A 72,089-nucleotide genomic window follows, 5' to 3' on the forward strand; every position below is an offset into this window, starting at 1 on the left:
GATTATTACTGTATTGAGCACTTTTTTACCGAGAATTGTATGCCTTAAAGTGGTTACCTGTTTAGGGGGAGTAGCGGTGCTTCGGCGGGCCACTTCGGCGCCCGCCGTTCTGATACATTGTTTATCCTCATTGTGGCCGAGAGAGCGCCTAAGCGGCGCGAGGGTAGCTTCGGTCGCTGACCGGAGGCAAATGGACGCCTTTATGTTATTGAGCCAGTGGGTCTTTGTCCCGGTGTTTCCCCTCGACGAGCGCGCGTCTAGCGCATGCGCAGCTGGCATCCCTAATAGCTGCTGACGCGAGTACAGGCCGGGTGGCTCTCGGCCGCGGCGGGCGCCCAAACGCGCTGAATTTGGGCTGTCTATTGGTAGAATTCAGTCGCGTTTGGGCTGCACGTCGCGGCGCGACCCGCGAACATAGTTTCAGTTACGTTTTGCACTCGGAGAAGTTAGGAAGGTGTCCCTCTGCCTCTGATATCGCCTGGTGAGGTTGTATAATACAAGAAAAAGGCCGTTTGGAGTGTGCACACGCTCGAGGAATTGGTGGTGGCCTGGGTCCCTAACCCATTTTGACTACAGCTTTGCTGAGGGGGTTGAAGGTTGTAAAAGGTTTAGTGTGCTGTGTGGGCTGATCCCCCCCCCCCTTGACCCTCCTTGTGCCTGACCCTAGGTGTCAGCAGCCTATAGTGTGAATATTCCCAAATATATCAAGATGTCAGAAGAACAGTATAATGAGGATTATAATGAGGAGGAGAACTTTGAGACCAGGCAGACGGCTGCCTTGGAGGACAACCTGGTTAGTGCCTTGGACGCATCGGTCCAGTCCTCCGTTAATAGGGCGATGGAGACTACGGTCCCACAGACGGTGCAGCAGGCACTTGCTTCAGCCCTTCGTCCTATAAGACGACAACTCGAGGGTTTCGCCAAAAGGCATGGCTTCATCAAACCTCAGAAAAAGAAAGCGGAGGCTTCGGCCTCGGGTCAACCTTTAGGTGACTCTGCTACTTGGCCTCACACTCAGGCCTTAGCTACCTTGCCGGACGTGGCGGACCGTTCTTACGCAGGAGGCAAAGCCACAGCTAAGCGTAGGGTCCATGATACTGATACAGACACTGACACTGGTACCAACACGGATACTGATACGGACACTTCAGACGATCACAATCCTCCAAAAAAGGCTAAATCAGCGCAGCCCAATAGCCTTGCGCCTGCACATACTCCTTTTACCTTTGACCCGTCAGAGATAATGCATCCCAGGTCGCAAGATTGGGTGCCGCCTACGGCAGTGACGGCTTACATTCACGAGAACTTGCGCAAGGGGTTCCCCAGAGAAGTGAGGAATAGATTGAGGTCAGAATGCCCTAGACCCGACATCCCTAATCGTGAGGCAGAAACGCCAGAGATAGACCCCAGCCTTCTAACCTTTTTAAAGAAGTTCACGAAGGATCCTAAAAGAGGTTTAGACAGGGCTTGGAAAGGGTGTCAGGACAAGATGCTGGATGCCATCGGCCCCTTGGCAAAGATTTTGGAGATGGCCTTGGCAGCCAAGGAGGCCTCTACCCCTGTAGACCCTGATGTGTTGGCCGGATGGACCCAACGGGCCATCTGCTTGTTGGGCAACGCAAATTGTGCTATCTCGGCGGAGAGACGGAAGTCGTTGCTCATGAAGATGGATTCCAACCTAACGGAGCTGGCGGACGCAGAGCCGGGGCCCCTCGCTGAGGGCCAATTGTTTGGTGACAAGTTTGTCAAAGACGTCTCCAAATACGTGGGTACATTTACAGCATTAGACAAAGCCCAATCGGGCATCAAGCGCGCATTGAACCAGGGTGTTTTCAACAGGGCCGGACGAGGCGGGGGTCGCTCGTCAGGCCGAGGAGGTCCTCCAGGCTCCCATAGAGGCGACTTCGGAAGGGGCAGGAATGACTATGACTCCACCCGTGGAGGAACCTTCTATCCCTCCCGTAGGAGGATCAGCAAGAACAGATACCAATCCGGCAAAGGCAGGGGGAACTTCAAGCACCAGCAGAGTTCAGGTGAGACTTACAGATATTTCCCTTCTTCCTCTGGGGGGTCGGACTCAGCACTGCCTAGGGCGGTGGAGAGAACTTACACAAGACGCTTGGGTCTTACAGACGGTTCAGGGTTTTCACTTAGAGTTTTACTCGCGTCCTGTTCAGTCAAGCATACCCCCAGCTCTCCGTTTTTCCCAACTAGAGACCAGTTTTATAGACGACGAGGTGGCGACCTTGCTGCAGAAACACGCGATAGCACCGAGTCCTCAAGGGCCTCACGGCTTCTGCAGCAATATCTTTGTTATACAGAAGAAAGGGGGCGGAAACAGACTGGTGTTGAATCTCAGGGACTTCAATCAGTTTCTGACGTACAATCATTTCAAGATGGAGGGCATCCATCTGTTGACGGATCTTCTGCAGGTGGGAGATTGGATGGTCCGGCTGGACCTGAAAGATGCGTATCTCTCTATTCCAATTTTTCCCCCGCATCGCAGATTTCTGCAGTTCCGGTGGAGAGACCAGTGGTACGAATATTTGGTTCTGCCTTTCGGGCTCTTCTCGGCTCCTTGGTGCTTCACCAAAGTGATGAAGCCTGTAGTGGCGTACCTCAGAGAGAGGGGTATTCGCCTCATCATTTACCTAGACGATATCCTAATAGTGGATCAGTGTCAGCAGACTCTTTTGCGGCACCTCCAGCTGACCACAACTATTTTGCAGGATCTGGGTTTTGTGATAAACGCCAAAAAGTCGGTGATGGTTCCCTCTCAGGTGATAGATTTCCTAGGGTTCACGGTGAACTCCGTGTTAGCTCAGCTGTGCCTCCCGAAGGACAAGCTGAAGGATCTGAAGAGGGAGATCAGGAAGCTGCTGAACAGTCAGACAGTCTCCCTCAGAGCTCTGGCGAGAATGGTAGGAATTCTGGCGTCTTCAGTCCAAGCGATATTCCCGGGCCCGCTACATTACAGGGCTCTGCAGCAATTGAAGATCAGGCATCTTCAGAAGGGTCTCTCGTATTCGGACAGCATTCCCCTCACGCAGGAAGTGAGGACAGAGTTGCAATGGTGGTTGGGACACGTCGACGCCTGGAACGGCCGAGCAATCTTCGGCTCCCTCCCAGAAATCACAATAGAGTCCGACGCCAGCCGTTGGGGCTGGGGCGCGCGTTGTGGAGACATCTCCACAGGAGGGAGATGGTCCCCGGAGGAGCTTTCCCTTCATATCAACTGTCTGAAACTGCTTGCGGGGTCGTTTGCGGTGAGAACGTTGTCCCCGAAGCAGACATCCTGTTGTATCCTCCTGCGCTTGGACAATGTGTCGGCAGTGAGATACATCAACAAGTTGGGCGGCACGAGGTCGTCCATGCTTGTGCAGATAGCCAAAGACTTTTGGCATTACTGCCTTCGCAACCAGATCTCGATAATTGCGGAATATCTTCCGGGCCAGTCCAATCAAGTAGCGGACTGGAACCCGAGATACCTCAGGGACTACAGCGACTGGAAGTTGCTCCCGAGGATATTCCAGTGGCTGGAGGAGATTTGGGGTCCGTTTGCGACGGATCTGTTCGCGTCGAGACTGACGTTCCAAATCCCTCGATTCTTCAGTTGGAGGCTGGATCCGTTGGCGCAAGCGACGGACACGTTTCTCCAGGACTGGTCACAGGGGGTGCAGTATGCCTTTCCCCCCTTCTTGCTGATCCCCAGAGCAATGTCGCAAGTGATCAGGCAAAGAGCAGAGGTAGTCATGGTGACGCCTTGGTGGACGTCGCAATCTTGGTTCCCCAAGCTGATGCAGTGGAGCTGCGACCTACCCAGACTCCTCCGGAGTCGACGACGCTGTTGCTGGGCCCTCATCAGGAGCGGCACCCTCTGATAATGGAGGGCAGACTTCAGCTGATGGCCTGGAGGCTTTCAGGCAACAGTGGCAAGTGCCAGGGATTTCGAGCAGGGCTGCAGACTTCATCAAGCAGGCCTGGGCACCTTCCACTAGGAAGAGGTACTCCTCGGCCTGGAAAGGTTGGGTGGATTGGTGCGTGGAACGACACCTGGATCCCGTGGGGGCAGGCTTATCCCATGTGCTGAATTTTCTGACGGATAAGGCAGCAGAAGGTTTGGCCTATAGATCTGTCAACAACTTCGGATCTGCCATTTCAGCAGGTCATGTCCAGCTGGATGGCAAGCCAATAGGTATGCACCCGGTCGTGTGCAAGTTACTTAAAGGCATTAGGGTGGAAAATCCTCCTAAACCAAAGTACTCCGGATTGTGGGACGTATCTCTGGTTTTAGACCTTTTTGACAAGTGGCCAACGAATTCCCTTCTATCCAGAAAGCAATTGTCAGCCAAACTGGCCATGTTGCTTTGCCTTTCGGCTTGCAGGCGGTCCTCGGATATAAGAGCGCTGGAATTAACAGGTAGAGTATTTACTCCGGAAGGAGTTTCTTTTCAGATTGTTAGACGCACTAAGACATTATCTACACATGTTTCTTATAATGCATTTCAGGAGAATGAAAAGTTATGTGTTGTTCATTGTCTAAAGACGTATGAGGAATGTACAGCGGCTATTAGGCCTCAGGGCTGTTCGCAGCTTTTGATCGCCTTGCAAAAGCCTTTCAAAGCAGTGGCTGCGGCCACCATTGCCAGATGGCTTCGTTACGTTATGAAAGAAGCCGGCATTGACATCACCATTTTTGGTGCGCACTCTGTCAGGGGTGCCATGGCATCGAAGTCATTCATGTTGGGTTCCAGCATTCACGATATCATGCGTAGTGCAGACTGGTCGTCAGAATCAACCTTCAAGACATTCTATTATAAGCCGGTGGGGGATATTACCTCTGTAGTTTTTAATAAGCGTTAAACAAGCATAATCAGAAGTCTCCGGTCCTGACATAGAATCACAAATTTGCTAGCATTCGCGACAAGAATTTGCAATTCTATTAAGGACACGGAGGCGAGGATTATCCCACCCGGCATGTATATGTATATAAATGCTTGCCCACCCAGTGGTTATGGTGGTTACGGTCTCATATCCTTTCTTCCAGGTTCTGATAAAAAGAGCGACTGAAGGTCGGAGGATGCCAGGATATTTCGCCTGAGGATGTTGATACTTCCAGTTGGAAGAGTTACAGAGTTTTCCAAGTTATGGTTGGAGCTGTTCGCCAGAAAGAAAGAGGAAGATGGCGGCAGGCAGAGGCCTCTTATGGACTAGGGGGGCGTGCCTACATGTGAGACATGATGGGATATGTAGTGTTTAACGTTTATTGAATGAAAAGCAAGCATTTTCATTGGCTGCTGTGAGCTTCTAGTAAAGATTGAGAAGCATAATCCTCACCTCCGTGTCCTTAATAGAATTGCAAATTCTTGTCGCGAATGCTAGCAAATTTGTGATTCTTTTATTTACTCCGTCCGGCCATCGTGTGCTTCAGATAATAGTTCTGCCCTACGGGTTTCAGCGCAACCTGCGCCTTGATCACGGGCTCTTTGGATGTCTGGTTGGCAGTATGGAAGCAGGAAATGAGTCACTTGTTTAAATCTCTCAGGTGAGTTACGCCCTCTGGTGGGTGGTTTCCTATACAGAATTCTGGGAAAAGCAAGATGTTGTGGGGGCGGAGGCCACTGGAGGATAAAAAGCGAAGTGAAGCAGGGAAACCACGAGTCCCAGAATTCTGTATAGGAAACCACCCACCAGAGGGCGTAACTCACCTGAGAGATTTAAGAAGTGACCTGTTTCCTGCTTCCATACCGCCAACCAGACATCCAAAGAGCCCGTGATCAAGGCGCAGGTTGCGCTGAAACGCGTAGGGCAGAACTATTATCTGAAGCACACGATGGCCAAACGGAATAAATAAAAGAATCCTGCTGCAACACAGAATTCGCCTACCTGTTTGATATATGCGTTCTCACAGGGGGACATCCATCTTTTTGCATATATACATATATATATATACATATTATATACATATGTTTTACTTCTAAAAATATATATACATATATATTGTTAGCGCACAACCTTACTGGAGTCTGACTATGAATATTAAACGCTACTTACTCTCCTGAAATAGATGTTAATCGGCCTTCTTAATTAACGGGGAAAAAAATTACCATTGTTTTAGACACATAACTATACATCCATATATCCTACCCCACTCAACCACTCTTAAAGAAAAAAAATAAATACCCCAAATAAACAGCTGGTACTTATCTGCTCAGAAGTAACAAATAAAAAAGGTAGACATTTGAATATTGTTGGATTATATGGACTGAAGTGTTCTGTTTGATTTGAGTTATACAGTGTTCTTTTTTTGGAACTTTGAAATGCTTGCTCAGAAGTGGTAACTACAAGGTAATGTATAACGCTCAGCTTCAGTCTTAACGTAATATGCACCATTCTTCAAAATGTAGAACCACTCATTGGCAGCATATCTGGATCCAGTGCCTGGAGCTTCCTTATAGCTGCTTCAATAGCAGCCATTCCATGATGTGGTCAATTTTCAAGAATCTGACAATTGGGCGTGTTTACTTAGACTCTTTAGGCAGAATTCTTGAGAGCAAGTCTTGTTTTGAAGGAGACCTAGCAGGGCACTTCTGGTATCTGCACATTCCTCATCAAAGAAGGGTTTGCTTTATGTTTTGTTACAACAGCGTTGTTTTTCTGTGTTTCAGTTCTTGAGGTCCCGACAGCTCCTCCAAATGTTGTTCAAAGCTCCTTACTATACACTTGCATTCCCTCTGTGGGATTCGACCATTCACACAGCCCAGGAGAGGGGCTGTTTTAAACAGGACTCCTGTAGCAATCAAGTTTCTGAGGTCTTCAATGTTATACTTGCACTACTTTAAATTTGCAACAGCTCTCCCACATGGCATTCTTGTTGTTAAATAGCCTTTATTCATTCATCCACTTATTCTCACATTAGCTGACAGGATGGCTTTGAGACCTGAAAGCCTGATGCCGACAAAATGCAGTGTATTGGAGGTCAGGAGTTTGAATCCCAGTACTGAGATCTCAGCTTTCTATCCTTCTGTGGGTCAGTATACTGATTACCCTAATATAGTGTACTAACTGCAGTTATTTACAGGAATTGGAAACGCAAAAAGTGTGGTATGCAGCGTTATATAAAACAAAATAGTTTCCATTTACCCACTCTCATAACCCCTTGAGATAACTGCCCTGGTCCCAGTCGACCGCATATGTCCCTGGGTGGACCCCACACGCCATGGGCAACATTACTGTAAGTTCTCTGTTGCACTCTAGAAGTGGACAGTGTACTAAAACCCACATTGCTGCACAGAGGGGGCTTCCGTGTTCCACGTGTGTTCTTGCAAGAGCAGTGACCATTGATTTAAGCTACTCCCACTTCTGCTGCCCCTCCTTGCTTCCTGACTGGCAATACAGAAGCATTCAGGAATCATGGATCTCATCTGCTGCTCACCTGCACTGAAGCTCCTGCATTGTGTTCCTGGAAAAGAGACAAGTTAGCCAACATTAAGATACTGGACAAAACACTTTAGAACCAAACATCTTACTTGTGTTTCTGACTGTCTCTTATACTATACCGTGGCTCTCATACCATGGTTATTCTTAAAAGGCAAGTTAGTCAAGTCCACCGGTACTGCCACACATTACAAAGAACCGGCTTACCTGCTCCAAGGTGTCCAACGACTTCATTCAAAGTATTTGGCACCAGTCCTTCTGCATTTGCATCTTATACGTTCGCTAATGCTTGTGTTCACTAAAAGAGCACAAAAGAAACCACAACGTGATCACACAACAATGCCCAAGATGAAATGGGCATGCCTGCACAGAAATAAGACCATGAATATAATGCAATTTCTGACATTAACCAGTAGAATTAATCCAAGCATAGGACTTACCACAAATGCAAGTTAAACTCGTGTTGTGAATCGGGTAGACATTAGAGGAAGGCAAGGCATGTGCTACTTTCTCAATACTATGATATCTAGACTAGTAAAGTAGCTGAATTGAATTCACTAGTTTTCCACTGTAAAGCATCCCAACCAGAGGGGAAGCACCTCACATGATAGTTTGTTGCTGACACCACTCAATCAGAAACAGTTAGTACACTGTAGAGACTAACTGTTATAAAAGAAAAAGGAAGCTGTTCCTCTGTGTTGCAGAATCGCCTATCAACTAATTAGTGGTGGTGAGTCAGGGAAGAGAGAAGGGAGGTAGAGGGATCGGGGATCCCGCTTTTGCGAAACTAGGGTCCTCACACACCCAGAAAGCTAGGTGTCATGCTTCATCATATGGACCTGCTCCTCGTTGAGCCGGCGCTGCAATGCTCAACGGGCACCCGCGAAGGGGCTCTTTATCGGAGATCTTTTGTTCCTTTGCCGTATGATGAAGTGGGGGTGTGTGGCCCGTGTGGGTGTAGATAGTGTGTTGTGTTACGGGGGTGGATATTCCAAAGCGAAACTTTTATTCTGGTTGGTAATCCACCTTACTAAAAAGAAATATATACAGAAGAGATGCACCAGCCCTGTCGGGGAAAGTTAATTCACTAAAAGTGCTCTTCTCTTTGGGTCGACAGGTTTCTTGCCCTATTGGTCAGATGGTACCGTGGCAATTCATCAGGACCTATATATGTGTAATCTGTGAAAAAAAGGGGGGTTGGTGTTGGATATCTACACTAAACAGTGCTGTTAATTAAAGAGCTACCATTTAGAAGGGACTACATATATAAGTTAGTGTAGTCTGGAAGAAGAGGAGCTCCCTCGTGGATGCGAGGAGCTTCAACGTGGGTGGGAGGGTCGTAGGGCGCCTCAATAGTAGGAGCCTTGACTCTTCTGGAGTCCGTGTCAGTTACCTAGCCTCCGTCACCGGTCCCAAAAAAAAAAAAACACTGTAGAGACTGGCATGTGTGATTATCTTTGTCTTAGATCCTAATTAGCTTCGGAAAATGCTGATGTTAAAAGCCCAGCAAGACAACTGGTAGAAAGGTGTTCAGAACCTAAAAGTGTGACCAAAGAGTTCCATGATGAAACCAGTAAAGACAACTTTTCCTTCTCATCCCATTCTACTGCCTGTGTATTTTAACCACCACACTGTACATAATGGGAGAGAGACAGGAGTAAACACTGTACAAGTGCAGAACTAACATCGCTCACGCAGGACAATGCCGCAAAAACTAACCAGGTTCGTGTTCAGGCTTTAACACCTATCTACACAACTACACAGATACCCAGTGAAATAACTCTTACTTTCACATATGCACCAGGCATACTTGCTTGGTCACTGAATGACCCTACATGGCACGCTATAGAGGCTTGATAAGGAGCTTAGTGACTAGGTGGGCCGTCAGTGGCATTCTGAACCGTAGAAGTAAATGTGCAAGACTCACGTGAGGGGGTTAATTATTGCAGATCACGTGTACATATGTAACAAACATTGGTAATGCATTGGTTTAGCCTATGTAATGATTAAGGAGTTCCTTTCATCAATCATCCTCCAGGAGAAGGAAAGAACTCCCTGACAACACAGGAGTGGAGAGGACGTGGCGCACAAGCCAGAGCTGCTGACTCGGAAGCTGGAGATCCCAGTTCGAGTGTCTGCAGCGCTGCTCAACATCCTAGGATTCTATGAAAATCCCTTAATCTCTCCGTGTGATAAATTGTTTTATAAATATGCTGCAACAGTAAAAGGAAAACTATAAAATATAGTTCCACCAAAGAGGATGTTGACAGTATTTCAGCGGCGGGAAACTGATAAGAGAAGCAGACAAGAACAAGCATTGGTAAATGCAGGAAAATATGTCACAGCCAATAAAAATGGAGAAAAGGTAAGCGGCATGCACAGGAACCAATAAGAAGCCAGGAAAGAGACGAGGCGGGATGTAAGTCCCTTTTAAGTTTATGTTAAAAACAATAGATTTCTCAAGCACAGTGCAGGCGAAAACCTAAAAAGCCCTGTCTTCTGTGTTTGGAATTTTTACACATTCTGGTTTCGAGGTGACAATTTTTAGACTTAAGTTACATTGGCCTCTCGAGTTGATTAGGTTTTTAGCCAAAGATGGAGCAGGATTTGACTGTGATTCGGGCCTAGAGGGCTAGCCAAAGAATGCCCTTCTTGAAGTTTTGAAAGAAGGGAAGGCATCGAGTAAGGCGCTCGAGGGGTGCCCACAGAAATGAATGTCTATGACGACTATGGAATTGCTCTCCTGCACCTCCAAAACAATCAGTATGAAGCCTATTTCAGCCAAGGATCTGGAATTTTTAGTTCATCACCTTATCTCAACTACAGAAATGTATGCTTCCAAAGGCCAATTACATATGGCCTGGTAAAAGGGCTAAAATTCCGGCATTATGGAATTACTGACACTGAATAGGAAATCTCTGTGTAGGGTAACTAATCTGTATTGAGATAATGAGGATTAACATGTGTTTTTGCTTTGAATGTACCTTTTTTGCCATTTCTATGTGGATTTTAACTAGAAATTTAGCTGTGAAAAATTCAGAATGTGCGTTTTTTTCCAGGATTCTTCTAATCACCATTGGTCGGTCCCATAAAAATTAAGGGGGCCCTCACATGTGGTCCTAAGACATTAGTACTGAATTTACAGAAAGCACCAGTTACAACAGAGGATGAACACCTTTATATTGCATTGTCTCTACCTTAGACAGACATGCTTCTATATAAACTCCATGGATTCTTTCAGAACGATGTGATATGGCTTTTTTTCACTAAACAGACATTTAAAAAATACTTTCACAGGGTAACCATGCCACAATGGGGAGGGTGGGTGTGGGGGGCGGGGGGGAATCTCCATCATGTACCACGTCCTTTTGTATTTTCTAGGGTCTTGCATTACCCAAATGACAAGTGCGTTCACAACCTATATACGAACTGAGCAAATGAAACGCTGCACTGAAAAATATAACTGCAGGTTACTCAGTACACAAATAAATATTTAAAATTATAAAAAGGACACTGTTGCTGTTTAACTACCAAATACCCTCTAGAATAAACCTAGATATAGAAACTGTGGATGAAACAGTTAGGCCCATGCTTTCTAAATACAATAGCTTATTGAAAATACTCAGGGACTGTAACCGTTATAATCTGAACTGGAAAAATCCTCCTTTAGATCTTACGTACTGGACTACTCATATGCGAAAAGGCAACTACATTTGAAAAAAAAAAAGTTATGACAGGGTCCAGATAAAAAAAAAAATTCTTTGAAACCAACAATGAGAATGCCGCTTACACAAGCCATAATCTACTGTCACAATCAGCTGTCAATTACATCCATGTAGATGATACTTTTCATGTGTCAAATATGTATTTCCTATGTAGCAGTTCTTTTGTTGATACAAGTTACGCACACCACGAAACAGCCTCGTTAAAAGGGAAATCCACTGCTACCACAACAATAAAATAGAAATGAAGGGTTTTAGACCTCCCACCATCACAGCTGTGCTGTTGTTACTGTAGTGTCCTGGTAAGACACACTGCACAGGTTGGCGAGTTATGGAACCTGGTTGTACTAAATGGGACAGAAAAAACGTACAGCCTCACTGTTAGTAAGAGGTTCCAAAAGGTACTGGTACACAATACTTGTTTTTTTGCTTTAAGACATATGGTTAAACAAACTGAACAGAGAGGTTTTTCCTAAAACCCACTCTGACATTTAAGGGCCCAAAACTGGTTTATTTTACAGCTATACCTTTTTTCAGAATTTACTAGAAAATCTGCGGCAAAAATAAAAATACATTGCCCATTTTAATTGGCAATGTGTTGAAAATCCAGTTACTGGTTAAGGAGGAGACGAAAACATATGACCCATCTACTTAGGATCTAATGGGCTTTACAAAGTTTCTCAGTGAAATAAGACAAGATGCTTACCCATCACAATAGTTTTCAGCTTGAAACGTTTCGAAAGTCACATAATGTACATTATTCTGCTATATAGTGTTGGCTCCACAAACATTCTTGGACTAAAGGGTGCTTTTGGTGTCAACCACAGGTTTTGGTCACTCTTACTCACTATGTGTAGGCTAAGGCTACAATTAATACTTTTAAAGGATAATATATAAATGTATATTTAGTTGCACTAATTATTGTCCTCTCGGTTTAACGTCCACTGCTTTATCTACAAAAGCATAACAAACCTTACATGTTAATCAATGACTCTTTCTGACCTAGATGTAATACGTAACTACTATTCTAATGCCTAATGTACACGGAACGTTATCTGCTGGTATGATTGATTGTTAGAAGAAAGAAGCCATCTACATGGAAAGAGGAGACAAAAGATGTCAGCTTGAAACACATCTTCAAAGTCCCATAGTGTACATTATTCTGCCGTGTAGTGGGGTGTGCAGAAACATTCCTGGAATAAAGAGCATGCTGCTTTTGTTAAGAAGCCTTAGCAACACATAAAATACATTACAATCCAATAAGTACATTACAATAGTTGCCTAGTGTAAGTGGATATGCATGTGATCAGCACTTTAAGATTCACGTTAGCATTAGTTTAGAAACCTAAAACATTTTGTTACTTTAATCTTTTTTAATAATTGCCCACATTTACCCAGCAAATGTCTCTAAGACGTCCTGTACATCATCTATATCACACACCTTCAGGAGTACAATCGACAGCTATATCGCATGAATAGAAACTAATCACAAAATGCCTTTGCATGATTGCATCCAGGTTTCAACAGCCCATTTCACAGGGAATGTACTGTTTGTCAGTACAGAACATGTGCTTATTCTTTTCTCAAAATTACCCACTAGTTATCCGCACATTAATGTATGCTTATAAAACCCTGCCCTTACTAGTTCATCAGTGGGCCAGATAGTCGTGGCTTTCACGTCTTATATATCCAGGTATTGGATAAAGTGTATGTGACTATATATATGTATATTCTCTCTCTCTCGACATACAAGACGTGAAAGCCACGACCGTCTGGCCAACTGATGAACTAGCAAGGTCAGAGTTTTAAAAGCATACATGAATTTGCTGATAACGAGTGGAATCATTCTAAGAAAAGGATAAGCAAATGTTCTGTACTGACAGACAGTGGATTCCCCTGTGAAACTGGCTGTTGAAACCTGGATGCAAAGGCATTTTATGATCTAGTTTCTATTCATTCGATATACCTTCCTGTCTGTGGATTGGGGTGTGTGTTGCCACCAGTGGTAGTGGTCTTTGGATGGCCCCAGTCCACAGACTGAGTTATTTTGGAGAACATGTAAAACTTTGTCCCACTCTGCTCGTTTATATGGAACATGGCCATTCTGTTGTCTGCTTACATTTGCTCTACCTTCACTGGCGCTGGACTTTGAAATGGTTTCAGCATGAGGAAGGCTGTCTTCAAAACATTTATCTGCTGTATAGTCCATGGACCTCTGATTTGAAGCTAGATATGCACCTCATCCCGTTTGTGAAGTATAAGTTGTGGTTAGAGCTGGAAGGCGTCCTTAAATGTCTGTCCTACATTATTTTTTCTTCTGTCCCCCATTTAAATTATTTTCATAATGAGTCTGTTAGTATCACTAGATGATCTGAGTCTCTAATGAATGTGACTCACTCTTGCACTGGTGTCATGCATAGATCTTCATACACTTTGGGTCGAACACAGAATGCCATTGTTCCCAACATCGTCATAACTTTTCCCATTGTCTAAGTGACATTTCTGGTTAATGCAAAACGTTCCCTGTAATGAAAGTACTCTCTTTTGCACTGGGATGGATATAGCTCATTTGTTCCCACCACTTCATGTTGAGTTGGTATAATTTAACATATTCTCATGTTGATTGTCAAACCCAATCCATACAGCTTGAGTGACTTGCTGGAATGAAATTATTGGAAGAAGTTCCCCTTGATCAACCAGTCATCTAGTGAGTATCAAACATAAATGAAATGTCATCTCAGCTACACTACTGCCTGACATTTATGAACAATTCTTGGTGTACATTTTATTCCAAAGGGTTTAACCTTGGATAGATAATGAATGCCTCCTACCCTCAATCACAAACCTCAGGTATCTGCAACGCTGCTTGCTGAATGATATCTGGAAAAATCCATATATTGTGCTAGATGAAAATCCTCTTCCAGTACAAAAATTATAGCTTGTAGTGTTGTCACATGGACTTTCTGAATTTTGACTAATCTGGTAAAACTGTAGGCCTTATATTGGTTGTAACTGCATTGGAATGAGAAAGCTTGTTATTCTGCTATTCAGCTCTCACTTGTCTGAGGTGCTATCCAGCCATATTGACTAGTAATGTCTCACTGTACCCCCAAGGGTACTGTGTGTTGCGAGCCCTTAAAGAGTGGCACTTGTCTGGTTGGGCTACTTCGATTATTGGAGCATTCTCTTCTACGCTCACTCAAAATGAGTATCTTGGTTTCTTCTTCGACCTCTATGTCTGCCTGGAATCTTTTGACTAAACTAGTGGTACATTTATATTCCTTGATGGGGGAGTGATCACCTTCATCTTAGCCTTCTTTTAATTTCGAAGTTCAAATGAAGTTGACTTGGGTTTTTAGGATTTTCACCACCGATTTCTTTGCCTTTCAAACCAGTGGAAATTCATCATTCTATCAAGGGTTTTAGAGCGCACTACTCACCCATGAGGGTCTCAAGGCACTGGGGAACAGAGGTTCCTTTTGGGTACGTGGAAAGAGACTCTTTCTTTGAGGTATATGCGTCCGATGTTGAGGAGGGATTTGTAGGCGTGGGTGAGTAGCTTGAAGGTTACTCTCTTCTTGATGGGGAGTCAGTGGAGGTCTCCTAGGTGCTGGGTCATGTGCTCATGCCGTGGGGTTCAGAGGACGAGTCTGGCTGCGGTGTTCTGGATGGTTTGGAGCTTGTGTAGCAGAGTTTTGTTGATTCCGGCATAGAGGGAATTACCATAGTCCAGTCTGCTGTTATGAGTGCGTGGGGGGTGGTCTTTCTTCATTCGGGGGGATCCACTTGGAGGTCTTGCAGAGGGAGTTGAAGCAGGTGGAGGAAATGGCGTTGATCTCGTGGGTCATGGTGAGGGAGGAGACTAGAATGATGGCGAGGTTTCGGGCGTGGTCTGATGGAGTGGGTGGGTTTCTGAGGGCAGAGGGCCACCAGGTGTTGTCTCAGGTGGTGGAGGAGGGTCCCAGGACGAGTACCTTGGTCTTCTCCGAGAGGAGTTTCAGGCAGCTGTTGTTCATCCAGGTTGCAACGTCTTTGATTTCTTCCAGGAAGCAGATTCTGGTGTCTTCGGGGTTCTTTGTGAGGGAGAGGATGAGCTGGGTGTCGTTGGCGTAGGATACTATGCTGAGCTCATGCTAACGATGGCGGTGAGGGGAGCCATTTAGAAGTTGAAGAGTGTGGGGCTGAGTGAGGATCCTTGAGGTACTCTGCAGTTGATCTCTGTGGGTTTGGAGAGGAAGGGTGGGAGTCTGATCCTTTGGGTTCTGCCAGTGAGAAAGGAGCGGATCGAGTCGATGGCGGTTCCCCGTATGCTGGGGTCGTGGAATTTGGCGGTAGGAGACGGTGTCAAAGGCTGCGGAGAGGTCTAGTAGGATGAGGACCGCTGTTTGGCCCTGGTCGAGTAACATGCGGATGTCATGGGTGGCGGCTAGGAGGGCGGTCTCGGTGCTCTGGTTGCTGCGGAATTCGGACTGGGAGGAGTCGAGGATGGCGTTCGCTTCGATGAAGTGGTCAGCTGGGGGTTTACGAATCACTCAGTGACTTTGGCTGCGAAGTTAAGGAGACATTAATAACTGTCAAATGCTTCAACTTCAAAGATGGAGGTTTATTCTTAGAGTTTTGGACATCGAGGACTTAAGCTTTTTCAGCATAGTTAGAATTTATTTAGGCAGTATTTCAGGTATTTTTAGGCTAATTGATGATCAATCTTTTACATCAGACTAATGCAATTGCTCCAGCCGAGCCACGTTAGTTCTTTTCCTAATTTAAGAGTCTTTGGTTTAAATTAGGCACAAGCAGAACCTTCCTCTGACATATAGCCTGTGGCTAGGAGGTGCATAACTCTATGGAAAGTTGCAATAACACCATTGAAAAGGATTTCAATGGGTTTTCCCACATTTCTAAAAATGCGATGCTTGCATAAAACCTAGGAAAACAATCCATCCATGAAACATGCAAGGTCAATGCCTTCTACGGCTGAAGTCCAGAGGTAAACCTGGATTCTTGAATGCCTTGATGGGCTCACTCAACAACATTGTTTGAATCTCTTAATTCCCTAGTAACCACCATCTTCAAAGGCAAGATATTACTGCATTGTGAATCATTGATAGGAGAGGTGTTCTATGCTTCCGATCACAAAGGCAGAAAAAAGAATCTAAAGATAGTGGGGCCGATCAGGATCGCGGACGGACTTGCGTCCGTCCGCGACCCCAGAGCAGGAGGGAACCTCCGCATGGCATGCGGAGTTCCCTCCTGTGCAATTAGGATGTGACCGCCACCCTGGCGGTCACATCCTCTATTTTTAACATTGCCGCGGGTGCAGCTTCAAGCTGCACCCGCGGCAATGTTAAAAATGCATGCATTGCTTTTGCATGCAGAAAGAGGCAGGCACCGTGCGGTGCCTGCCGCTTTCTGCATGCAAATGCAGGGGGGTACCATAGGTACCCCCCATGTGCACCCCCCACCCCCCCTTCACCTAGGGGGCCCGCAACGGGCCCCCGCAGTGAAGTTCCGTATGCTTTTCCACGGCGGGAAACGCGCCGCGGAAAAGCATAATTCACTGCCCATCCTAATATGGTGGACGGTGTCTGAGAGACACCGTCACCATATTAGAGCTTTTCCGCCGCGGTTGTAAGCCAACCGCGGCGGAAAAGCTGCGGACGGAAACCAGGACCCACCAGCCATCCTAATGTGGCGGTGGGTCCTTGGTCAGTCCGCTGCGGTTTTTCCGCATCCTCGGGGCCGGCGGTGGCTTCCGCCGGCCCCGAGGATGCGGAAAAACCGCTATCCTGATCGGCCCCAGTGTTTGGCTTATTGTACATTATGAACCTAGACTAAACTTTATAAATGAGTTACATGAACTCTGCCTATGGTGTTATTCAGAAGTTACCAAACTCACCAGTAGATGGCAGAATAGTGAGCAGCATGTGAATCTAGAATAGGCTGATGCTGCAAAAACTCGCTATGTAGCATATTATGAATAGCACAGAAACAGTGCACAACCAAACATTTTGTGCTACCCAACCTGGATGCTCTGAACTAAAGTAAGCATAACCCTTCATTGTGCTGGTCAGCCAGCATAAGGTGGCACATTCTGCCAGTCCTTGCATCAATCACATTTCAAAGACATACACACCAAAATACACACGTCAAACCTCAACTTCCTCGCCACCCAAATCTATGCTCTATGTGAGGATCTGTTTACCTCAATCCCTAGCTGCAGCTCCAAATGGCTACAAATATATGTGCCCTTTATAGCAAGAAGGCTACATGTTCTGGTTTTTTTTCTGTGGGCTGCTTAATTATACATCAGAGCACAATTACAAAAGACACAGGAAGCTCAATTGACCTTCTCTAGTCACCTACGTTGCCCACTGCTATACAAAGCATATTCATGTAATTGACAGCTAGCCATATTTGGTTTGCCTCCAGAATATTCCCGCATGTGGAACAAATAATCATGCAACTCTGATGATACAACTTGGCACAACAGCATAATCAGTTCAGTATGTGCACGGAAAACATATCACAAGTTCACAAACAGTAGCTGAAACATTAGAGAATAGGGGAGTGGCCTCTTGGCATGTGCAATTTCAGGCAGGCAATGGATCAGAAAAGACCTCTGCATCTGCAAGCAGTTGTCGGTGTCTGGTTATTTGAAGTCGGCTGCTGCATGAACTTGCTTTTTTCTGGTATTATGGGACCGGTGTACCATACTTTAATCAACCCACCTTCCAGCATTTTGGGGCACAGAAACCAAAGCAGTGCGCACCATTAAACAGTGAAATAACAGAGTTCTTGTCTTCTGTACAAAAGGACAGCAGAACGAGTGCATTCCATAGCTACATTTTCATCAGACACAGTTACAATGTTCCATGATTAACCAGTATTTCTGGATTTTATGTCCCCAAATAGTGCAAATTGTCAAGAACAATACCTCAAAGATTGGGTGGGGGAAGGGGGAGGAAGCTTTTTAGGCGACTAGTTCTACAGCATGTATCTGCATTAAGATGCACAAAAGCTTCTCAAAGGAGCAGTGCAGTATTGTTGTTTTATTCAAGTGTTGAGCATACATGCCAACCATGGATTACTTTTCTTTGGCCCAGTCATCCAGTGAACAGAAGAGGTGATCAGCTGTAGAAACAATAGACTGTCCATCATGGAGGAGTCTGCATCTATCTGGACTGTGCATCATGGAAACGTCTGCATCTATCTGGTACTATGGATATCATCAGCCAAAATCATTCTGCACTTGTGCACGCAGCTGGATGACGTGTTGTGAGAGGTCAAAAAGAATGCCGCTTCCCACCCTTGACCCATGTACTGAAACTGCGTAGAGCATATATAAGTATGAAGCGTATACATAACAATGACAAAGTGAAATCGCTTTTCTGCTACCACTTTTTTTTATCCAGAACCTAGGGAACCTTGTAGGGCCTGGTGTGCCACAAATGTTTCCCATCCGGTTCTAAGTTTAAGGTGCACTTTCATTAACTAATCGAGGTTCTAATCTTAGTCTATGCAAATATAACCCTGGAGAGGAGGACGATAAACCACATGACATGGTGAAAAAGAGCGATCCTAATTATTTGACTTTTTGTGATGTATATCCTTTTCTTGATTAATGTTAACGAGTGTTCAATATTTTAATTATTTACATTTTTTTTGCTTCTCTTTAATCCACATATCCTTCTTTACACAAACACGGCTGAAGCCTTTGTTACAGGGACCACAGGTGAATACTTCACCATTGTAAAGGTTATGTCCAATGTAATTAAGGTTGTCTTCTTATGTGGCCGACAGAGCATGTGTAGCCAATGGCTGCCATTCTGGTTATGAGGCAACGCACCAGCGCAAGGTCTCTTTGGTTACAAGTCCTCTGCCTAAACATAGCAATGCAGTTTTCCCACGGTTTCTTTAGTTCATTAACAGCAAGGTTCTTTTAGAGAGCACTAATGTCTTGGCCACTGCAGAAAAATATATGACATGACTGTATTGTAGGAGCATTTAATGGGATCAATCCTTCAGTACCCATTCACCTCCCATATAACAGTTGAACCTTAGCTCCAGGACAAAGCTTATGAGAACAGGAGATGGTATGAATATTTTCTTCGAAACCAATATCAAATGGCAATTGATCAGATTTTGCCTGTAAATATGTGTGTGTGTATGTATATATATATATATATATATATATATATATATATATATATATATACATTCTATCTTTGCAACTGTATATGTAGAGTTGGTAAGAGAAGAAAACAGTCTCGGATGCATGCCATTCATTTCTGGCAAACCAATAACAAAGGTTTTTCATCTAGCAAACCGTCAGGATGGTATTAAGTTACTAACAAAATGTTTTAGGTCAAAACCTGTAAAATGTATTGACATAGTCATGCCATCAAATTTAAACTCAGTATTATCTACAACAGGTTGGGCAAACCAGGCACTGATAGCCAAATTCATTCCCTTCATGTCTTTAAGGTCTGCTGCTAACCACATGCATGTGTGGGGCAGAGGCAGCTACATCAGAGTCTTTGTTACCTACAGCCATTGCTGCAGCCAACCTTGCTGTTTTATGGACCAGGCGATGTTTCTTCAGGCCATAGGTGTTACCAAATCCCTCCCCACAGGCACCACACTTAAAGGGCCGCCCTCCCTGGTGAGTCTGCATGTGTTTGCTGAAGTATTTGGGGTCCTTGAAGAGTTTAAAACAGAAGGAGCAGCGCAGATCACGCTTGGCATCATGCGAACGTTGGTGTCGTAGGATGGAGGAGAGGTAGAAAAAGCTCTTATCACATAGGTCGCATCGGTACATCTTCTCACCAAGATGCACTCGTTGGTGCTCCATGAGATTAGAGCGATAGCGGAAGGTCTTGTTACAGATTTGGCAGCGCTGAGGCCGGGCAACCACATGAAGGCGCTGATGTTCTGCCAAGCTAGAAGATTGGGCAAAGCGCTTGTTGCACAGGGCACATTTGTAGGCTCGCTCCCCAGTATGGACCACCTTGTGTTGGCGTAAGTACCAAGAATATTGGAATCCCCGGCCACAGACTGTGCAGCGGTAGGGACGCTCCTCTGTGTGGCAGCGCTGATGTCGCATCAGCAGGGCAGCCTCCCAGAACCGCTTGCCGCAAACGGAGCATATGAAGTGTCTCTTCTGCATATGGGTGCGGCGGTGGAGGAGCAGGTCATAGGCCCTGGCAAAGCTCTGACCACAGACATTGCAAGCCGGAGTCCTTTTTACCAAGTGAACGTACTTGTGGATAACAAGTCCTAGGAAGTGCTTAAAGCTCTGACCACAGATGCTACAGAAAAATCGTTCCCCACTTGGTATCATTGGATGTTCTTCTACTGGAGTAGCACCCATTGTAGCTGCTGTGGTTGCCACCACCATTGGGACTGTTGCGCTGGGGAGCCCATTTGTCATACTGCTGGTCTGCTGCTGTTCTGAACTATTGTGGCAGGATCCTACTGGAGAAATGAGCCTCTCAGGCTCAGTCTGGTGAATGAGTTTGTGCCACAATAAATTTTCAATGAAACCAAAGCACTTCGCACAGACATCACAGGCATATGGTTTTTCGCCTATATGCAACTCCTTGTGGTTCATGAGGAGGAAGGAATCTGGGAAGCGCTCACCGCATTCCAAGCAACCAAAGGTGAGACCCTCAAGTGGAAGGCTGCCAGAAGTTAGTGAGCATGGCAGTTGAAGTCTGTGGATCTGCTTGTGCCGGGTCAGGCTCTGTGGGTAGCCAAATACCTTCCCACAGAAGTCACACTTGTAGGGTCTCTCTCTGGTGTGCACAACATGGTGTTTCGTGAGGTGAAAGGACTCCCGGAACCGCTTTCCACAGATTGTGCACTGGTGCGGCTTCTCACCAGTGTGTATGCGGTCATGGCGCTTCAAAGTCTCTCTGCGGCCAAAGCCACGCCCACAGATGCCACAGCAATAGTTCTTGTGACTGCTAGTTGACACTGGGGTACATTCTTGAGGTGGGGCCGTACTGTTGTGGGGTAATGCAGCTGCTGGCCCACTATTTTCAGTCTCGCTGGACACTGGAATCTGGATGAGCAAATTATCATAACAGACTTGAATACTGGGCTCTTTAGTTTTTTCTCCATTGGCCTCTTGGGCTTTTGGCACTGTTAAAGAGGTTGGCTGGGGAAGAATATGGGCGCTCTGATTTTTGTGCGTCTGTTTGTGCTTTAGAAGGCTCTGAAGGGCAATATAGCTTTTCCCACACAAATCACACTGGTAATCAGGGCGCTCACCCGTGTGGGTTGCTTGGTGTTTTGTCAGATAGGAAACATCACGAAACTCCTTCCCACATACTTGACATTGGACACGCAGAAGGTCAGAGTGAGTTCTCTCATGCCGTTTAAGGCTCTCCCGACGGTTGAAACTCTTTTCACACACTGCACAGCTGAAAGGCTTCTCTCCAGTGTGGATAATTTGATGCTGATGCAGGTGACTCTGCTTCTTGAAAACTTTCCAGCACTGGCTGCAAGTGAAAGGGCCTTCCTGCTGACTAACTATAACTTCTACTGACCCAGACATGGGAGCTACTGTTATTGCCCCTTCCTGTGCTGCTGGAGTTGTACTTTCTGTGGTAACCACTTCGTCCCTGTGGCAGCGCCGATGTCGGATCAGGCTGGAGATGTGGTTGTAGGTACGCCCACAAGTAGTGCACTCGTATGGTCGCTCCCCAGTGTGCACAAGCATGTGCTGCACAAGGTGAGATGACTCCTTGAAGGACTTATGGCACACACTGCAAGGAAAGCGACGGTCAATTAAATACTTTAATTGCCGGAAGTAATTCTTGTCCTCTTTCCCCTGGTCTTCGGACTGGATTGTCTGAGCTGGTACAGCCCGCTTCAGGTTTGTAAAGAGATGCTGGTGGCTGGAGAGATCAACAATGCCCCACTGAGAAGAGTTGAAAGCAGCTGTAGCATCAAACAGAGTTTGAGCAGCTGCCACAGGGGATTGCACGGTGTACTGTGGGGTAGTAGTGGAGTCGTTTTTCTTCGGACTGGAAGCAGTCGCATCAATTGAATTGGTAATGGAGGAAGATTGACCCTCTGACTTCAATTCCTTAGGTTTTGAAGTGCTAGCCCTGTCAAACTGAAGATGACTGACTAGAGGCTGGTGACTATTGTCGTACTGTGTTTGAGTGCATGGCAGAGAAGCAACAGCTTTGGCTTGTTCTTGATGGTTGTAAACGTCCATTGGCTCAAACCGTTGGTGGTTCAGGAACTCCAAGAAGTCAAATGGGTAACTCTGAAAGTGAATGCCATCCTCTACCCCATTCGCTTCCATTTCCCGGGTCCAGGCTGTCCTGGTAAGGAAAAAGAAAGGCAGGGTAAATATTTACTTACAACCAGCCAAAAGGAACATACTTCAAAGCAATAAAAGATGAACATGTTTGTTTTTAATAAAAGTACCAATGGTAGTTCGAGGTATGAAACAACAGCTCCTGCTTTCATACATTTACAGAATTCCATGATTTTCGGCAATCAAAACAAGGTCACTGAAACTTTTGAAAGTGGAATAATTCAGATGTCTAGTTGCTTGTAACTAAATTGCACTACTCCGTAATGAGTTTCTGTTCAAGGTAAATTGTTTTTATGCGATAAACAGCTCAGAAAATTCAGTCTCCAACAGGCTGGATTTCTACTTGAGCCAGAATGTACACTCTCCCCAAGATGACAACTTGAGGCAAGGGAAACACTTTTTTGTACCAGTGAAGGGTGTCTTGCAAAAAGATGAAAACAGGCATACTTCAGAAAGCTGTGCAAAACATCAGGTAGGTTTTGGATGAGAAGAGCCCAAAATACTCAACTGTTTTGCAAAAGAGGTGGGACAAAGTGCCACCAATTTCATCTTCTGAATTCTATATGCAAGTGCCACGATTGCCAAATTTGAGTATTGTATACACTTGTGTAAATGTAATGTAATGTAATGGTACTTGTATAGCGCACGAATCACCATGAGGCATCTCGGCACTTGTACGAATATCGCTGAGGAACCCCTCCTGGCCTTTCCCTGTGAAGTGCCCACTCCTGGGCACCCCCAAGGTGAAGCCAGGCATCCTAGCGTTGTTGGGGCCATTGTGGAGATTAAGCAAGCTATTGCCCAGAGTTGCAGAGTGGGACCCATGATTAGAATAGGCACTGAGGCGAGAATTATCAGGTCTGGGAAAATTGAGCCCAAGAGCCGCCGAGGCGGGAATGGAACCCTGGTCCCGGGCCAGACCTCTGCATCAGGGTCTGCCGCTCTAACCATTAAGCCACAAGGATTGGTTCTGTCGGGTAGAACGCGGGTGATTTAACAATGCTATTAATGCAATCTGAAAGTACCCCCTCTAACACACACAATTTTAGGACCTAGCATTAAATGAAAATAGGACCTGAGATCAAATGGTTGTACTATGTATTTATCTGAATTTAGTTCTTCAAAAGTGACATACATTGCGTACATAGACTGTCAAAGTCAATTTAAGGTGCAGATGAGTGACAATGGTGAATAGTGATCAAGTGGTGACAAAATATATACAGTGGAGAATAATATATATATATATATATATATATATATATATATATATATATATATATATATATATATATTCACTGAAAAAAACATAGGTTTCACACCAGTTATAGTTAGGAATTAGCATTTAAAAAACCTATTAAATTCACTGAAAAAACATAGGTTGCACACCAGTTATAGTTAGCATGAAGTTTTACTCGCATAAAACCATTGAAATTCCCAAGTTATAGTTAGTTGGACTCACTATAACTTGCGCGTGCAATGCACTGCTGATGACGTCACATATTACATCACTCATGACATGGTCAGTGACATCACTCATGACATCACTGATGACACCATCCAGTGAATGTGTGTCTTTCTGAAAAATAAATATGTTTTATATTTGTATTTGTAAAGGTCGATGGAAGAATAAATGTTTAAATAAGTGTGTAAATGGATGTTTTTTTAATAAAATATTGATTGGTTAACTGGCTTATAAAGTGTATCTTAGTGAATACATATATTAGCGAGTAATTTTTAAATATTTAAATATATGTATCAGTGTTTCACTTTGTGTATAAGTGGCTGCATGGGTTGGTGACTAACTCACTGTTTGTATATGTTTTGAAGACAGCATATGTGTAGGACTGTATGGGTGGATGAGTGTGTTTATGTGTGTGTTAGTAAGTGAATGCCTGCCTCACTAGTGTCTTTATGAGTAACTACATATGTTTTAATCTAGTATATGTGAGTATTGATGTATATAAGTGAGTATATGTGAGAGTGAGAGATTGAAAGAGTTCCTGTTTAAATAAGTATGTGTTCCTATAAGTGATTGTTTAAGAGAGTAAGTATGTGTAAGTTTCATTAGAAGTAATGTGCTAGTGTGTGTATAGCTGTATATGCAAATAAATCGATGTTCAATAGTTTATTTGCATGTGTGTGAGTAACTTTTGGATGACTATCGGTGTGTAACAGGATGTATATGTGTATCACTACATATGATGAGTGAGTATATGTATGAGTGACTATATAGAACTGTTGCTGAATCAGAGGGTGTGTATATAGATGGTGGAATTACTGCATTGGTTGTTGTAACTGGTATGGGTATCTCCATTTTTTTGAAAATGTTAGTTTCTATTTTTGAATATGTGTTTCAAGGGTTACATTACACTGAAAGAAGGTCTGTCAGTCTGTCACAAGGATGGTGTCATCAGTGATGTCATGAGTGATGTCACTGACCATGTCATGAGTGATGTAATATGTGACGTCATCAGCAGTGCATTGCACGCGCAAGTTATAGTGAGTCCAACTAACTATAACGTGGGTATTTCAATGGTTTTATGCGAGTAAAACTTCATGCTAACTATAACTGGTGTGAAACCTATGTTTTTTTCAGTGAATTTAATAGGTTTTTTAAATGCTAATTCTTAACTATAACTGGTCTGAAACCTATGGTTTTTTCAGTGACTTTCAAAGGTTTTTAAAAAGCTAATTCCTAACTATAACTGGTGTGAAACCTATGGTTTTTTCAGTGAATTTAATAGGTTTTTTAAATGCTAATTCCTAACTATAACTGGTGTGAAACCTATGGTTTTTTCAGTGAATTTCATAGGTTTTTTAAATGCTAACTCCTAACTATATATAGGGCCTCAAACCTCTGAAATGTAATATTTTTTATAATGATTCCTATATTGTATACTTATATAATAATATTTTAATTTTTTTATTTTTTTTTTGCCTTGATGCGCTCCCGGTGCGCGCCCCGGTGTGCGCACTGGAAAGTGCAGTTTTTCGGCGCGCACCGGTTAGCGTCCCGTTAGCGCTGTTGCCGCGAACGAAAACATAATCGTGACGTATCGCGTAGCCGCGTCCGCGTGATACGCACGGCGTAAGCGCACCCGGAAGCACTCGAGCGAATACGATCGCGCAACGTAAACATCCGACGCGCTTACGCGACGCGACCCGGGGCGCGTCGGGTCATGTGACCTGAAAATAACACTTTTCATTGGTTCAGGACAGTTTTTTTTTTCAAATGATGAAAGACCCCACCTTTTTTCCTTATTCTGACTTTGTCCTTTGACTGAGGAAGACCTGTTTGAACATGTTTGAGAAATATTTTGTACTTTAAAATGGCTACAGTAGCAGCAGCAGCTGGAGCATCTGCACCACCACCACCACCACCAAGAGGACCACTACAACATTACATTGGAGGTCAAGAAGAGGAGGAGGAGGAAGAGGAGGAGGAGGAGGGGAGAAGGTGGCTGCAAGAAGACAATACCCCATACAAGCCAAGGCAGCACATTGTATGGGAGTTTTTTTCTATACCAGAGGGCAAGAAGAAAGTCAATGCGCCCAAAGTGACTTGCCTAATCTGTGGCATGGAACTTTCAAGGGGGAACCCTAACAAAAAATATTCTTTTGGTAATAATACCATGATTAGACACATGCAGCGCAAGCATCCAAACAACTATTCTGCTGCAGAGATGAGAGAACTGGCCAGTAACCCTCCCCAATCTTCAACCACCACCTCCAAAAGAAAGCAACCCACTCCATCGGGACCAGAGACAAGGGAGACGATCCCTTGCATACAACCACGGTTTGGGGAATACAGAATTACATGTATTTTTTGTGGTAAGACCATCTCCTATAGTGAACGGAGCATAAAGCTCATCCTCCTTGCTGGTGACAACCACAATGGCCCCAAAAAACCCTAATTTTTTCCTAATTTTTTTTTTGCTCCAGTTGAGCCATTTTGAATTCCCTGTTTTTTGTTTCTCCCCATAAAAATAACAAAAAGAATATAAAATAGTTCATAATAGCCAAAAAAAGTACAAAATGTTCAAAAAACATTAAAAAAATATAAAACAACAAAAAGAAGAAAAAAAACTGTTCTTTTTAGAGCTACCTCCGATTTATAAAAAAGGCTACATTTTTTAAAAACTCTGTCATTCTTTTTTCCCCATGGTACGCTCCCCGGTGCGCGTACCGGGCGCTCCCCCCCGCGCAAATCGAAAAAATGGCCCTCATATCAAACCTAGGGGATCAGGGGGGTCTACTCTGCCCCCTTATGGTCATTTCCCCCTTTGTTTTTGCCTCCTCTTTTGTCTCGATCTTACCGAGACACAAGATGGCGGCCGCTCCGGACTGTTTTGAATGTTTACAGACACCCAAGAGCCAATCAGCTTTCCGCGCGCAAGTCGCGTAGCGCGCCCGGAGCGCTCCCCGGTGCGCGGCCATAGATATATATATTTTTTTTTGAACCTAAATTACTCAAAATCCATTGGAGCACATATTTTGAGACATAGCAAAAGCACATCGGGCTACCAGTCCCTACAATTTTGCCAAGTTTGGTGGAAATCCATTCAGCCGTTCGGGCTAAAAGTGAGGTTGACCGCCCTATGGAAATTAACATGGGGAAAACACGTTTTGGGACCCCCCTTTTATCTTGGCCCCTGCTTGACGAATTCCCCCCAAACTTTCAGGGAAGGACCGAAGCGCCGCGAGGCAAATTTGAGGACATTTTCAGGCAGATTCCTCAACCGGCGCCAAAGTTATTCCCAATAGAATGTTGAGATTTTGCATTGAAAAAAATCTTAACTATAACTACCTACTGGCGACTGCCAGTAGGTAATATATATATATATGTATAGACACACAAGTGCTAGCTAGTGAGTGGTGCTCTTAGTCCTGAGGCGGAAGCCGGGACTCTACTGACTCCGCATTTTGCTGCTATTGTAATTTTAACCTAGTGTGGTGTTTACTTGTATTTTAAAAAATTGCGCATTTGCACTAAATCAGGGCTCGAACCCCGCGACATCGCCCCACCGGTCCCGCCATTTTGAGTGGGAAGACGAGCTGGGCGAGCAGTCTAGTGCTCCGCCCCGCCCGTCCCAGCCTGCCTGCATAAATCCGCTGGGCATCGCATCCCCCGCTGATTGCTAGTGAGTGGTGCTCTTAGTCCTGAGGCGGAAGCCGGGACTCTACTGACTTCGCATTTTGCTGCTATTGTAATTTTAACCTAGTGTGGTGTTTACTTGTATTTTTAAAAAATTGCGCATTTGCACTAAATCAGGGCTCGAACCCCGCGACATCGCCCCACCGGTCCCGCCATTTTGAGTGGGAAGACGAGCTGGGCGAGCAGTCTAGTGTTCCGCCCCTCCCGCCCCTGCCTGTATAGATGACACCATGGCCTAGGAAGCGCAGCGGACGAGCGCAGCAGGCGCACCAAAGGCAAGCCCGTCTGCGTCCGTCCACGCCGGACCCGTGCCTAGGGCCGGAACTCCTGGTCAGAGGGTTTTAAAATCCATTTCGCGGCAGGTCTACAACCGCAATACCTTACTAACGATGGGCGGCCACACTGATACAAAAGGCTGCGTTTGCATTGCAATGCAACATGACCCGCCGTCCCTCCCGCTTTACTGTGACAACTGTAAGCAAACCCACCCCAAGGTACTCTGGCAATTCTTATAACCCCCCCACGGCCTCGCAGATCACGATAGAGGAAAAAAAGCCGGTCACTGTTAAATGCATGCAGCTTAACGCCAGATCCCTGGTAAAAGACAGCATTGAACTGACGGAACTCATTCAGAACTCTAAGGTTAAGATTGCTTTTATAACCGAGTCCTGGACAGATGCAGCATCAGGCCCAGATATTGTTATTGCCACTCCCCCGGACTATGTCTGTCTCACGCTGAACAGAGAAAGGAAGAAAGGCGGAGGGCTGGCCATTATTTACCACAAATCACTCAGAGGGATAGTGAAGCCTGGCGTAACTGATGTAGATGAAGCACTTGTCTTCAACTTCATCCTCTCCGACCATCAAACCCTCAGAGGCTGTCTACTCTACCGGCCGCCGGGGGCTAAAGCACCTTTCCTCTCAGCTTTGAGTAGCTTGTTAGAAGAAACCATCTGTGCCAACTCCTTCACGCTACTAGGGGACTTTAATTTTCATCTAGAGAATGGCTCAGACCCAGACACTCATCTCCTGGATCTGTTACATGGGGTGGAGCTAAAACAATTGGTCATCGGCCCGACCCATAAGGCAGGGCACACCCTGGATGGCATCTTTTCTAACCATCCCAACTTAGAGGTCTCGGCAGTCCAACCGGTCCCTTGGTCGGACCATGCAGCAGTCCATTTCAACATTACCTTAGCCTCCCCTATCAGACCCAGTATGGCCAAAATCCCCCCCAAAAGGATCAGGAAATGGAAAAACATAGAAGGCAAGACCTTGGAGGGCCTTTTGAAATCCTCTTTAAGGCCCACATCTAGAAATGTGGAGGAAGCAGCCACTGACTATACGAGCTTGCTGGATGCCACCTGTTTGCAACTGGCGCCCCCAACCATCCATCATTCCACTCGCACAAGCCCCTCTGCCCCTTGATTCTCAGAACAAATTAGGGACCACAGAACACTCTGCAAAAAATTAGAAAGAGTGTGGCGGAAAAACTATAGGGAAGAGGATAAAAAAAACTGCTCAATGCAGAGCTGAGAACTTATAAGGAAAGGATTCGCCAGGCTAAATGTGAGTTCTTCTCAAAACATATCAAAGAAGCAAACAACTCTCCGAAGGAATTATTTAACACAATGTCCTCCTTGGCAGCCCCCAAACCAGTAGAGATACCACCTAGTCGCCAACTATGTGAAGACCTAGCTAATTTCTTTTTGAGTAAGGTAGAGAAGATCTTTCATCCCCTGGACAGCCAAATCATGATCAACGCCTCTGATTTTACCCCAGAAATGCATCCTGAGACCAACAGGAAACTCGATATACTAGAGAACTTCTCCCCCATTAGTGAGGAGGGGGTATCAAGTCGGTTAACAAGGATAAAATCAGGCTCCTCTCACGACCCCTGCCCTGCCACGATTGCTAAATTAGCCCCCGCCACCATCGCTTCAGGACTCACTCCCCTGTTCAATGTCATGCTGGAGAGGGGGGAATTCCCCTGGCGCTGGAAACAAGCCTTCACCTTGCCTCTTCTAAAAAAAAAAAAAAAACCTAGACGTAACCGACTTGAATAACGTTTGTCCCATCGCCAGACTACCCCTCCCAGCTAAAATCATGGAGGACATACTTAACAGCTTAGCACCTTCCTGGGTTCGGGAGAGATGCTGGACTCTTCTCAACACGGCTTCAGGGCGGGACATAGTACAGAATCGGCGTTGATTAAATCAGCCGAAGACATTCGAAGGGTGCGGGATTTGGGGGGCAGAGCCGCCCTGATCCTGTTGGACTTATCAGCGGCCTTCGATACGGTCCACTATAAATTACTGGTGGACCGATTGATGGCCTGCGGGATTCAGGGAAAGGCACTTGACATCTTGAAAGCCTTCCTATCCGGCAGGACTCAGTCGGTGGCCCTAGGGGACTTCGAATCTGAGCCATTTGTGCTTCCCTGCGGAGTCCCACAGGGTTCATCCCTGAGTCCGACTCTTTTTAATGTATATGTCTCCACCCTGGCGCCAGTGATTAAATCCTTCGGAATTAATCTTACATCTTACGCCAACGACACGCAGATTGTTGTGTCGCTGCGTCTGGGAGAATTGGACAGCACAGCAGATCGGTTTAGAGGTTGCATGCGGGAGGTGAGCAATTGGATGGCAGTAAACTGCCTTAAGCTCAATTCTGCAAAAACAGAAGTGCTGCTGTTTGGGTCAAGAGACAACTTCTGGTCCCCTCGTTGGTGGCCAGAGGAAATGGGGTCGCCCCACTCTCCGGTGGCAAAAGTAAAAAATCTGGGTGTTTTGATGGACGACTCCCTGACCTCCAGGCCACAAATCAATGCTGTGTCCTCGGTTACCCATACGTAATTAAAACTATCCGGAAAGTCCTGCCATTTCTGCCGGCGGAACATAAGAAGACAGTAGTGACCAGACTTGTAATGTCCCGGTTGGATTACTGTAACGCCCTGCTACTGAATGCCCAGCAGGGACTTTTAGACAAACTGCAAATCCTGCAGAATGCAGCTGCACGCCTGATCAAAGGCACCCCCAAGTTCGCCTCAGTTTCTCAGGACCTTGTAAAGCTGCACTGGCTCCCAGTTCGCAAAAGAATTGTGTTTAAGTCACTCTGCGTGATCTTCAAGGTGCTGCATGGCCTGGGCCCGCAATGCATTACCCCTCTCTTCCAGTGGTACAAGCCATTGCGAGCTCTAAGATCAGCCGAGCAGGGGCTGGCTGTAGTCCCTAGAGTAAGGAAAGTCCGCTGGGGAGGCAGAAGTCTCTCCCTGGGTGCCGCCAAGGCATGGAATGCGCTACCGTTAAGCCTCAGACAGATCCCCGACTTGCTCAATTTTAGGAGGGCCCTTAAAACTTGGCTTTTCACACACTAACTCCCTTGCCCGTGCCCTCTAGCAATCAGTCAGCGCCAGGACACCTTCGGGTAACAGCGAGCTTTAAAAATGTCATAAATAAATAAATAAATAAATAAATAAGTGTTTCAGGTGGCCAGGTACTGGTTTGTATCTAAAGATTTTTATTATTTATTTTTTCTTCTGAATCCTAGAAGTACTGGGCCTTTGAAAAGCGTCGACGTTTCAACCCTTCGGCGCCTCGGTGTGTGGTCGCGGCGGGTCTTTCTCAAGACAGAAGTGTGGGGTGGGATGCACAACAATCTGTAATTAAGCGAGAGGCTGTGTGTCAGAGGGACAGTTAGGACAAGGAGAATTACCTAACCAACGGGCAGTAGGCATACTCACCCTGTATTCAAGGCCGAAGAGCTTTGCCTGAGTAGGTAGGGCACAATGGCCAAAAATCTGTGGAAAAGATGGACTGAATCAGTGCTAATCTAATGGTGCGTGTCACTGTCCACAGAGATTACAAGTTCTGCGCAGGGTGAGTAATTGGCGTGATGATTAAAGACATACGGAGACTAACATTATGCAAATACTTTTATTTGCTGCCCAGTTGTTGCCCTTTAAAGAATAATATTACATTACAATAAACAGAACATTAGTAACATGACAACAAGGCTGCGCAGGCTCCCATCTTCCTCGAGGGCTGCGATGACACAGGAATCCAACAATGAAGTTCCAGTAAAAAGTCGGGTTAATCCTTAACATTGTTATCTGAGAAGGAATAAAAAAATACTGTATAATGAAAGGTATAAAAACAGAGTAAAGCTGTAAACAAAATCAGAAAAGCCAATATCAGAATATCACTGGAAAATGAGCACAGTCCTGGGCACACGTGGGGAGAGTATTACAGAGTTAGTTCAAATGTTTTCACAGTTTTTGACAAAGCGGCGGTCGACACCAGTGTAGGTTTTGAAAAAAGTTTTTTTTTTATCACAAGTCAACGACTGTATTGAACCAAACAACTAGCCAACACCTGTTTCGTCACAAGTTATCCTGTGACTCTTCAGGGCTGTTTCGAGTCGGAAGGAGTTGGAAAGCAGGCCCCAGGTAACCAGTGATAATTCCATCCCGTTCTGGGGTATGTGACGTGCTAGAGAATAAAAGACGTAGGAGGTGGCGCTGCATCTGCGAGAAATAACAGATGGACCAGAAGCGGTTGGACCTTGGGGCCCCAGAATGATATTTGTGGGCTGCGGTATCGGTTAGAGCGGCTAAGGCGGATAAATGGTGGCGGCCGATAGGTGAGTAGTGCCCAAGTGTGAGTGGGTAGGCGCCCAGTGTCTGCACATGAAAGGTACCAGTCCTACCCACAGACCCATGATGTTGCACCTCGCCTCGACGAGACCTCAGGTGTACCGGCCGCTCCACGCGTCCCCACTTGGACCGCCACAGCTTCCTCTACACCCTGGCTTTCTGCAAACCTCCAATACCAGACGCTTCCACCAAATTTCATGTGCAGACACTGGACACCTACCCACTCACACTTGGGCGCTACTCGCCCATCGGCCGCCACAGCTTATCCGCCTTGTGACAAAACACGTGGCGGCTGGTTACTTGGTTCAATACAGTCGTTGCCTTGTGATATAAAAAAACTTTTTTCAAAACCTACACTGGTGTCGACCGCCGCTTTGTCAAAAATTGTGAAAACTTTTGAACTAACTCTGTAATACCCTCACCACGTGTGCCCAGGACTGTGCTCATTTTCCAGTGTGCATCCATCGACCCACACAAATCCGGGGGTTATCGGGTAAATCCCCCGACCTGGCAGCACCGTACTTACTTAGATCCTTATGAACATAACGCATACTAGTCTGAGCGCCACTTCTTCCTGTCCTCACTAAAAACCCCACCCCTAGCTCTCAATATCAGAATATCAAACATAAACATTACTAGACCCAAACCTCTAGGAGAGAGGAGGGTCGAATAATGTTAGCCTCCGTATGTCTTTAATAAAATCAAGATTCTCTCTTCATAATAATTGGAAAATCTTCATTTCATTACAAGACCAGAGGCTACCATTATGCATGTTTAAAGCCATGAAGAGCTGTACTGCTGACATGCTCTATTGGTCTCAAGTAAAACTTAGAGAAGGTACTTGCATTAGACCAATCTGCAGCTTTAAGTATTTCGGGCAGAGATCCTCCGGCCCCAAAAACTTTGCTAGCCATTGTGCCCCTAGAAGAGTGAGCTTCAAATCTAGAGAGATCCACTCCAGCTTCATGCATAATCAAACGTATCCATCTGGCTAAGGTTGCTGAGGACACAGGCCTAAAGGGCATAACATGAGATAAGAGAAGTTTATCACAACCAATGGGTCTAAACGAAGAAATCTTATTTTCATAGCACTTCATACAATTCACAACACAAAGTTTTTCCCATTCATAGAAAAAGGGATAAAAGATAGACTCTGACATTGTCTTTGTTCTCTTCCAGATATCAAAATAAACACCTTCAGACGAGTATAATCTATAAGAAAGTTCTAGGGCTTTAATGTCTGAGACCCTTCAAAAAGGAGATTAGACACAAAAGAGTTGCCAATTTCATTGAAATTCTTTTAACAGAGAGTAAATGGTTGACACGCCAGGATTAAAGATAAGATTGACCTCCCAAAGGGATTCATAGCGAGATCTGAGAGGTCTCCTTAGTCTAATACCCTTCATAACTCTTTTGATAAGAGGATTGCTACTGATAGCAAGGTTATTAACCAAGGCATGGCCTGAAGAAATAACTGATCTGTAGCAGTTAATAGTTCTGAAAGAAAGACCAGACTCAAAAAGATGAGAAAAATAATTCAAAATCCCTTTCCAGGTACTAACCAGACCATTTTCTCCAAACACCTTTGTATCTTTTTCTGGTTCCTGGTGCCCATGAATCTTCCAATAAGCTTTTAGCTTCTCCCGAAAGGTCAGAATATCTGCCTGAATCCCTGATATCCTCCAGACAAGAAGGTTCATATTCCCTTCCAAGACCAAAGGATGATCTTCTCCATCTAGACCCTGGAGTAGGCCTAAACATGATGGGATCAGCCACGGGAAGTCGACCGCTAACTCCATTACCCCAGGAAACCAAACTTGAGATTTCTAAAAGGGAGTTACCAGAATGATGGAGCATGACTAGAGTCTGACTTTCCACAATAATCTCTGAATCATTGAGAAGGGAGGAAACGCGTAAGCTTTCATCCCTTCCCAAGACTGGAGAAAGGCATCTACCCCTGACGCATTCGGGTCTGGCCTCCAACTAAAATATTTTGGTACTTGGTGAGTTAATCTGCTGGCAAACAAGTCTATCTGGATTGGGCCCCAAAGCCCTTGTATCAGGAAAAAACCTCGGGGTTCAACTTCCAATCGCTGGAATCGTGGAGGAAACGTGAATTTCAATCTGCCCTTAAATTCTGAGATCCCGGGATGAATTCCGCTCTGAGGGGATCTTTTGGTTCCAACAGAAAGTTCATATTCGCTTGGCAATATCTGAGAGATTTTTGATCTCGCGCCCAGCAGACGATTTATGTAGGAGACAGCTGAGAAGTTGTCCAAGCGGATTAGGGTATTCGAGTTCTTTAGTAGCTCTTTGAAGCTCATAAGGGTATTCAAATCTGCTAACATTTCTAGAGAATTTATGTGAAGGGATTGTTCTATTAAGGACCACCTCCCCTTGGTCTCTCGATTGTTTAGGCGAGCACCCCAGCCATGGTTGCACGCATCTGATTCTAAGGTAAAATCTGGAACGTTTCCGAAAATAGCTTTCCCGTTCCAGGCTTGGAGGTTGTTTTACTACCAATGAAGATCCACTCGAGCGTCTTCCGAAAGGGGAAGGAAGTATACGTACCAGAGGCCTTTCCTCAGGCCCAGAGCTTTTAGTCTTTGTAAAACCCTGTAATGAAGAGGACCTGGAGAGATGACCTGGATAGAGGAGGAGAGGAGACCTAGAACCCTGGCTATGTCTTTCAGACAGATGGATTCGGAAAGAAAAAGGGAGGCAAGTTTTTTATTTTGGTAACCTTTTGGTGGGGAAGGATTAGGTTGGACAGGATAGCGTTGACTTGGAAACCAAGGAATTCTATTTCTTGTGCCGGGGACAAAATGGATTTCTCTAAATTTATGATGAAACCCAAGTCTCGAAGAAGGTTCATAGTCATATCTAAGAGTTTCAAGATTTCTGAATTTTCTTGAGACATGATGAGAATATCGTCTAGATAAATTATTAGATGAATCCCTCTCTGTCTGAGATAACGGACTACTGGTCGAACAACCTTGGTGAAGCTAGGGGCTGATGATAGGCCGAAGGGAAGTCACTCGAACTGGTACAGAGTTCCCTTCCAAGTAAAGCGAAGGTACTTGCGACACTCCTCGTGCATGGGTATGGTAAAGTAGGCACCTTTCAGATCCAACTTTACCAGCCAGTCCTTGGCTTGTAAAATGTCCCTCAAAAGATGGATACCCTCCATCTTGAATTGTCTGTATGTTTTAAATTTATGACAGGTCGCAATCCCCTGCCTTTCTTTTTGACAAGAAAGATAGTACTTAAAAAACTTTTGGACAATTTTGACAGGGGAACTTTTATAATAGCTCCCTTGTCTAACATTTGGGAAATCTCGGTCTCTACTAACTTTGAATTTTCATGAGGACTAAATTGGGATCTGAAAGAGGAACGGCTGACAGGCTGTCCCCTCCTGTCAGCCCTTCCAAAAAGTGCCCGCCACCAAAAACTCACTGCATATTAGACTGTGCCTTACTGAAGGCGCTGAAAGTGGAGACATACTTACCCAAGGATTTAACAAAATTGTCGCCAAACAAGATACCTTTTGTATTGCACATATCTTCTTTAGTGGAAAGGTCCACAAGCTTGGGGTTCATTCTGAGCAGAACAGCCTTTCTGCGTTCCGTGATTAGATTTGCATTTGCGGTGCTAATAAGACATATTGCGCGTGACCAGTCTCGTAAGTTCAACATCTATTGGGGTATTGTTGGATCTTGCCTCCTCAGTCATATCCAAAAGTTTTGATAGTGGACCCATTACGTTGAGAAGCTTGTCTTGAGCTTGCTTGAGACATTTTTCAATTCCATTCCTAGGGTCCCTTCCTGACTTAAAAAGGAAGATGATAAGCTCAGGATCAAGGTTGGGGGTGCTGCAGATCTTGTCCTCCGAGGAGGGTCGAGGGCACTCATTCTGCAGTAGGTTGCGGGTATTTGTATCGAGGGGTTTCCTGATCCATTGGGTTAAGTATTTACCAACGCGGTCCATAGGCCACCATTCGGTGCTGCGAGGATGGTGAATGGTGGTAGGGTTAAACATTTCCCCTCTGAAAGGGTCTTTAACAGATAAGGATTAGGTGGAGGGATGGTCTAAATCCTCATCGAGGTCCTCAAATGTATCTTGGGGGTCAAAAATAAACTCATCCAAGTCCTCATAGTCTGTGGTCTGGATACTAAAATCATTATTAGAATCATTTGTCCCGTAAAGGGTACCACTTTCTATAATGCCGCCATGGGAACCCCTTCTTTCTGCCCCAAGGAATTGAGGTCTGTCTATTGTGCTGCAGGTAGCACCATCATCTCTTGTAGCGCAAGGGCTAGCAAATTCCACCGCATCGGTGAATACCTCTAATGTAGGTTTCTTTTTCTGGAGTACCTTACCCCTTTTTTGGGGTCCAGAGGTGGAGGGGGATTCCCCATCTGAAAGAGAGAAATAGATCTCCTCAGGAGGGGAAACCCTCTTCCTCTTAGAGAGAGCAGCGTCAACTGCATCTCTGATGAAAAATTTAAGTTCTTCCCCAAAAAGCCTCTTGATGTCGTCGCCCAAAAGCTTCGTAGTGGAGTGCTGGGGGACATTTGCATCAGGTTCCATAATAAATATAAAGCAAGTTCAGGTAGATAAGGTATCCTTAAAATGCCTTTATGAGGCTTATTCAATAAAAAACAAACTAAATGAGGCTTAATCGATTAAATGCCTATATGAGGTTTCAGGTAAAAAGAAATGCCTACATGAGGCTTAACAAACAATGCCTTTATGAGGGTTAAACCCCACAGAGAGGCCTTACCACACAGACTTGCCGGATGAGGCTTTGAAAGTTGCTGCCTTCAGCGATTTCAAGGAGCCACTAGGTGGCGATCTTACATCAAATGATATGAATGAAAATCAGGGAAAGAGGCTTCAGCTCGGCGAAAGGCTCCGTTATGCTCTCGAGACGAGCGTAACCACAGGAAACCAGACGCCGAGGCAAGGAAGCACTACGTAATGCGCAAGAGTGCGCACGAATGAGGCACGCTATCGCGTCTCCTAGCAAGTTTCTAGGAGGTGCGGGAGTCAAAGAGCCACAAACTTCGTTCGTTAGAAATATTTCCCTTGGATATTTCCTTTTTTTTGTTTTTGATTAAATAGCGTTTGCTTAAAAAATAAACACTTTCTTGTCCGCTTTGCTTAAGCAAACAAATACCACTATTGCTCGTTGAGTGGACCAGGCAAAGGAAAGAAACTTACCTGAAGGAATAAGCTCACAAAAAGCGATTGCTTAAGGAAAACATAAGTAAAAGAAGATAATCCCCGCCATAAATTGGACAGGTGAGTGCTGTAAGGAAAGAGGAGTTAACATACATACATCAAGAAATAAGGTCTTAAAAAACGTGAAGTCCGAATATAAATTTTTAAAATGGTATAATAGTAAGTAAATAATCAAACCGCAAGCAAAAACAAGTCAAGGCAGATCCCAACTAAGGGGAAATAAACCACTAATAGAAAGAGTACTTAGCTGTGTCAGAGCAGCGAACAAAAGAGGAAGATGGGAGCCTGCACAGCCTAGTTGTCGTGTTACTAATGTTCTGTGTATTGTGATGTAATAACATTCTTTAAAGTGCTGCATATGGACAGCAAATAAAAGTATTTGCATAATGGTAGCCTCTGGTCTTGTAATGAAATCAGTATTTCCCTGGGGGTTGTATACTGACTAAACACCAGATTGGTACACGTACCTGGACGTAACATCATTAATGGCACTTATTCCTCTCATCGGATGGAGCACACATGTATAGACTGTGTTTCGGCACTGTATGGTAGAGTCAGACTTTTCCTGACAATGTCACACATTGAAAAGGAGAATTGAGGTATTTTTGGCTTTGACACTCGCGTACTTACTTTCCCACATGGAGGTGAATAGGTGGAGGCTCGATAGATAAGGAACATGGTTATTAATAGCCTTGTCTTTATGTTTTCCCCAAGGGTAACGACGCCAAACAAAACATGTGGATATAAATAGATGAACGCGAAGAACCCCAAGATCTAAAAGGAATTACTGATTTGTTCTAGTTCTATACGGAATGGTCAAATGCGCTTGGAGGTTGAGAAAGAATAGGAATACATTAATTCTATAAAACACCTATTGAGTGGGCTTGGTGTCTCTTGTTCGGTCACGTCTCCCCTTACTCCCGGTTACTCAGTTACTCTTTCGGTCGGCTTCCCTACCTCTCTAGGCTTTACCAAATCCAACTATATCTCTGTTTCTCCCATCATCTTCCCCCTACCATGCTTCCGGTCATCTCGCTCATCCACACACCATTTCCATTTCTTCCTACCTTCCTCCTCCGTTAATCCATTGTTCACTTAATCGATGTTGCTCTGTTGCCAACACTTCTCCACTCCTTTACATACCTCCATTGTCTTTTTCTAAAGCTCTACTAGTCTCATTCCATCAGTATTCTCTGCCTCTCCTTCCCTTCTGATTCCTTCCCACTGTCCCCCTCTTTTTTCTCTCCTGCTTCACGCTTAATTTTCATATTTGTTCCCCCACCACACCACTTTCTAACCCGTCTTTACCTCTTTTTCCTAAAATAGATGACTCAAGTTGAATATTCATTTAACGTGCACATGTTCAGAAGACATCTGAATAGTTGTGAAGTGCCCGGATTACTTGTTTAGATGCTATTTATCGCACCTGATAAATAACGATACCAGGGGATATGCTATTTATCTGGTGCGATAAATAACACCTATTACGATTTGAGGGAATAACATGCAGATTTTGGTTCTTAACGCAGTAAAATCTGCATGATAAGATAAATACTGAATGTTTTTACCCTGTTACATTTTGGTAGGTTTGACCTGCTGAACTTTAACAAAGGTTGAGGTATTTAAAGAATTTAATAACTATCAGATATATTAAATACCTAACAAGTCATAATTCACTCTCTGTGAGTCCTTGCCAGCGCCAATTTGCGTTTTATTAAGGTTCAGAATGTGTATGTATTCTGGGATAATATTCATTACTCTGCGGCCTTGCAGTGTGAGGTTCGAAGTGGCAACTTAGGAATTGAATGTTATGGGGTTTGAGGAGGGGGCATGTGGGCTAATTATGTCTTCCTAGACGGCTTCAAGAAATTCCTGGAAGATTTATTGGAACATTGGAATGTTGGAAGCTCCTTTGAAAACAATGGAGTAGCTAAAGGCTTATAATGGTTGGTATCAGCCCAGAGCTCCAACATTCCAATGTTTCTTTGTTCACAGCTCTGGTGTGAACAATGGCTTCAGGGAGCCTGAGGAGATTTCAATCACCTCGCGCTCCCTGAAGGTTTTGTTTAATTTGTTAGAACATTCTGCCCTCTAGTGGCTATAATAGCCTCATAGCGCTTCGTAGCAGAGCTATACCATCTATTAAAGTCCTGCTGCTTTGTTAAAGTCCCTTGCCTTCGGCTCGGGCCTTTAACGGTGCGGCGGGCCTTTAATAGCCGGTGTAGCCCACTACGGCGGGCTATAAGGCTATAGTAATATCTTCCATTGGCTTGTATTGACCAAGGGGGTGCCATATACTGGAGATCGCAAAGCTGTATAATTAGATTAGTCAACTTGTAGGAGTGGGAAATAGACAAAGATCGACACTGCAGTGAATGCAGAGTTGAGGGTGCTTCTTTTTATTTATATAACTTCAAGGGTGCTGTTTGAAGTTTGGGGTGTTTAGTATGCAGTGCTTTAGTACTGCATACTAGGCAGTCTCCTAGTCGTCGGAGGTCCTGTAGTAGGTGTTGCCTATCGCTTGACAGTGGTGACCGCGGAGAGCGATGGGTGTTCACCAGTCACTGTTTCCTGCTGCTCCTGTCCTGGAACGGTGAGTTCAGGAGCTCACGCCAGTCTCTGATCAACACTGCTCACTGGGGACATATGGGAATTCCTAGCAATAGAATGATCCCCTTATTCTAAAGGGGTCAAAGAGGATAAAGTTTCCAACCCAAATCGAAGAGTGCTTCCTGCGGCTTCCTCTGATGGTCATTCAGAATGTAAGCTCTTGACAGCCACTAGAGAGAGTTTTGGATTGCACCATTGACAATCTTATGAGGAAAATGTGAACCCTTGTATTCGATTCTGACGAACCGAGAATTTTGATTTGTGCGTGTTGCTGGGAAAGTGAAATTTTTTTGGTGTCTCTGATATAGCTTTGCACTTCTTGTACTCGGGCTCATGTGATGCTCAGGCCACTCAACTCAAGCAAGCCAAAGGCTCAGAAAACCCAAACAGTCAATTTGTTTCACTTCCCAAATAGATATAAGAATTTCTGGATAAAAAAAAAAAAGAGAAAGACAGAGTTGTTTAAGGCTGCAGTGATGATGAGGGCTTTGAATTCTTCAATTTAAGTTTACAGATTAGTTGGAAGGTGGCTGTTTGTCAGGAAGGCTGAGAAAGAAAAGTGGGTGGTGAGGAGTTCTGCATGGTTGAATGTGGAGCCGGTTTTGTATTGTGTGGGGTCAGGGATGGCATGGTATGGATTACAGCTAGTACTCCGCTGGTTCTTGTAAGATCTATGGATGTTTTTTATGCTCTAGTGTTTTGTACTGCAGTGTTCCCACTGATGAGCATGTGGTGTATTGTATGCTTAGTGCCTTTGTTGACCAAACGCCCAAACAGTCACATTAAAAAGAATTGGTAAATATAAAAATAGATTGCAAAACACAAAAAGGTGCCGGCAGACTCAGGTTGGTCAAAGAGGAATGGGAAAGAGGTGTATAAATGTGAAGACAAAAGTAAATGGAAAACAAATAATTATCTAATCGTAATGGGCAATCTATTTCTCCAGAAAGAAGAACCAGCATAACCCAATTTAGTGTAGTGCGCTGTGCAACGTCTGTTCCTAAATCCTATCGTAAGTCTTTTGGAATAAGTAACCCACTGGATAGATGCAAAATTTCCGGTGTCTGCATAAAGAGAAACCTCCTCACGAAGGCGTCTTCTTGTTGGAGTCTATGCAAAGGAAGAAACAGTCTGGTGGTTTTTGTTTGAATTTAAAAATCGGCCCTCGCTGTACCCTTCTTATCACAGCTCCAAATTGAGGCTAGTATATAGTTGACTAAGGCGAGCTCTCTAGAATATTTTTATATAATAATTGCTTTATAGTCAATCAAAAGATTCTATTTGATGGGTTATAATCATCCGTTTATTTAACCCCTGTCCCCGTGGTCAAGGATGATTCTTAGAGTGTCAGAATCATCCTTGTTTTATTGGGAGTATCACAGCAAACACGTCTTTCGGCCACTAAACCTCTTGGCCAATCCATTCGAAGCAACACATTTGGTTTAACATATATCACCCCTTGGATGTGAAAGTGTCACAAGTTCAAATCAATAGATCTAGGCAGAAGAGCTGGTTTAAGTCATACTTGGTTATATCCTCACTGGGAAAGGAAATCTGTACCAGAAAGCCCCTTCCAAACTTTTCTAACAAGCTGCGTTTCCTACCTCTTACACTAATCATGAACTCGACAATCTAAGAGTACACTTGAGGAAACTTTTTTGTAAATATTCCTCACCACAACAGCAAGCTTTGCTCCGACAAAGGGGTACCCTGTGTGCAGTGCTTAATTTGTGCCGGAGCTTTCCGGTGCTTAGCACCGGCACTTATTTCTTAGGGCCGGGTCTACACTCCATTTTGACCTCTTTATGTTCACACAGGAAAACGGCGTAAAAAAATTCAATTTGGATGCGGCATAGGCGCATGCTTTATTATGAGGCACATTCCGCCACTGGGACTGCCCGGGAGCACACAGCTGAGCCGTGCATATCCATGCTCCTGCCTAAGGCTAATAATGAAAATACATTGTTCTCCCTGGCTGCTGGCTCTAATCACGTCCCTTTTCCCTCCTGCTTGAAAAGCTGCGCAGCCCCCGGAGCAGGTCAGCCTTCCGGAAAAGGCACCTCCCCCCATTCTCTAACTTCCGCCCGCCCGCCTCTCTGCTTCTGCCTCCTGCCCCTACAGTGATCCTGACGTCAATCCGATAGCGGAAATAGGCGGGCATTTTTATTTCTAGAGGGAACATTTGAAAATAAATTATACCGTGGCCCCCGGCCTGCACCTCTAATCCTGAACCCTGTCTGCCACGGTGCCACCGGACTGCCCTTGCAAGCCCCGGGAGCAACCACTGTAAGAAGCGGGGCAAGTGCAAGGTGCAGCACCTTCCATATCCTGTTTCCTGTGCCTTTTCAAGACTCGGCTGCACAGGGCTGAGGGCTCCGAAGATCGTGGGTTTGAGGCTGAACAGTTGGCTGCTTCTCTGGGTGGCTGAGGGGCTCCTGGGCTTTCTCTGTGTGTCTCCGTCACTGAGAGCAGTATGGCCCGCCATGCAGCACGCCACATCGCTGGTTTCCAATGTTACTGCTCCCGCTGCTCTTCCTGGCACTGTTGGGCCTCCAGGCTTCACATCCCGAGGGTGCTGCTTCCCTACTCTGCGCAGTGGTATGAGAATCAGCTTCACGCTGGATGATGGAGGCCATTGAGGGCAACTACTGATGGTGAGTGCTGAGGTTTCTATCCATACACGGCTCTACCAATCACCGATCACAGGGATCCTTCCTACCAGCGCACTGGAGACTACACTCAGCGTGGGTAATAATGCACCTTTACAACGACCCTCTTCCCCACCCCCTCTAACGCAGTGCTGGCCGCATACACAGCGCTCACAGGCTCCTTTCACGGTCACCGTTAAATTGCCACTGGCGACCAATTTGCTCCAATGCACCTCAATCTTTGCCCCCAGGCACCCTTTTCTAATCAGGAAACTACACACAGAGCTGCCTGTGCCCCCCACTTCTTGTCTGCTCTGCCGCGTTATTTTAGTGTCCAAGCTTAGACCCACCAATGTACCTCCACCCTGCCCCAGAGGCCCTCGGTTTATTCCATTACTAAATTCAGAAGTAACTGTAATGTATAAAAAAAAAAAGCATATCAGTACCCAGATAACCTGTGTCTTCCGCTAATGCGCAATTAGGCCCTAAATCACCCCGTGGATAATGTGCAATCCCAAACGTAATCACTTACAGACCTTCGCCAAAGTTAAAAATGAATAAAATGACAAACTCGTGATTAGTGAAAACCTAATGTGCTCCATGCAAAATCATTTTTTACTGTGCAAAGAACTCCATGCTGCCAACTGAATCAAAAACATACACAGCATACCTAAAATTGTGCCCCATGCAAAACCATACAACTACATGCTCAAAAGTCCAATACAAAGACTCATGAAAACAAACTTTCTACCATGTGCTCTACAACTCTCATAGTGCATAAATTGCACGTGCAGCGCTCTGCCTAGTCGCCTTAACCGTGTCTTCCTGGTGTCTTGCCCTGGATATTCCTGTCTTACGTCCAAATGATAGCTCTGCCGATGCACCTCATTCCTGGCTATCTGCATTCCATTATGCAGCACGGGGGCAAGCCGCAGCTGTGTCAGAACCCGCTCAGCCCTCTTTAGCAGAGTACAGTGAAGTACAATTGCTTTTAGATGACATTCCCGGGACACGGTGTGTGCTGGGGGTGGGGGTCGGAGGGAGACACCGGCCACATTGTACATGGAGAGCAGCAATTTGCCGATCATTAACGCATTAGTAAGCTACTCATTTGTCTGGGTGGGGGAGGGACAGGTCTGCTGTGAAACTTGGGACGGGGAAGTAATGGTTACTGCACTCTTGAGACAGTATGCTTAATGTTCTGGTACGTTTCAATGGTGCTGTTGGTCCACAGTTTTTTAGCATGTCCTTATTTCCCGTTTGTTGTACTTCACCCGATGTCTCTTAGTGTAATATTATGTATTTACTACAGCAGCCCCCCCGCCCTTCTACTTAATACATGTATATGCCTCGGCATCACTACTTCCTCTAGTGCACACACGTTTTTATTTTACCCTCTCGTCGGTGCAATAGTCCTGTTAGTGTTTCCACCCTTTCCCTGAATTGTTACTTACAGGTGTTTGTACCTCATATTACATCTGACTTTTAGCAGTGCCAGTTGAGGATGTGGGGAGCTAATAAAGTGGGCGGAGCCAGTGGCGAAAATGGGTGGAGCTGGAGAAAAGTAGGTGTGGTCGCCAACAAACATTTGAGCACCTGCACTTCATATTTTACAAATTAAGCACTGCCTGTGTGTACCCCTGTTACTGTATTAGGAAACCTCTTGCCTCTTTTAGATGTGAGGGGAAGGAGTATCTATGGCAATTCTACGATCAAGGGTACTGAACTTTTTAATGAAACCCCTGGTGTGGACGCCTACCAAACCTCCCAGAGAAAACCTTACCACCCAGCAAATAACGGAGCTACCTTTCCCATACCCAAATGTGCATGTGTCTTGCCCATATAGAAATAAACAAAACTACTCATAATGGATGGAAATAGCACCCTGACCCAACTGTCATACAGCAAGTGCTAGAGACTGAAGCACATGTAAAGGTTGTCTCGAGATACTAAGCATTCTCAGAGACTCGAGTATCGTGTTACTTAAGTAGGATATATTGAAGGACATTTTTGTATCAAGAGATTCAACGATCTGCCGAGAGCATTCTGATACTGTGCGTGTGGCGGAATGGTCTTCCCTGACCCTCCCCATACAATCTCTGAATTTCTGGGTATATATTTGCCCATTAAAAACCCCTATGTACATAGAGGTTTTGAGTCTTTCACACGGGCCATAGTCTGAGTCGGTTCAAATCTGCAAACCAGATTTTTTGGGTGGAAAATTACTACTTTTGGAAATTTTACAAAATACCTACAGTTGTCACTAACTCCTACCCTGTTAGGTTATAGAATGCATACAGCAAATGTTTGCTAAAAGGAACCTTTGTAAGTGTGCATATACCTTAGTATCAAGACTTAGACAGCCCCTCAGATGTGTGTGAAGGACGGGAACCTTGATATTCAGACTCAAAAAGATATATGCAGATTTAAATGAAGAACTGATGGGACCACTGGGTGCTCCAGGTCTCATTCGTTTCTCCAACACCCCAAAATCTCAACTTCCCAAAGATCGTTGTTGAGGTACAGCTGTGAATTTTGGTATCTCCTATGACAATTCTCAAGGAAATTAGAAAACTATCAATCTTCCCTCTCCCATACCTTCTGCCAAATCCAAAGTAGGATACACTGTCCCGGAAATAGGCCCTAATGTTATTTGAACTGTTTTACCTTACCCTATAAGTTTTATAATTGTGTCTGGGTTTATATTTGGCTTTCTGGATTTCATTGCGTTCTCGGTTTTAAATAGTCGACTTCTCAATGTGTGAACACAGGAACTATTCCTTGTGAAAGAAATAGTTCCGTCTAGTTATTGCGTATATGTGTTGTCATTTGTGTTAGACCATTGCTTACTTCTAAGCCTATGTTCTTGAGTGCTCATCATCGCCACACGTACTAAATGAATGAATTATTCAAGAACAGGCCTTACATAGAGTGACTGGGCAGGGAACTGGGTGAAAACGTAACTGAGATGGAAGTGTTTACTCCCAACCTTCAAACCCACAGAAACACACGAGCTGTGCTCCGGATAATCACACCGCCCTTTATATGGTTTTTGAGGTACATACAGCCTAAAATGAGAGGAGTCTTCTGGGGTTTGCATGCATGTTGCCATAAAATGTCTTACTATTAGCTCTTCCTCTGTGAATGAGTAACAGGTTTAACTCACCAAATCAAGTAAAATACATGAGTGTCTCATGTAGTGGACTGTCTGTCAAAAGTGTCAAAGAATTGGAAAATAATTGGAAGTATGGCCCATGTTTCAGCTTGCAAAGAAGCATGCAGGTTCAGAAAAAGTGAGATAGGAAAAGGGAATTTCTGAACAGATACTCTCTGGCCGCTTCTGTGTGCAGATCTTTTCACCAAATGACTTTACAGGCACACTTTACTCACTCATTCAATTTTTCAAGTCTTATGAAAACATACAGTACTTTCTAATGGGCTCTCTTTCTAATGGGAGCAAGTTAGACAGGCTTGACGCCGATGAGGATGGCCGCCTTCTGAGAAGGCTCCGCAGAGACTCAGGAGGGTCGTGCTCCCTCCTGCTGGACATACTCCCTTGGCAACTTCCAAACAGAGTGCTCACAGCCATGAAGTTTCCTGGTGTCATTTGAGGCCGCTGAAATTCCCTTTTGGTAAGCCGGGAACCGCGATTTTGTTTTTCTTTGGGTGGTACGTTTCCTCACAGAACTCGCCCTTAGCGATGGAGATGCTTTTGGACATGCAATATCATTCTACATACATTTCTATGCTATCAATTATACCAGGATACTTGTCGTGAGCAACAAGTCAGCAATTTCATTTTTGTAAGATTTATTTATTAATTTCCTCCTCAGTGGCAATTTCAAATGCATACTGTTCCTCCTATGTGGGTTCTTTGAAGTTATGAAGCATTAATTGTCACACAAGTTTGTGACCCTTGCATCAGTCCTGCTTTAAGTTTTGCCTTATTAAAGAGATGAGGAAAAAAAATTCTATGATATTGCGCCTTTTTCAAGATACATAGCTTTAACATAAAGAGCTCGCTGTTTCTTGCTGTTTTGTGCATGGGGAGGTCAAGGCTTGTTTGTTGACCTGTTAACACCTCTTCTACTCCTACATCTTTGGTGGACTATAATCCTTTCAGCGTTCTTCAGGAGACTATGGCAGAGTCAGAACAGGGTGCAGTATCTCTTTCAACAAACACAACGCTACACTTACACAAAGTTATTTATAAAAACAAAACTACGAACTATGAGGATCCTAGTCAACTACAGTGTTTTCTGGATATTAGAGGCAGCAGAATATAGAAATTGCCAGATTTGCCATTTGATTGAATGTTATAATTTTGAGCATCATTTCTGTTGCTTGTCATGTGTATAGGGTATTAGATAACATGTTTTTCTTTTGATAGCTGCTGTTTTTATAGTTACTTAATATGACTCCTCATCCATCTGGATGGTGTACTTCCTCCCTCCCATTTCCGCCCTGAGTTTGGTTGTGTCGTTTCCTTATGTGGCTTCACCACCCTTGATCTTTGTGTATGTTTATTGGTATGTCATTTTTTCTATTTTGTACATGGCTTTTGACTTTTTCTTCCTCGTTTATTTTCTTATTCGTTCTTCTCTTCGGTCTTGTTTCTCAGATTTTTCTTATCAAGTCAATTTTTTTATTTTTCTTCTTTACTTTACACCATTTTTCTACTTTTTCTATTCTTTTCTTTTTTTTCTTTTTCTACAATTACATTTTATTTCTCATTTACTATCTATTTTTCTATGTAATTACAGTTTCATAGTTATAGCTCATTATATGTATTCTGTTCTAACATTTTAATTGTTATTATTGCTTGTTTTAAAGTTTTGAATTCATTACTGTATTGTAGCTAGTTTTAAGATTTTTTTCTTGGAATGTTCAAGGTTTAGGCTCCCCTATAAAACGCATTGGGTTCTATCTCATATATCTAGTTTAAACAGTGATATTGTTTTGTTCCAGGAAATACATGCACCATAGAGGAAAATAATCTTTTTGCATCTCCCAGTTCAGGGAAACGTAATAGGGTTGCAATTTTATGTCACCAGCATCTAGATATACAAGTCGTTGCTCAGGATACTGATGATGAGGGTAGATGGATTTCAGTTTCCTTACTTGTTTATAAAATTCCCTTAACTATTGTTAACCTATATGTTAACCTATATGCAGATAAGTCTTTTTGGCAACAGGTATTATCTAAATTGATGACTTATAACAATGATTATTTATTAGTAGGTGGTGACTGTAACATGGTTTTTGATCCATTTATAGATAGAAGCTCTAAAGATAGATTCATATCCTCACATATGCATTCCCACTTTAAATCTACAATACTTCAAAGATTTCTTGTTGATGCTTGGAAATTATGCAACCTAACACTTCAAGAGTATACTTTCTTTTCCCCTGCTTATTTTTCTCAATCTCGAACAGATTTGTTTATGTCTTAATCTCTGTAGTTCAACCCTCATATAAGAACTTCCTTCTAAATAACACATGTTCTTTCCCAATAGCCAGTATAAATAGGATTTTATATATCTCCCCTACTTCATCTCAATTATAAACACATATGATTACCTTTTCAGATACTAGGGACAAAATGGAGGTGTTGCGTTCTTGGGAAACTGATTTACAAACTGCATTTTCAATTCCAATTTGGAACAAAATCTGGAATAAAATAAGGAAATCTTCTAGAGCATCTAATGCCAACCAAACATCATTTCTTATATATAATAGAGTTCTGATCACTCCAGCCTGTTTTTAAATCTTTCTGCTCGCAAGTCATGTTTACATAATTCTCGAATTGAAGTAGTAAACCTCCATGAATTACTTTTTATCAATAATAGTTCTACATGTTTTGCCATTATTTATTCCTAGACTTTTGTAATATTGTTATATAGTTGTTAGTTTTTTCATGATGGTATATGATTACTGTCCTTTTTCGTCCACCCCCTCACCCCCTTTTTTCCCCTTTTTCAATTTTCCATTAAACATTATGGTTATATGCATAGTGAGTATCTTTTGTATCTCTTTAATAACATTTTACTTTTTAAACTTAGAAAGTAAGTTAGACATAACACTTCACAAACAATCAACAGATAGATATGAAACGCAATACGGTGTCCCCGTCATTACAATAGCATTTCACATAAGGTCACACCACACAGTAATCAAGGACATTCTAGAGCACATTCAATAAAGCACACGTGCAAAATAGGAGAGTATCATGATGTCCTTCTCATTGTCGTTAGTAGATTTAGATCACAGTGATAATACATTTTGGAGGCACTCAAACCCGACAGCTCTTCAGTGGCAGAAGATGTACTAAACAAATTTCCGTAACATAACAAATTCACATTAGAATAATATCTAGGAGATACTGGTGGAATTATTGCCTTTTGTCACACCACTGTCCCAGACAAGATTACAAGAGATGATGCTACCCTACCATGGGAGAATTTAACCTCTTCAGTCTTTGGGGTATACAAATGGATAAAGATTACAAAAAGGGCACATAAACCTAAGAAAGATCAAATATAATTTTAAAAAAACATAATTTAGCAATGTCATTCTCCTTCCATGAATCATGTTTGGGCCTTTTCAATCAACCACATCACTGCTTGAGAGATTCCTCTGCTGTGCTGGACAGCAATAAACACGGGTGTGGTGATGACGAGCTCAGCTGTATTGCATGACGAGCTGAGCTCGTCATGAGCATGGAAGGGGTTAAGGATTCTCTTCCGCATATATCATGTTCTCTCCTTATGGTGTTTGATCTAATTGCGTATCCCAAACTAAGGTTAATTCAAGTGCTCTTGGTAGCAATATTGTTTAAGACAAGTTATAGAGAGCACCTTTCCTTGAGTGAAGTGGTTTGTTAGCCCTTTAATGACTGTGGGATGATGAGCCCACACCTTTTGTGTTTAGCCTTTAGGGTGCTGCTATACACAGATCCATCTTCCAATGGATCGTGCAAACACGTTGCAAGATTAGAATCCGAGTTTTTGAATTCTATATAATATAGATTGCTCCAGGGATGTGATGTGTAAAAAATCTCCTATACCTCTAAAAAGAAAATGTACTTTTCCTTTGGGTACCAAGAAATGAGATGACAAATTATGGCATTGTTCTCATATCTGCGCTCTGATGACATGCACAGTGACTATGGTCATATTATATAAGAGTTTGAATTCTATCAAGGCTATGATTTTCCCACATTTCAGAAAATCTACATATAAAGGCTCAAACGTGGCGGGAAGAAATAAATCCACGATGTTAGAATTCCCTGTGAATCTTTGCATACCCACTTATGTACATGCTGAAGGGCATTCATAAACCTCCCCCACAATAGAAAAGGCTTAGCGTGTCCTTCTAACAAGTGTAGGAGTAGAAATCTTTCCAGGGTGGGAAAAAAGGCGGTGTTGAAAAAGTGAATTTGCAATTGATCAGCCGATATTCACAAGAGCAAATATAATGTAACAGAGCATGTCTATTTATAAAGCACACATTCACCCTAGAGTCCCTTGACTCTAGCCTAAAATAACAAATGACTACTGCTACCCAACTCAACAGTACACATGATCTTGAAAGGAAGAAAGGCTGAGTAAATCCGCTGGAATTCGAACCTGTGATCATGCAAAAATGGAATCCATATAGGTTTTCCATAAGCACTGTTTCCTGATATACTTTGGTAAACTTTTGCGAACTTCTGAAAGTCGCAAATCTGCGCGAACGCAAGGACATAAATCTACAGATGCACTTTTGTACCTTTCTTTTAGAGTTGGTAACCTACCTTATTTTCATGTTGACTACAAAGGTTTAACAGGGTTTGTCCCTCATTGTTTTTAAAGAAATATAGACATGCTTCAAACAAATTTTCAGAAAAAGATGCCTCAGAGTAATAGTACCTAAACGTGTGCAACAGTTTAGCAAAATGCTTTGATTACTGGGGGTAATCCCCATTACTCTTAGTCCTACTCGTCCTCGACCCAGTCATAACACATGAGGTATTCCACCCGACAGGAAACAAAACAGGAAACGCTTTTTAGACTCCACCCACCCTCCTGTCGGGTGCTATAACACACCTCACCACCAGAAGCAAATCCTGATGTACCAAGCACCAAAGGCCTGGAAAGGGAGGGCGGGCGGGTTGTATGACTGGGTCGAGGATGAGTAGGACTAAGAGTAATGGGGATTACCCCCAGTAATCAAAGCATTACCTCTACGTCCCTCATCCTCGACCCAGTCATAACACATGAGGCATACCAAAGCAACCCCAAAAAGGCCTTTGGCACACCAGAAACAGAAAACAGAACAGACACAAAGGAGTGCAGCAAGACAGAGTTTAATAATAAACAGAAACAAACAGAATCAATCAGGGGGGGAACCCCCACAGCTTGCAACACACCAGAACCAAAATTAGGGCGGCCAGACAGAGCACAATTCAAGCGATAATGTCGCACAAAAGTGGACTCGGACGCCCATGTCCCCCCCCTACAAATCTCCTCAAGGGGAACTCCATGGAAAGCAGCCCACGAAGCAGACACACCCCTGGTAGATCTCGCCTGAACACCAGACGGGCAAGGCAAACCAGAGCCCTGGTAAGCCAAAGAGATCACAGCCTTGATCCAACGACCCAAAGTAAGGCGAGAGGCAGTTTTACCCCTACCAGCCAAACCAAATGTAACGAAGAGGGAGTCAGAAGACCGAAACCCAGCAGAACGTGCAACATAAATAGACAAAGCACACCTCACATCCAAAGAATGGAGCAAGATGTCAGAAGGCGAGGAAGGAGAAGGACAGAGAGAAGGAAGAATCAATTCCTGGGAGGAATGGAAACGTGAACGAATTTTAGGCAAAAACCCGGGGTCCAAAGAAAGGACCACCGCGTCCTCCATAAACCTCAAGAAGGGGGAAGAACAGCGCAACGCCGTAAGGTCGCCCAACCTCTGAGCAGATGTAACAGCGACCAAAAAGGCCACCTTGAAAGACAGGAACTTCAAGGCCACGGACTCCAAAGGCTCAAAGGGAGGGGACTGCAAGGCACCCAAAACCAAAGAAAGATCTCAGGGAGGAACCGGGGAGCGGACAGAAGGAGCAGAAAGAGAGAAACTCCGAAACAGACGGGAAACCAACAACCCGTCCGAAGGCAGAAGAGAAGCCGGATCCCGAAAGGCCCGGATAGCAGCCCACTGACCCTTCAAAGTGGACAAAGCATAGTGTTTTTGAAAGCCATGCAAACAAAACTGAAGAATAGAAGAAACATCACAGGAGGCAGGGGACAGGCCCAGGGAAGCACACCAAGAGGAAAAGGAAACCCAGTGCTTGGAATAGGAGGAAAGAGTGGACTTCCGACGAGAAGCCTGCATCACAGTGATGAGGTGGTCGGGCAAACCCCGGACACCAAGAGACAGCCGTTCAACCTCCAGACCGCCAAGGTGAGAGGAACCAACAGGGAGGTAGACGGGGAACTCAGAGGAGACGGGTAGCAGGGCAGGATCCACGGAGGGCCCACCGCCAGACTCAGCAGTAGAGGAAACCAGGAGCGGCGAGGGTAATAAGGCAGAACAGCCACCACCTGAGCCCCCACCCGCTGAACCTTCAGCAAGAAGGCAGGGATCAGAGGAAAGGGGGGGAATGCATAGAGGAACCAAGGAGGCCAAAGGACAGCCAAGGCATCCACTCCCCAAGCCCCCGACTCCGGAGTCCTGGAGTAGAACAGGGGAAGCAGGGCATCGGTCCGGGAGGCAAACAGATCCAGCACCGGAGTCCCGAATCTCAGGCACAGCAACCTGAAAATCCGAGGGGACGGACACAGGGTGAGAGATGACGGGAACCGCCGACTCAAGGAATCTGCAACCACGTTGTCCACACCCCGAATGTGCTGAGCAGAAAGGGCCACCAGATGACACTCGGCCCAATTCGCAATTGCACACGCCACCAAGTTCAGGGAAAGGCAGCGGGTACTGCCCTGGTGGATGATGTAGGCCACGGTCACAGTGTTGTCTGACCTCACCAACACGTTGCACCCCAGAAGACGATCCTTGAAAAGGCGAAGAGCCCTCTCCACCGCAGACAGCTCCCTCCAATTCGAAGAACGGTGTGACTCCGAAGGAAGCCAACGTGCCTGCACCGCCCAAGGGCCTAGAGTCGCACCCCAACCGGAAGCGCTGGCATCCGTCGTCAACACCAAGGGGGGCGGAGGATGGAACCACATGCCCCTTGTCAGATTTGAAGAATCCAGCCACCACTAGAGAGCAGACACCAACTCCGGAGACACAGGAACAGGAATCGAGAAGTCCTGGACAGGAAAGGGCACCCAACGCTGAACATGCCACAACAGAGGCCGAATATGAACCCTGGGCCAGGGCACCGTGAACACAGTGGCAGACATGTGGCCCTGAACCACCAGCCACTGCAGGAGAGGAGCCGAAACCTTGGAAAGCAACCTCCTCAGCAAAGACTGAAGACGTAGAATCCGGGACTCTAGGAGAAAGACCTTGCCCAGCACAGAGTCGAATACTGCCCCAATGAAGGTCCTCCGAGTAGCAGGGTCCAGGTGACTCTTTGGCAGATTGACAAGGAAGCCATGATCCTCGAGCGTACGCATGGTCAAGGAAAGGCGGCGGGACATGACCTCTGGAGACGGAGCCTGCAGCAGCCAATCGTCCAGGTACGGAAACACGGACACCCCCAGGAGATGGAGATGAGCCACCAAAGGAGCAACCACTTTGGTGAACACCCTGGGGGCGGACCGGAGACCGAAAGGAAGGACGCAGAACTGCCAATGACGACCATCCAGGCAGAAGCGCAGGAACCGCTGATCCTCCAACACCATCGGGACATGCAGGTAGGCATCCTGGAGATCCAGCGACGTGAACACCCAACCTTCCTGGATCAGGGGAATCACCTTCTGCAACGTCTCCATCTTGAATGGGATCTTCTGAACAAATAAGTTCAGGGCCCGAAGATTGATGACAACAAGCAAACCCCCGTGATCTTCGGAACCACAAAAACAGCGGAATACGTCCCCAGTCCACGTTCCAGGGGGGGAACCGGGACAATCGCCCGTTTGTCGAACAGTAATTGAACACCCTCCAGCAACGCAAGACGGCGAGCAGGGTCCGAAGGCAAAGCGGTCACCACCACACCCGATAGAGGAGAAGGAGACAGGAACTCTATACGGTAACTCCGGGAAAGAACATCCAGCACCCACTGGTCCGAGGTCGTCAGCAGCCAAGCCTGTTGGAACAGCCGCAGTCTCCCACCAACCGCGGGCTGACCACCAGCGAGAACGGGCACTGGAACGGCGTAGTCAGGAGCGAGGAGCGCCAGACCCACCATCCGGCTGGGGCTTCATCTGGAACCTCCTAGGAAAGGACCTACGAGTACCACGCTGGCCCTTAAACGAGGACTGCTGAAATCTGGAAGGCTGGCGAAAAGACCGGGCATTCGAGAAGGAGGACCCCCTCTGAGAAGGAGTATGACGAAATGACAATGTATGCTTCCTCTCCTTGAAGACCTTATGGAGTTTGTCCTCCAGGGAATCCCCAAAAAGATGAGTACCAGAAAAGGGCAACCTCAAGGCCATAGAACGCTGCGCAGCATCCGTTTTCCAACCTCGCAGAAGCAAGTTCCGACGGGCAGCAACAGAGGAACCACAAGACAGAGCTGAAGCCCTGACCGAGTCAAAGGCAATGTCCGAAAGGAACTCCGACTGACGTTCCATAGATTCCAGCAACTCCGGACAAGTGCCCCCCTCTTGCATAGTAGAAAACAAAGTCTTGAAGTCAGCCAGCAAAGACTGCGCAACATACGCACCATAGACCCCCGACCTAAGAGCCAGGTGAGAACCAGCATAGGACTTCTTCAGAGCGGAGTCCATCTTTTTATCAACCCCATCCTTCAGGATATTATCATCTGCCATGGAGGGCCGACCCACCAGAGAAGCAACAATGGAGTCCACCTGCACCGAATCAGGCAGGGCAATCTCCATATCCTGCAAAGGATAAAGTCTAGACAAAAATCGTGGCATAGAAATACGATCCGAGTCCTTCCACTCCTTAAGGAGGACATCCATGACAAAGGAGTGGATGGGCATGGAAGAAGACACAGGCTTTCGAAACTGCGGCAGAACAGTATCCTGGGAGGAGCCCGGCACAGAGACCTCGGGGTAACCCATATTCTCCCTAACATGACCAAGAAGATCAGGCATCAGGTCCTTGGAAATGTACTTGCCCTGCAGATCCACTGAGACCAACGTGGACTCATCCGAGGAAGCAGAGGAAGAAATATCCGAATACAGGGGAGCAGCAGCCTCAGAGCAACCTTACTGGAAGCCTTGAGCTCAGACAGCGTCTCCAAAATCAGGCGCTTCAGACGCTTAGAGTCACCCAAACTGGCACTCCGAGCAGCAGGGGCAGAATCCTCACTATCCGAGGAGGAAGAAGGAGACCGAACAGGAGAGACATGCTTTCTCTTCCTGTGGTGTTTCCCCATCACAAAGCAGCACAGTCAACCAGCTAGCAGAGCAGACTTGAGACACCCAAAAGTACCACAAGCCGCAGAGATGAATGACAAACCAGTAGAATCCCGCCAAACATTTAAGGAAACACTCACCCAATGGCCGAAAGATGAGGAGGAAGGAAGGTAGGAAGGAGGAGCCGAGCCACGGACTGCGAATGAATCCTTCCACACAAACAATGACATCACCATCAGCAGCCGAACAGCATCAAAAGCCAAGCAGCCCGGAGCCCACCCAGGCGCCTGCACAGGCCAATGCGGAGCAGGAAATCCAACCGGCTCCACGGCCGCCGCCCGACATGGAAAGGAGACTCCAGCCCCCGCCGTCCATGCGAAAACCCTCGCAAACAGCCGATACTTCAAAAACGGGCTCCTAGGCAGAATCAGGCCCCCCCCCCCCCCCCCCCACCCACCCCCTCCAGGGGGGAGAGCCCACACAGCCAAGAAGAACAAGCGGCCGCCAGCCTCCGGAGCTAGGACTGAGGGGGCGGGGCTCCGGCAAACAGCAACACGGCAAGCCCGGAAATGTCCGGAGAGCGAGAAGGCGCGGTGCGCCCAGAAACCAAAGGCACAGGGCACAAGAAGAACCGGAGCACCAACCGGCAGCCTGGTCCAAGGACAGATGCAGAGACACTCCCAGCAAGAAAACAGACAAAATCCCCGGGGACCCGAGAGGCCCCGCAACCCAGGTCCCCAGCAACCCAGGAAACACAGGAAGCCCAGCAGCCCGGTGTCCACATCCCACGGAGGTCCATGAGCACCCCCAATGCCCAGCAAAGGAGGAAACCACAGGACAGGCGAAGCAGGTAAGTGCCCGGCACCTACCCAAGCGTCCCCCATCAGAATTCCATCCGACAGGAAACAAAACAGGATTTGCTTTTGGTGGTGAGGTGCGTTCTAGCACCTGACAGGAGGGTGGGTGGAGTCTAAAAAGCGTTTCCTCTTTTGTTTCCTGTCGGTGGAATACCTCATGTGTTATGACTGGGTCGAGGACGAGGGACGTAGAGGTAATGAGTTATTCAGCTTGAAATTTTTTATGTACTTCTTATTTTTAAAGCTAAACAAATATCCAGTCTTGCGGCCTGTCAGACCGCAGTATGTAATCAGGGAGCATTCTGGAAGTGTTTTAAGTGGCCTCGAAAAGTAAAAATGTGCAAATGTGTACAAGTTTTTGTACTGGAACAGATGTCAGTAATGCAAGCTGAGCTCCCTGCAAGTCCTTACTGTGATGGCCCCAGTAGTAAACTTTGCATTAATTAATCACATACACTGGTTTAAACCATCTTTATCTAAAAAATGACCTATTGCTTTAGTGGCAGCGAATCCTTTCGCAAACCCTTACTGTAAACTTGCAGAAAAAGAGTTTTACTTCAGGCAGCTGGGCCTATATATCCAAAGGACAAAGTGAATAAAAAGCATGTAGCCCCTCACCACAAACAATATGTTCTGGGTGTCAAGCAATAGGAATTCCACACCCCTGTATTGTGCCATCTGTAGACATGTTACAGAGCTGTACGCCATGTTACAACAAATGAAACTCAATCCACTACCAGCTCAAACTGAGGCACCAACTTAAAACAACAAGATCAAGCACAACCAAGTTAACAGTTTTAAAGCCAGAAGAATAACAAAAACCAACAAGGCACAGTGCACTATTAGGGCAGCCACTGTTGCCGAAATTAGTATACCCAAGAAATGAGTGTATCCAACCACGCCCAGCACTAGTGGACTTAATCAGTGAAATCCCTGCCTAATGAGACAGTGCACATGTCCGTTCAGAATGCTCAATCCTCATCATGTAAGCACTACATCAGATCAAAAACTTTCATTGTCACAGGATACAGAATCCTAAAAAATCCAAATCACAAGTACACTAAACTCCCTCCCAGATTACTCAAAACTAAAACTGACAACAGTCTCACATCTTTTATCAACACGCATCTAATAGCAGATGAAGATAATTGAATTTCTCTGTGAGGACGATCTACAGAGCAATGTATAGGGAACAATCACACTGAACCCTCAGATGCCTGATATACTTTGCGATCACTTTTAATTACAGACTAAAATTATCAAGCACCTACGCCCAATATAGAGGTCTCCATGACTGACTAATGAAGACCCCCAAAATAGGCGTCTCAATTAGTAAATTAGGGATATCCAACATCACCAGTGATAGTTGTGGAAGTCTTTCAGTTAGAACCTTCAGCCCAGAGTAGAGATACCACTGGATCCATAGTTGTTGCATTTAATTGAGGCAAGGTGTTGACATGAGCAGAGAGGGCATCCCAACCACCCAGGTGACTCAAAAACAGACCATAACACCCATCTCCCATACCAAATCTATAGACCTCTCCTAGAAAAGTTGCATAAAATTGACAGAGCTGTCCGGGCAAACAATAAGACAATGAACAGGTTAATTAACACAATGAGTCCCGAACAACTCAAGCCCATCAGCTTCAAGTACAGTCTGGAAAACCCCAACACAACCCCAATACATGGGTCGACGTTAATGAACAATTGTTGTTGAAATCACTGAGGGAAATCATGGCATCAGAGTGCAAATCAGTCTCCTGGGGTAAACGCTCATTCTTAAATGTAGACTTAAAGAAGGAGGATGCAGTCAGTGGATCTCCAATCAGATGCACACTTTCCTTGTGTGGTTAATACTTAATCTTGGCAGGTAGCTGAGCACACGGTACAACTATAACTACAGTAGTTTCTTTTTTGCATTCACGAAGGCTCTCCTGACTTCTTGAGCTACTATAGGGAAATCAGGGAATATAGATATAACCATGCTATTATAGTGTAACTTATGATTTCCTCATGACCGTTAAGGACAGTATTACAGTTCCCGACGTTAAAAAGTCTGGCAATGACGGTTCAGAAATAGCCACTGAGCAAGTGAGCCATGTGCGTGTAAACTGTAAATATGAGTAACAACAATTCTGTCCTGTCAAAGACTATGGATAGCTTAGTTTCCACAAGTGTCTCTGTTATGCCAGTAACCATAGTTTATGCAACTCGTATGCATAAGTTGTTCCTGCGTGATCTCACTTCTAAATCTTAATTCTTTCCCCTCATCTAGCACTCGCTCCATTTTCAGTTGTTATTCATTGCCGGAGTCATCCTGGAGATACATACTACATGTTGGGGAGAGTCGCCTGCTAGTCAAATCTCTCCTCGTAAGGCTCCACACCGTCCACTGTGTGCAGGCTTTTCTGCATATCAAGCAGAATCCAAATCCAAACATCCATTTGCTAAATCACACACATCGGCCTCTGTCATCCCGGGAGCCCTCTTGGGGGTCAAAGGAAATGTATGACTATTTTTGGCCTAGTAGTCTAGCTAGTTGTATTAAGGCACAAAATGGCAGATAAACAAGCGAAGTGTAGTCGCACGCACAAGTCTGCACACAGCTGCCCTCAAGGACACCTACATAATACTACCAACCATGCCATTACCAGTTCACCTAGGTACTTATACATAGTAATATACACCGGAAAGCATTCTGCATTAATCAGCTAAATTACAGAGCAAAGCATTTAAACTGCTCGACTCGCCAACAGAGGCACCTTTCAGTAGTAGCCTCACCATTTACCTGAAACTTAGGAGAATTGCTAGCAAGACAACCTACCTTCCCACACACAAACTGTCTCATTCGAAGCAGGGCAGCGTAAAGGCGGCACAGTAACGGTCAAGTTCTACCAATCGGGGCTGGCCTCCTGGCCCGATCCGCAGCGGTAGTCTGCAGGCCTGGGGGGCCCGAGCACCAGATCTCCCAGCAGACATCAATCTGCAATCACTGCAGTTTTCCTCGATTGGTCTGGAGTCGACGGCGACACTTGCAGACCGCTTAACCCACAGAATCGTCACTTGCTACTGTGGCTGCCGAGCCTCTCTCTGCTTCTCAAGTGCGTGAGGACGGTAGTAACCGTACTTTACATCTGACACTTCCATGTCAGAGGTACGTGGCAAGCAGACCAGCATATGAAAATAACTGTGTCGGATAGTGCCAATACCTTCGGATTCCCAATCGATTCACACTCTAAACTCATGGTAACAAAGACCCTTCCTATTTAATGCGGTTAACTTAGAAACAATGTATCCTCACGAAGGAGATTTTGCCATAGACGTTTAGCATAAACTTGCCTTAGGGGTAGCCCCGGCGGCCAGTAATTTCTATGGTCACCAATGGAAGATGTCATTCCAAAGCCAGCCATGGTCTGTACCAAATGGTCAGCAGCGATCAAATCAACATACATTGGAGTTCATAATTCATCCAGCACACGAGGAGCGCTGCACAAAAATACAGCAGGCTAACCTTCCACATTTATAACAAATGATGCTGGTCGGACCACTAATAGAGCTCTCAAGTCACGCTCGCTGCGTGACAACAGGATCAACACCTTTAAAGAATCAGTTGTTATAATGTGACCATCTGTCCACTACTTACACGGACCATCCGTGAATCCAGCCTAATGTCCGTCGTCCGTTATTGATATTTTAACGGATGTAATTAGTCCATAAATCTAGTAGTTCCGGGTCGTATAACATTTGATAGCAAGGCAGAACATTTACTGGAAGTAATCGGTGAGTCTGACGTCTTGTTACTGTGTAAAGCGCCCTAGGATTGGATCATTGGTGCTTCTCAGCCAATGCCAGCACCACACAAAATTCAGAAGTGCTGATTGGCTATGAGTCCACACGTGCCGTTGACCGCACCGTGCTGCTGTGGTCCGCCTGTGTGTCCCTGCTGTTAGCGATCTATTTTTTTTCTCCAAAAGCGTTCAGGGAGGCCTCTGGTGAATAAAACAAGCACTGGAAATGTTATAGGTGTCGCATTAGAGTTGGAGCTATTTGTTTTGTACTCATGCAATAGGTGTATTTGTTGGAGCTATTGTCATAGTAAATGGCAACGTTTTTTTTACGGATGCGTTATGGAGTGTATGTGGGTGGTGTTTTGTGGAATTATGTGGGTAGTATTGGATTAGTTAGTTGTGTAATTGTGTGGAGTGGAATTGTGTGGTGTGGAGTGGATTGGTGTATTCGAATTATGTGACATGGCGTGTTATGAAATTATATTGATAGTAATTATGAGGTATTGAGTGTATTGGAATTATGTGGAGTGAGATTTTTTTGTTGTGGAGTGTAAATATGTGGAATGGTATTTTGTGATGTGGAGTGGTTTGTAGTAAAGTTTAATGATGGGGTGTGCTATTCAGGACTGTCTTCTATGGTGCAGATACACCTATAGAATTACTTAATACATGATGTAAACTTCTAAACATTAATGCACTTGGTAAGGATACGCCTTCCCCACCTTAATAAAACTAAGAACTGTGTTGTGTTTTTATGTTGTTGTAGACGTTTGTACAGAATGCTTATTACTTAGCGAGTCATGTAGTGTTGCTGGAAAGGAAGTTCTCTGTATCAGCTCAGCACTTTAAAAACAATGTCTTACATGTACCAACTGTGCACTGCAGTTAGAGGTGTTATAGGTGCCATCGCACACTACACTCTGATATGTCACATGTACAACCAGTGCACTGCAGTCGGTTGGAATATTGCATGCCCATGTCTATTTAGGTAAACTCTTCCTTTGCTTTTGACATCCAGCATCATGTCAATATCTGATATGAAAGAAAGGGGCCCCCTGTAACCAGTGGAAGTTCCTAGGTCAGGGCAACAATATTTCAAAAATAACAAAATCCTAGGCAACTTAAGGGTCCTGAAAGATGTCAGGTACAACAACACAGAAAATATAGCACTGCTGCAGAGTACTGGATTAATAACAGCAAATTAGAATTAAAAGGTTGTACTGTTCATTTATTATAAAAAACATGAAAACACATTGCAAAATAAAAACCACACTGGGTGTCAATTGTACAATAAGATAACAATTATGCCGAAATCATATGAGGCATATAATAATACAAATGCAATACACATACAATACTCATAGAATACAAAAAAAGTATACAGAATTTAGTTAGAACAAAGTGGGTTAAATGGTATTCTTTACGCGCGTTTCAGCGTTTCACACGCCTTCTTCTGGAGAAACACTTGAAGATTCTAAAAAAGAGCAGTATGAAAATTACATCCACACAAAACATGTTGCACAACACAGTACACTGCAGCTGATAGAAGAGGCTACTTCAAAGTGAAGGCATTTAATTAAAGAAAGCTAGTTTGTGCTCTAGGGAATTGAGAGATAAGAAGATCAAACCACCAGGACTGTTAAGTCCAGCTGTTTAAAGAAAAAAAAATATATATATATATATAATGAGTGAAGGAAAAAGAAAATACCAAAAAATAAATTTGTGCAGAAAAGAGAAAAAAGCAGAAAGGAAATACAACCATACCACCGTCCCAAGGTGATATAAAGATGAAGTGGTGACACTAAAAGATACTTTTAAAAGTATTACTCCTTCAATACTTTTTCACCCCTCATCTAATCTCCCCGCATGCGAGCTGTGCCGACTGCTGCTACCATTTCTGCGGTTCGGTTTGATACTTTGTACCGGCCGCTCGCGAATTACTTTAACCTGCATTCTGCCGCCATGCAACGTAGCAATTTTTTAATTAAGACTTATCTGCGGGCAGGCAGTTCAGCTATTCTTTCACCAAACTATTTAGAGTATTTAATGTAGATTCCCATCCATCGACCCCCTTAAACCAGGGCTCTTTTAGTGCAATACATTTATGTGAACCTTCAGCTGTCACATAGTGGATATAAATACATGTATGACATTTGGGTCTTTTTATTTGCTTTTTCAGTTCATCCATATCCGTTATAAGAGGCAATGCAAGCCTTATCATACATCACGATTATCCAGTCCCAAGATTCCCCTAAGGTAATTATATTTACCCTGTAGGTTCATTTCCTTGCCTCAGTTCAGCCCATTCTTAATATTTCTTTAAACCGGTTTTTGATGGCTTCCTCATTTGTCACCCTATAGGTTCTCTTGTATTTCTAGCGGTGCTCTGCACACGGCTGTACTCAGTGGTAAAATAATCCATACAAATTTTAAGTGTTCTACTTTCTGGGCAACGTTCAAGATCCATCCATTTTCGACTTTGGCTTGATATTCTATCAGGTAGTGTAACATCTCAATACTAAGACCACCCCTGGTACCTTTGTTATAGTACACATCGCTACATGTAAATGTATACATTTTATATAAATTGTGTGTTTTCTCACACTCCTCAGATTGGAAACTGTGATCCAAACCTGCTCTAACTGAAGTCGCCATTTATCATTGGCTTCATCAGTGATTCGTTAACTCTCTGGTAAATACACCCTTCATAGGCTTCTATTCGCTATGGAACCTAAGTGTATCACTTTAGATGACCATCTATAACAATATAATAAAGCATTTTTCTTGTCATTTTACCTCGTCAAGAGTGCTGTCTACACTTGAGAAATATCTCCCTTGCACTAACTTGCGCCAATTTATACTTGATTTCTAGGTAAGGATCCATAGTCGGCTTTAAAAGTATCTTTTAGCATCACCACTTCATCTTTATGTCACCTTGGGACGGTGGTGTGGATGTATATCCTTTCTGCTTTATTCTCTTTTCTGCACAAATTAATTTTTTGGTATTTTCTTTTTCTTTCACTCATTATATATATATATATATATATATATATATATATATATATATATATATATATATATATATATATATATATATATATATTTTCTTTAAACAGCCCGACTTAACAGTCCTGGTGGTTTGATCTTCTTATCTCTCAATTCCCAAGAGCACAAACCAGCTTTCTTTATTAAATGCCTCCACTTTGAAGTAGCCTCTGCTATCAGCTGCAGTGTACTGTGTTGTGCAACATGTTTTGTGTGGATGTAATTTTCATACTGTTCTTTTTTAGAATCTTCAAGTCGTTCACCAGAAGAAGGCGTGTGAAACGCCGAAATGCGCGTAGAGAATACCATTTAGGTTTAAAGCATTTTATTAAGGCAAAAAAACATAGGAGGTAGGGGAACATGAGGGTTAGGGTTACATACATTCGAGTAAAAAGAGCTGAGCATAAATCTAGGAGTGCGATGGTGGACAAGGCTACTGCAAAAGAAAGATCAAATGGTAAAATGATAAGGGCTGAATATAGTCAACACCATCAAGCAGATCAGAAAACGAAAAGGAATAATGCAAGAAACCAACCCCACCAACCCCCAGAACCCCTCCCTCCAAACTCCCCAACTCACCCCAACACCCTCCCACCTCCCCCCCATCCAGTACTCGGCCATAACGCATCCTGCCCTCCCGCCACGCCCCCACCCCGTGAGCCCAGATCTTGTGTCCCCTTAGTCAGTTGAAATCACCGGTGGCGTTAGTCTCAGAAGCCTGAGGTACCTCGGACTGGTGAGTTCCCTAAACTCTGTAGTTAAAAGCGCATGAAAGGGTTGCCATAGCTCATCAAATTGATACACGTCCCCCGCCACCATAAGCGATAGTTTCTCCATACCCAACACATGCCATAGCCTGTGCAGCCAGCCTGTGATGGAGGGGACCGTGGTGGTACGCCAGTGAATCAAGATGTTCTGAATCGCTGAACCCAACGCTATCGCAATTTGCCTGCCCCTGCGGGACTTCAGCGGGTACATCAGGCCATTCGGGAGGCCCAGCAATACATACGCCGGGAAGCGTGGCAATTCAGTTTCAAAATGAACATCAATCTCGTCGAGAACCTCCTTCCAGTAAGCCTCTAACAAGGGACAGTCCCAAAGTATATGTGTAAGGGTCCCCACCCGACCACAACCCCTCCAGCACTCCTTCTCAATATGCCTATTCATTTCGTGTAGCCTCTCCGGGGTATAATACCAATACGTGGACACCTTGGTGAGTGTTTCCGTGAGACCTGTATGATATGCAGAGTATCTCGCCCGGTGCGCAATTTGATCCCATTCTTTATGACTAAGCGTCCTTCCCAATTCCCTGTTCCAGCGTTCCCTACCCGGGTTATAGAAATGAAACGGAGGGGGCTGCAAGAATTTGTAAAGGTCGGTAATTAGCTTAGCATCAGAGGCGCAGGTCACTAACCACCGCTCGTATGGCGTTATCTGGCGATCAGCAGTGCCCCGCACCTGAGATTGAAGCGCCCAGTGCCTAACCTGCATATATCGCAATCTATCCGATTCAGGCAGTTGGAACTCCTGTTTCAATTGCTGAAAAGGGACCACTCCCTCCGGTCCGTATATCTGGAAGAGCTCTCGGCAGCCCGCTGCCCTCCAGTGGGAGAAAGCGCCTGGTTCCATCCCGGGGGAGAAGTCAGGGTTATCCGCTAGCGGCGTGAAGGGCGAAGGGAACGTGGTGAGTTCACGAACTTCATTGACTGTATCCCACACCCTCAAGGGGACTCGCGTGACGAAGGAAGCATAGAGGTTGGGGGGGCGATGAATCCGACGCAAGAATGGAACTTCCTGGAGGGTGCGCCCCGCCACCGCCTGGTCCTGAAAGAGCCAGTGCTTGTCGGATTCCCACCTGCTCCACTCCACTAGGTAGCGCAGCTGCGCCGCCTGGAAGTATTTCCGGAGGTCCGGGATACCAAGGCCCCCGCCTCCGGGGCCAGCGTGGAAAGAACCCTCTTCATCCTCGGCTTGTGGCCTTGCCAGACGAAGCGTGCAATGTCGGCTTGTGTCTGCCTAATCCAGCCCACAGGAGGCTGAAGCGGCAAGGCTCGAAAGAGGTACAGAATCTGGGGCAGGACCGTCATCTTGATCGCTGCAATCCTGCCGAGCCAGGACAGCAAGCTTTTACTCCAGCGGCCCAGCTCTTCCCTGATTTTCCTGCTAAGAGAGGCATAGTTGGCCGTTACCTTCGCTGGCAACGTTGGTGCTAGAAGAATCCCCAGATACGGCACCAGGGATGATGACCACTGCATGGGGAAAAGCCGCTGCAGATCTCGTCTGGTATCCGCGGCCAGGGACACATCCAGAGCCACCGACTTGCCCATGTTCATTTTAAAACCAGCCACTTTCGAAAAAGTGTCTAGTTCCTGAATACAAGCGGGGAGGGCCCGTCTAGGATCGTCCAAGGTCAACAGGACGTCGTCCGCATAAAGACTGATCGTGTGGACATACTGCCCCATCTTGATCCCAATCGCGTCCGGGTTTTGGCGAATTCGCTGGGCAAACGGCTCCATATAGAGAGCAAAGAGGAGTGGGGAAAGCGGGCATCCCTGCCTAGTACCCCTTTCGATCGCAAAGCTACGGGAGCTACACCCATTAACTCTCACTGTCGCCGAAGGGGATTTGTAGCAATTGAAGACCATCAAACAGAATTTGTCTCCAATACCCAGTTTCCGGAGCACCTGCTCGAGATAAGGCCAGTGAACGCGATCGAATGCCTTCTCGGCATCTACCGCTAGCAGCATCCTTTCACCCGGGATCCGCGAGGCTTTCTCCAAAATGTGTGCTACTCTCTTAGTGTTATCGACGGTTTGTCTGCCAGGCACAAAGCCAGCTTGATCAGCCTCAACCAGGCCCGGCAGATGCAGGGCCAATCTGGATGCTAGAATCCCTGTGTATAATTTAAGGTCGACATTCAGGAGTGAGATAGGCCTGTATGAGCCGCAGAGGGCCCGGTCTTTCCCAGGTTTCGGGATCACTGAGACCGTTGCTCTTAACAGGTCCGGTGGAATGGCTCCCGGCTCGGAAAAGGAGTTAAATAGGCGGGTGAGAATAGGGGCTACGACCGGGCAAAAGGTTTTTATAAAAGAGGGACGTGTAACCGTCCGGGCCCGGAGCTTTCCCGTGTTTGAGCCTGGCTATCGCGGATATCACCTCCTCCACATGAATGCTGCGCTCAAGGTGTTCCGCCTGCGCTGAGTCCAGCGCCGGAAGGGCTACAGACTCCAAATAATCCGCGGCATCCTGCGACGAGGGGGGTTCCCCCGTGTAAAGCGCCTCATAGAAACTACAGATTGTTTCTGCCACCGCGGCGTCATCAGAGACCGCCACCCCATCAGCACCGAGCAGTTCCTTCACTACGTTACGCTGGTGCGCGGTTCGGAGCCTATTTGCCAAAAGTTTGCCACACCCATCCCCACCCGTGTAAAACGCATGTTTTAGACGCAGCGCCGCGTATTCCGCCCTATCCATGTCCAACGCCGACAGGAGCTTCCTGGCAGCCTTCAACTGCCTCCACACCCTAGGAGCTCCGGTACGGCGATGGACCTGTTCCAATTCCCGGACCTGGGAAGTCAGCTCCCCCCTCTTGCGCTGTCTCTCCCTGTTTTCTGCTGAGGAGATGGAAATGAACTCCCCCCTAAGAACCGCCTTCAACGCCGCCCACTGTGTCTCTGGCGAGGTGTCCGAGTTATCATTGTGCGCCTGATATTCCCGGATCGCCTCCTCAATATGCTTCACAACTGTTTTCTTATGCAGGAGGGTGTCCCTAAGACGCCACACCCCCCGAGAGGGGGAGGCCGTCGGGAGCGCAAATGTGCCCACGACTGGCGCATGATCAGACAGCGACAGGACCCCAATGTCCGTCGCCGTAGCAGCGGCACACACCGGCCCGCTAACCAATAAGTAGTCTAGCCGTGCTTAGGTCCGGTGCGCATGTGAATAATAAGAATAGTCCCTATCCGTGGGGTGGACGGTGCGCCAAAGGTCATGCAAATCCATATCAGTGGTTCGAGCCTTCCCAGCCTGTGAAAGTTCCCCAGTCTGCGGGTGTCGCTGCGCCGATCTGTCTAGTGTAGAGTCAAAGACTATATTCAAATCACCCCCTAGAATGATATGCCGATCAGGGGAGGCAGTCACGTCTACCATCACCGAGTCTAGAAAGCGCTCTTGGTGGTCATTTGGGCTATATAAGGAACCAATAGTGAACGTTGTGTCCCCCAACCGGAGGCGGTATGCCAATAGCCTCCCCTTCTGTTCTGCGAATTTGTACAACACCTCCCCCCTGAAGGAACTCGCTAGCAAAATGGCCACCCCTGCGGTCTTAGATGCAGCAGAGGAGAAAAACTGAGTTGGGAACTTATTAGAGCGCATCGTATGACAGTCCCGTGGCAGTAAATGGGTCTCCTGCAGGAGGCATATATCTGCCTGTGTCCCCTCCAACAGGGATAAGATCGCCCTTCGCTTCACCGGGTTGTTCAGACCCTTAACAGTAAGGGTCACTACCTTCAGTGTCGACATATCCCCAAGGGACCATACGTGCCAAGCCGCGGGCAATCAATGAGCAGGGGGGGGGGGGGGTGGGCCGGGACAGCAGTGCAGGACAAGCAAAGTAAAACCAAGCAATAACATTTGAGATGTTGGACGGTACCCCTTCTACCCCTAAACAACTCCCAACCCCCTCCAAAACAAACCCATGGCAACTAGCCAACTCCCCACCCAAGCTCAAACAACCCATTGTCCCAATCATGTCCCAAAACGGACAAGTCTGTGGAAAGTAAAAAAAGTGGACGTCCAGCCACTCGTTCTTCCCGCCTCTCCCCCGACCCTCCCTCCAACCCCCAAACCTGGCATTGCAGAAGCTATGTCCATCTCCCCCCGGAGTAGAGAATACCATTTAACCCACTTTGTTCTAACTAAATTCTGTATAATTTTTTTTTATTCTTTGAGTATTGTATGTGTATTGCATTTGTATCATTATATGCCTCATATGATTTCGGCATGATTGTTATCTTATTGTACTATTGCCACCCAGTGTGGTTTTTATTTTGCAATTTGTTTTCATGTTTTTTTAATAATAAATGAACATTGCAACCTTTTAATTCTAATTTGCCGTTATTAATTCAGTACTCTGCAGCAGTGCTATATTTTCTTAGGACACCCCCCACGGCTTGCCAGCTGTGAGCGCGTCTCTGCCCCGGCGCCACAGGTTCGCACTGGCCTCGGTGCCCCCTCGCCGCTGCTCTTTTTTACTTCTTCGCTGTCGCCCACATTTGTATTGTAATTGTTTCGTGATTGTGCATTCTTTTTTCTGATTAAATAGTTATTTGTGCTTTCAACGTAGAGGTTGTACCCCTGCCCTCTGGTGTGCCCCCCCCGCTTCCCGCCACTGCTCCCTCGCGGCCCCGCCCCCTTTTTTCTCCTGTACCCCATTGGCCGCCCGCTCCTGCCTCCCAGCTGCTCCTCCCTCCCACTTGGCTTCATATGGAGCCCGCGCGGGGCAGGCGAGTGTGACCTGACCCAGGACACCTCCCACGCCGCACGACTCGCCAGCTGTGAGCGCGTCTCTGCCACGGCGCCACAGGTTCGCCCCTGGCCTCGGTGCCCCCTTGCCGCTGCTCTTTTTTTTCTTCTTTGCTGGTGCCCACATTTGTATTGTAATTGTTTCGTGATTGTGCATTCTTTTTTCTGATTAAATAGTTATTTGTGCTTTCTACATAGGGGTTGTATCCCTGCCCTCTGGTGTGCTCCCCCCCCCGCTTCCCGCCGCTGCTCCCTCGCGGCCTGCCTCCTTTTTTCTCCTGTACCCCATTGGCCGCCCGCTCCCGCCTCCCAGCTGCTCCTCCCTCCCACTTGGCCTCATATGGAGCCCGCGTGGCGCAGGCGAGTGTGACCTGACCCAGGACACCCCCCACGCCGCACGGCTCCCCACCTGTGAGCACGTCTCGTCCCCGGCGCCACAGGTCCGCCCCAGGCCTCGGTGCCCCCTCGCCGCGGCTCTTTTTTTCTTCTTCGCTTTTCCCACATTTGTATTGTAATTGTTTCGTGATTGTGCATTCTTTTTTCTGATTAAATAGTTATTTGTGCTTTCTACGTAGGGGTTGTACCCCTGCCCTCTGGTGTGCCCCCCCCGCTTCCCGCCACTGCTCCCTCGCGGCCCAGCTCCTTTTTTTCTCCTGTACCCCATTGGCCGCCCGCTCCCGCCTCCCAGCTGCTGCTCCCTCCCACTTAGCCTCATCTGGAGCCCGCGCGTACGCGCAGCGTGCGCGCCGATTGTGTGCCGAAGGCGCGCTAAAGGCAAGCCCGTCTGCGCCCGTCCGCGCCTGGACCACCCCCAGCGCCAGGACCACGCCCAGCGCCAGGACCCCTGGACCTCGACAATGGCAGCGCACCCGACGAACTTATGACGCCGCCACCCTCCAGCCACTCAACGTCGGCCGGAACCCCGCCTGCCACCAAGCCACCCCAAAACGCACCCACAGACCCTTCACCTGCCAACCCTGCAAATTCTCCTGCCTCCGCACCTGCACCGCACCGCCAAGTCAAGCACCAGCAACAACCACCTCAAGTTCATACTGCTCAACACCCGCTCCGTCCACAGGCACGCCATCGAACTCTGGAACCTCCTCGACACAACATCACCAGACGTCGCCGTCCTCACAGAAATCTGGATGAACGCCTCCTCAGCCCCCGACATCGCCATAGCCATCCCGGATGGCTACAAGATCGCCCGGAGGGACCGCGTCAACCAAACCGGAGGAGGCATCGCCATCGTCCACAGAAACACCATCCGCATCACGACCAACTCCGACGACTCCCTCACCGCCGCCGAGCACCTTCACTTCAAGATACACACCGACCCCAAGACCACCCTCAGAGGCACCCTCATCTACAGACCCCCGGGACTACGCACACAATTCAGCGAAGCCATCGCAGACTTCGTCAGCCCACACGCCCTCACCTCTTCAGACTACATCCTTCTAGGGGACCTCAACTTCCACCTGGAGAACAACAATGACAGCAACACCGCCACCCTGCTGGACAACCTCGCCAACCTCGGACTCAAGCAACTGGTGAACACCCCCACCCACTACGCCGGCCACACGCTTGACCCCGTCTTCTCCTCCAGCAAGCACATCTCCTTCAGCCACTCCACCGGACTACACTGGACAGATCACAGCTGCGTCCACTTCAACTTCAGGAGAACCACGACCCACCACCACCCGCAACAGGTTCCCCGCAGAAGCTGGAGCAAGATCACCGCCGACCAGCTCACCACCGCCCTCAGCCAGAACCCGCCCACCAACACGACAGACCCCAGCGAAGCAGCCCGCAACCTCACACAGTGGGTCACCAACTGCGCCGACGACATCGCACAACTGAAGAATCCTCCCAGCAGATCCGGCAGCATTAAAGCCTCGTGGTTCACCAACGACCTCAAAAACTCCAAGAAAACCTGCTGCACCCTCGAGAAAGCCTGGCGCCATGACCAGACAGCAGAAAACATGACAGCCCTCAAGAACGCCTCCCGAAAACACCACCAGCTGATCCGCACCACCAAGAGGACAACATTCGAAGAACGACTGGACAGCAAAACTTACAACAGCAAGGAACTCTTCAGCATCGTTAAAGAGCTCTCCAACCCCAGCGCCTGCAACAACGATATCACACCCTCGCAAGACCTCTGTGACTCTCTCACCTCGTTCTTTCACCGCAAGATCGCCGACATACACAACAGCTTCGGCGCGCCGACCACGCACCCAACCACTGAACCAGCACGCCCCCACCACCCGCCTGATGAACACCATCCACTCGGCTCCCCCACCGACCCCTGCCCATACCACATCTTCAACAAAGCCGACTCCATCATCGCTCCCCAACTCCGGAACATCATCAACAGCTTCTTTGCATCCGCCACCTTCCCGGAGAGCTGGAAACACGCCGAGCTGAGTGCCCTCCTGAAGAAACCCACTGCGGACCCCACTGACCTCAAGAACTTCCGCCCCATCTTGCTTCTCCCTTTTCCTGCCAAAGTCATCGAGAAGACCGTCAACAGCCAACTCTCCGCCTTCCTTGAGACCAACGGATCCCTCGACCCCTCACAGTCCGGTTTCCGAGCAAACCACAGCACTGAGACCGCCCTCATCGCAGCTACCGACGACATCGGGTCCCTGCTCGACAACAGGGAAACTGCTGACCTCATCCTCCTAGACCTCTCAGCAGCCTTCAACACTGTTTGCCACTGCACCCTGATACAGCGCCTCAGCAACACCGGAATCCAAGGAGCGACCCTGGAGTGGATCATCTCGTTCATCGCCGGAAGAACCCAGAGAGTCCGCCTCCCCCCGTTCCGATCCGCGGCCACCGAAGTCATCTGCGGCGTTCCGCAAGGATCCTCACTCAGCCCCACCCTCTTCAACGTCTACATGAGCCCTCTCGCAGCCATCGCACACCAGCACAACCTCAACATCATCTCATACGCCGACGACACCCAGATGATCCTCTCCCTCACCAACGACCCCGCCACCGCCAGAGCCAGCCTCCAGGAAGGAATGAAAGACGTCGCGGAATGGATGAAGGTCAGCCGTCTGAAACTGAACTCAGACAAGATGGAAGTCCTCATCCTGGGACCATCCCCTTCTGCCTGGGACGACTCCTGGTGGCCCCCTGCCCTGGGCATCGCACCCAAGCCAACGGACCATGCATACAACCTGGGCTTCATCCTGGACTCCTCCCTCACGATGACCAAGCAAGTCAACGCCGTCTCATCATCCTACTTCAACACCCTGCGCATGCTCCGAAAGATCGTCCGATGGATCACCACCGAAACCAGGAAGACGGTCACCCAGGCCCTCGTCACCAGCCGCCTGGACTACGGGAACACCCTCTACGCTGGAACCACAGCCAAACTCCAGAAAAGACTCCAGCGCATACAGAACGCTTCTGCACGACTCATCCTGGACATCCCTCGCCACAGCCACATCTCTGCCCATCTGAAAGGCCTGCACTGGCTCCCCATCAGCAAGAGGATCACGTTCAGACTCCTCACCCACGCACACATAGCCATGACAAGGGCCCGAAATACCTCAACAGCCGCCTCACTTTCTACACACCCA

General features: G+C 46.1%; 1 protein-coding gene across 3 annotated transcripts; it reads right to left on the bottom strand.

Annotated features, from left to right (window-relative positions):
- Window positions 1–18,193: 18,193 nt before the first annotated feature.
- Window positions 18,194–59,908, bottom strand: ZNF865 (zinc finger protein 865). 3 transcript variants are annotated; one of them, XM_086930454.1, is made up of 2 exons: window positions 59,784–59,908; window positions 18,194–22,495 (listed from the first exon to the last, which is right to left on the bottom strand). In XM_086930454.1, exon 2 carries the CDS (start codon window positions 22,474–22,476, stop codon window positions 19,639–19,641), a length of 2,838 nt encoding a protein of 945 aa, XP_086786580.1. In that variant the 5' UTR covers window positions 22,477–22,495; window positions 59,784–59,908; the 3' UTR covers window positions 18,194–19,638. The 3 variants fall into 3 exon arrangements, with proteins under 3 accessions (XP_086786580.1, XP_086786582.1, XP_086786581.1); XM_086930456.1 differs by having other exon boundaries at window positions 18,194–22,490; window positions 59,784–59,882; XM_086930455.1 differs by lacking the exon at window positions 59,784–59,908 and adding an exon at window positions 58,965–59,072.
- Window positions 59,909–72,089: the final 12,181 nt, after the last annotated feature.

The sequence above is a fragment of the Lissotriton vulgaris genome, chromosome 7, assembly GCF_964263255.1.
Source record: "Lissotriton vulgaris chromosome 7, aLisVul1.2, whole genome shotgun sequence".
In the NCBI taxonomy this organism is placed as follows: Eukaryota; Metazoa; Chordata; class Amphibia; order Caudata; family Salamandridae; genus Lissotriton; species Lissotriton vulgaris.

What these genes read in the sequence shown, in the direction of transcription:
- ZNF865 (XM_086930454.1), bottom strand. Translation starts at nt 22,476, where the DNA reads ATGGAAGCGAATGGGGTAGAGGATGGCATTCACTTTCAGAGTTACCCA.